The sequence below is a fragment of the Hakea prostrata genome, chromosome 4 (assembly GCF_041222555.1).
Source record: "Hakea prostrata isolate BN-2017 chromosome 4, UWA_Hpros_2, whole genome shotgun sequence".
NCBI lineage: Eukaryota > Viridiplantae > Streptophyta > Magnoliopsida > Proteales > Proteaceae > Hakea > Hakea prostrata.
In genome coordinates, this window is record NC_142603.1 from 46665704 (window position 1) to 46737204 (window position 71501).

The 71501-nt window shown below is 38.6% G+C and overlaps 5 protein-coding genes across 7 annotated transcripts in view; 1 reads left to right on the forward strand and 4 right to left on the reverse strand.

Annotated features, from left to right (window-relative positions):
- The window catches only part of LOC149019168 (uncharacterized), a 5969-nt gene extending 1216 nt beyond the window's left edge, over positions 1–4753 (reverse strand). The window contains exons 1-6 of the mRNA XM_089153224.1: positions 4475–4753; positions 3678–3755; positions 2893–3057; positions 2732–2796; positions 2547–2586; positions 20–778 (exon numbers count right to left, since the gene is read on the reverse strand). Coding sequence (XP_089009350.1) covers positions 20–778; positions 2547–2586; positions 2732–2796; positions 2893–3057; positions 3678–3755; positions 4475–4647 — 1280 coding nt within the window. The 5' untranslated portion in view covers positions 4648–4753. The remainder of the gene's footprint in view (positions 1–19; positions 779–2546; positions 2587–2731; positions 2797–2892; positions 3058–3677; positions 3756–4474) is intronic.
- Positions 4754–8483: 3730 nt separating this feature from the next.
- On the reverse strand, positions 8484–16078 carry LOC149019169 (uncharacterized). Of its 3 annotated transcripts, none has more exons than XM_089153226.1 (7): positions 15617–16078; positions 14829–15047; positions 11768–11854; positions 10355–10450; positions 9803–9829; positions 9045–9140; positions 8484–8923 (listed from the first exon to the last, which is right to left on the reverse strand). In XM_089153226.1, exons 1-7 carry the CDS (start codon positions 15959–15961, stop codon positions 8723–8725), a joined length of 1071 nt encoding a protein of 356 aa, XP_089009352.1. In that variant the 5' UTR covers positions 15962–16078; the 3' UTR covers positions 8484–8722. The 3 variants fall into 3 exon arrangements, with proteins under 3 accessions (XP_089009352.1, XP_089009353.1, XP_089009351.1); XM_089153225.1 differs by having other exon boundaries at positions 8488–8923; positions 10355–10501; XM_089153227.1 differs by lacking the exon at positions 10355–10450 and having other exon boundaries at positions 8485–8923.
- Positions 16079–16166: 88 nt separating this feature from the next.
- Positions 16167–16987, reverse strand: LOC149019170 (histone H2AX-like). The gene is made up of 2 exons (XM_089153228.1): positions 16711–16987; positions 16167–16619 (listed from the first exon to the last, which is right to left on the reverse strand). Exons 1-2 carry the CDS (start codon positions 16906–16908, stop codon positions 16398–16400), a joined length of 420 nt encoding a protein of 139 aa, XP_089009354.1. The 5' UTR covers positions 16909–16987; the 3' UTR covers positions 16167–16397.
- A 15499-nt stretch (positions 16988–32486) lies between these two features.
- On the reverse strand, positions 32487–33782 carry LOC149019171 (histone H2AX). Its single transcript, XM_089154488.1, has 2 exons — positions 33511–33782; positions 32487–33392 (listed from the first exon to the last, which is right to left on the reverse strand). The coding sequence occupies exons 1-2, from the start codon at positions 33706–33708 to the stop codon at positions 33171–33173; spliced, it is 420 nt and encodes a 139-aa protein (XP_089010614.1). The 5' UTR covers positions 33709–33782; the 3' UTR covers positions 32487–33170.
- A 10770-nt stretch (positions 33783–44552) lies between these two features.
- The window catches only part of LOC149019172 (squamosa promoter-binding-like protein 7), a 29704-nt gene continuing 2755 nt past the window's right edge, over positions 44553–71501 (forward strand). Inside the window, exons 1-8 of the mRNA XM_089153229.1 lie at positions 44553–45396; positions 46191–46348; positions 46643–46866; positions 46989–47063; positions 47171–47278; positions 49646–49763; positions 67477–67612; positions 71027–71180. Coding sequence (XP_089009355.1) covers positions 44837–45396; positions 46191–46348; positions 46643–46866; positions 46989–47063; positions 47171–47278; positions 49646–49763; positions 67477–67612; positions 71027–71180 — 1533 coding nt within the window. The 5' untranslated portion in view covers positions 44553–44836. The remainder of the gene's footprint in view (positions 45397–46190; positions 46349–46642; positions 46867–46988; positions 47064–47170; positions 47279–49645; positions 49764–67476; positions 67613–71026; positions 71181–71501) is intronic.

The window sequence follows — 71501 nt, forward strand, 5'->3', positions numbered from 1 at the left end:
ATAAATAATTTGGAGCTACCTGATTGAATGAGATCTTAATGGACTCCGACCATTCCCAATTGGACTTGCTGACCTGTGATCTGATTGATAGGCTCTCTCCTTCTGAGGACCCTGATCACTTTCTTTTGGGATTAGGGATCTTCTATAGTCCTTCCCATTGTGAGGTGAAGGCGACCTGTGCTCTGATTTATAGCTTCTCACCATCGGAGGACCTCGACCATTAGCTTCTGGGGTTGGGGACCTACAGTCTTTCCCATGGGAAGGTGTGGGTGACCTGTGATCTGATTTATAGCCTCTCTCCTTGGGAGGAACCCGACCATACTCTTCTGGGGTTAGGGACCTACAGTCTTTCCCATGGCGAGGTGAGGGTGACCTGTGATCTGATTTATAGCCTCTCTTCTTGGGAGGACCCCGGCCATTCTCTTCTGGGGTTAGGGACCTCTTACAGTCTCTCCCATAGCGAGGTGATGGTGATCTGTGATCTGATTTATAGCCTCTCTCCTTTGGAGGACCCCGACCACTCTCTTCTGGGGTTAGGGACTTCCTACAGTCTCTACCATAGCGAGGAGATGGTGATCTGTGATCTGATTTATGGCCTCTCTCCTTGGGAAGACCACGAACATTCTCTTTTGGGGTTAGGGACCTCCTATAGTCCTTCCCATTGCGAGGTGACGGAGACCTTGATATAGATCTTGATCTCGTTCTGGATCTGGATCTCGACCTTGATCTCAGCCGTGATGGTGAGTAACCATCATCCTTCACATGACGGACCATGCCTCTGTTTTTACCAGTATTAATGAGATTCAGTGCTAAAATTCATGAATATAAAGTAGGAATAATAAATATCAAACACAAATTATTAGTAACTACACTATAAAAGCACAGAAACCTAATCCAAAGCCATTATAAAACAAATTTTAAATCGATATATAAACTACAACTAACTCCATATCCAATATGATAAAAGAGCCCAAATTATGCCAAAACTCAAAAAACAGAATCACAAGGCACTCTTGAATAAGTAAAGCATGTTATTTAAGTTCATTTGCTGCCAATCATGAGAAGGTTTCACTTAACATTTTGGTTCAGAATCCAAGTACTGGAGACATAACCTTTACCTGCATATCATATTTTTCAGATATCTGACAAACAATATGAAACTTTCGAACTGTTTAAGCTCTACCACAAAGTGAGGTGGTTCATCAGCAGCTGATAACTTCCAGCTCTCTTTGCCACATCTCTCTAAACCAAATTATCTTTTTCTTGATGAAAGGAGGGGCACCCCCAACAGAAGATACCTCTATCTCTAGCAGTATGAACTTCCAATGGCTCCCATTCTCTGGAGATCAAGGTCTCTCCTTTTTGCAGTTATAGGCTCTACATTCTTTCTTAACTGGATAGTATAGAAAACCAAGACATCAAATTTTAAAACGTGCATAATGTAAGAAAATAAAAACTTTTTTGTGCTTGTAATCTTTCTCACAAACCATGGCTTTGACAGTTCAGTTTAGTAGGACCAAGCATGCTAGCCAAAATCGAAAATTTTGGAAAGCCAAGCCATTCATCGGTTACAGTTGACAAGATGAGATCAGTAATGAATACTTCTTGAATGACTTTGAAAGATAAGTAAGCAAGTAGCCACTTTATCCCTTTTCTCCTTAGTCTTTTCTAATCGATGAATTCTTTTTGTCTCTCAGTTCACTTTACAATCTGCACGAACAAGACACCAGCAGATGTTATTCTAACCAACAGGAACACATGTTTCATTCACTCCCCACCGAGAGAACAAGCAGCATGCATTAAAGAATAAAAAAGGGATGGCCACCTAGGTGAAATTGTATATTTTGTTAAAAAACTACTAAGTGGGAAAAGAAACCAGGCGGTGACTTCCAGAGAAAGAAAAACTCATCAAAGTTGTCATAATCTAAAACTACCCAAAAAAAAAAACACACAAATAGGAAAACTGCCACTTATTACATACACAAGCAATCCCACTTAATTGTAACTCAATGCATGCATCCTTGCTGTAAGTCTGTAACAAGGCATAAACTCGCCACAGCTCTGTCATCTCAACAGTCTTCCCATTTTTTCAAATTAGTATTTGTACCTAATCAAACACCCTAATAATTTATAAAACTCAACTAAACATCGTCCCAACTAAATGAAATATAGTAATTATTGATATTTTTAATCAATAAGTACCTAAAAGAAAAAATATAAATTATTACAGTTTGACAGCAAAGTTTATACAGCAAATTCACCATATTGAGCCTTTTCAACATAAAAGATAATACCATAGCATTGCTTTCACAAGGACCACAGCTTGAGGTCTCTGGTATATCAAGAACTTTGTCAAGATTAAATATTTCCCTGATGTGCATTCCCATGCACAATTATTCTGAAACCAGCTAGTTTAAGGAGACACTCATATATGATGAGACCTGTTACATGCCAGATGTTCCAATGCCTAAGAGACACTGAAACCCAAACAGGGACTACCCACAAGAATACATAGCAAAAACTGAAGCAAAGAATAGAATGCAGACCTTGAGCCATGGCTGGGTGGTGAAGGTGACCGCGAATAAGCTGTCACACATAAAATATCATAAGTAGTCCACCAAAGACGAGTATCAGTTTTGGACACCATAACTCACACTATCCACAGCTGAGGAGCACAAGTGCAATCTAATAAGTAAGAAATAAAATCCAGTAGTATGTATTTGAAACTGACAATTATATCGTCGTCTTGGGGACCTTCCCGGCGATCGTCTTCTATGGCCACCTCCATATTGATCCCTATGGATGAAATAGCAAATATCATTACCAAAACGTCTCCACATAAAATTTCTACTTCACAGGAAAACTTGAAAGATAAGAATTAAAAAGCTGCACCTTGTGCGCAAAGAAGTACGCATTTCTTGAGGAGTCTTTCTGTTCTCTCCAGCAAACACAATGGTTATCTCACGTCCACCAATAACTTGATGGTTCATTTGCATCTTGGCTTCAGCAGCATCATCAGCATTACGGAACTTAACAAATCCAAAGCCTCGTGGCTCTCTAGAAGGTTTACATCTAGAAGCATCAGATAATGCAAAATCCTAGAAATTATCTATGCTACATTATGCAGCTTTACCTAAATTAAAGCAGCTCCAAGGCCCAAAAAGATGAAAAATGGGCTTCAACAAAACACTAAAAAGTTTTCCTGAACATGTGAGGAAATTTCAACCAATTCTTGCAGTCCCTACCTGAACCACATTTATTCAAACTCAGTCCAAAAACTAAGATACTCAAAGGTTCCTAAGCCACAGTTCTTAAACATGCAATGCTTTCTATATTGGAAGCACAGTGTTGATTTATTATGTTAATGCTTATAACTTTTTCTGGTCAAAAGTGATCTCTGTACAATGTACAACTGCAAGACTAGAGTATGGCTAAAGGTCGAAAGCACAAAGCATGCTAGGCTAAGGACGAGCTTAATCCAGGATCTGGACTATGATAGACTGCAGACTTCGTCAACAGAACCTGATGGATTCTTAATCCATGCAAATTGTGCATGACATAATCACTAATTACATTGACAGAAGCATCAACAACAATGTTCTCACCGATTTCCAGGGACTCTAAAAATCAGCTTTCAAACAGTTGAGGAAAGAACTAATTGCTGACTCAAAACTCACCCTGTATAGTAATTCTTTGGAAGATACACATCCTTCACAGGGCCATAACGTTCAAATGGAATCCTAAGATCTTCAGGTCTGCAGAAGAATCAGATAGAACGATAAGATTTAAGTCTTCCTACTAATAATTGCTGAACCCATTCAATACTGAAAAATAGGATGTACAGTAAACTGCAAGGAAAAATGGTAAGAATTTATAACATTGTAATTAGACCAGGACCAAATACTAAATTAAACTTTTTTCCTGTTCAATTTTTTGGGTGACAAAGTCACAAAGGTAAGGGGCCATCCAATGAATTATGAATATAATAACAAAGAAGGATAGGTAAAGTCATCTACCACATTAACCACTGCCATGAACAATAAGAAAACTATTTCTCCCACCGAATAGAAAAGAAGGATAATCTCTATAATGGAATGAACAAATTTTAAAAAAAGTAAGACACTGTAGAGGCTCTGTACCCGCAGAGGGTAAGCACTAAAGGGTGGAATCTTGATGACATCTACGCAGGACTCAGGTAGGAAGCATGTATTCATGTTTCTGGTACAAACCCAAAACTGCAACCACAAACAAAAGACTGGGGTTCTTGCAAAAAGCGAAGTGGGTAATACCTAAAGATAGCATGAAAAACCAGGGCAGCTGACAGTGCGAAGTGAAAAAGCTTTCAAAACTACTGGATAGCAACGGGGAAAGATAAGGGAAAACAAATACATACAAGGAAAACAAAACCCTAACCTTAGAAATTTTACAGAAGATAGCAGAATGAATGAATGTAAAAGCAGGAAAGTGAAGGTACCTCGCGTCAAGGGCTATATTTCGAACAAGTAATCCAGAGGGAGGAGATCGTCTATCTCGGAATGACCTACCACCGCGAAACCTGTCTCTAGGGTCTTCGTATCGCTTTCGTGGAAGAGGGCTTCTGCTGCGCCGGGGACTGTAGCTCCTGCTACGGCTTCTGTACCTTCCCATTGTCGCAGCTCCCTACTGCTCGTCTCTTCACAACGAAGCTTCAACCTAAATGCCTAAACGCCGTGAATGAGTACAAAGGAGAACCAACGAGATGACAAACAACTCGAAGAGGAAGAGCCGAAGAGGAAATAAGTATACACAGGAAAGACTTATTATGGAACCGAACCGGAGCGGAACCGCGTTGTTGTAATTGAGCGATCCAAAGTTCCAAACCGTGATGGACCATATTGTTTGCAGGAGATTTAATGAATGTATATATGCATGTGAGCCATCTGATGGAATTCGATGAAGATGATTCCATCTGGACGGCTCACATGTATCTAGTTGTGTTCAGCCACCCCCGGTCTTCTTGCAACAGCATCCTTGGAAGTTTTTGATAGTAAATAAGAAGCGTAATATTAAGATAGAACCCTATAGGGGTTACAATTACTGCTCTCCGTGGCAGCCAAAATAGCTAGTTTAGTGAAATGTTCTTGTAGTACAGGGGATTTGAATTTGCAAAAAGATGTTCTGGGGCAGACATCAAAACATTAACAAAAAGTGGCGTTATGTATAGCGGCCAAGCAAAATATGGTGTTGTCAAATGATGTTTCACTTCCTCTTGCCTACACCAAATTTTCTGTAATGTAATTTGATGTCTCACAACATAGTCATGTCCATTATTGATCGCCATAAGAAGTGCTTCTATACCACCATTAGAAATATATCCTATGTCCAAGTAACAAAGACGCCCTTCCCAAATTATCCCCATGCACTACCTTGCAGTCTTTAATAATTCATGATTTACCCATGCACACAACATAGTAGTTAATTGGATTGTTGCATAAATATTAAAGACACCATACCTTTTAGATTTTCTACTTTATATATTTTCATTTGCGGGGTGAGTGTTAATGCCCACTCCCATGTGCACCGTGGGATCCAATTGTGAATTATTGGTGCACTGAGCTATGTTATGCAAAACCCTGTGTGGATTAGGTTGTTCATTTGAAAAGCAGACTTCGTTCTTTTCTATCCATATGAAATAACATGTTATAATGATGTAAGAAAGAGTTCACCGCTTCCTCTGTTTTGGCAATGGCATATTTAAAATAGTATTTCTACGCCAGTCTAGAATTGATTCGCAAGTAATGAGGTCAGTTCGCAATCCGAGCATCCCGATCGCCCATATGTACTTAGTTCAATCACAAGAAAATAACAAATGCTAGATCCTTTCATCTTCCTTTTGGCAGAGTGCACACACCATATCACTATCCACCCACTGTCCCAAGGTTCTTTTGACTAGTAGACCTACATTCACCAAACGCCAAAAGAAGGTTTTAAATCTTGAATGCAAAGGAATCTTCCAAAAAAATTGCCACCACCTCTTCAAGAATCTTCCAAAAAAATTGCCACCACCTCTTCTCTTCAGGATCAGCATTTTGTTGTTAATGATTCCTCACAAATTCTCCTGCTAGCTTGGATGAAAACTCACCATATCTTGCCAGAATCGAAAACCATCTATCTTCTTGATTTGTTAGTGAAAGATGAGACAATTGTGAGATAATTAAATTGGAATTGTTAAGGCCTTCCAGACATTCCCTGTTATGTATGCAATATTGGCCACATCAGCTACCGTGGCTTTTGATAACCAATAATGCATCTCCAGGTTTCTCCACGGGTCAAACCCAGAACTAGGTTTGAAGGCCATTCCCGACTTTCCGATTTATTATCTTTTCTAATATAGGGAACACACTGCACAGGCTTTTCCAAGTCTAAGATCCACCTTTGCGATTGACCTTGGCATCAAAGATAGAAGTGTGGGGAAAATATTTATCTTGTAACACCTTGACCCATAGTACTTCTGGTTCACTGATAAGTCTCCTTCCTTGTCTTAAAAGAAGTGACGTGTAGACGTCTTCCATACGTTAGAACCGAAGGCCACCTTGACTCATTGACCTACAACATATTCTCCAAGGGATTAGGGTTAATTGTTTTGTCTTTTCTGGATGCCCTAGCCAAAACCTTTGACAAAGACAATTCATCCGTTTACAAATTGCTTTAGGAAGGCAGAAGCATTGCATTTTGTATTGCGCAATCAATTGGAGAACCGATTTATTAAGGACTTCCTTTCTGCAAAAAGATAGACTGGCCGCTTTCCAATTTGCAAGGCGAGCTCTAACCTTGTTTAAAAGAGCTTGTAGATTTTTTTGATCGTGCTCTTCCACACAACAGATACATACCAAGATAAGCTGCATCAACCTTCACTTCTTTGATCCCTAAAACTTGTATCGGTTGTGCCCTCTGTTGTTCGTTGACATTTCTATTAAAGAAAGCCCAGTTTTTCTCCAAGTTGATTTCTTTTTCTGTAAAGTCAAAGAAAATTTCCAAAATAGCTTTAATGGAGAGTAAATCTTCTCTAACTGCTGGACAAAAGAGAAACGTGTCGTCAGCAAAGAAAACATGCGACACCTCAGGGGCATTCCGAGAGATTATGATTCCTCTAAAAAGATCCAAAGCCCGATATTCATTGAGCATCCTTGGAAGTTGGAAACTAGAGATTGTGAAGTTTTATTATGACCAAAGTTGCCAAAGGTATGCCACTTTGCATTATCGGGTGATAAAAATAATTGTTTATATCATTTAAGAATGGGAAATTGATTTACAAATGCATACTGAAAATACCCTAATGAGTATTTGATTGAATCTATTTTAAATACACAACATTTTCGTTTAATTCACGATGACCTTAGCACAAATCATAATCAAATTGAAGTTCAAATCCTCTATCTGGAGGGTAGCAGACTATACTTCTCCCACACCCTTCCATCACACGTTTCCAAAAAAGACCCATCTTTGAGCACAATATAGGAAAAGAACTCTTACAAGTGATCCTCCTCCCTGAATACCGTTGGGGGGGGGGGGGGGGATTGATCCTCCTCCTCCCTCTATGCTTCTGTTTGTTGGTATTTAAGCTTTTGAATTCCATTAAAAGTTGTTGAAACAACTCAAAAGGCTGAGGTGTTTCCTAAGAATCACCATTTCATTCTCCCACACGGGCAGATCCATATTCTTGCATCCACCCTGCCCATGCCCTCATCTTTCCCCTCTCACAAAGGCCTAACAAGAGCAACTCCTCTATCAAGACTCGGACGTTATGTGAGGGGAAAAGTAGACAGGTTAGGTAGAGAGGGTCTCACTCCTACCCGGTCTCTCAAGTAACAATGTCTGCTTCGAAATGTAGCTCCTTATCTCTTCCATCAAATAGAAAGCCAAGATGATTAGATTTTCTCATAAAAAATTCATAAGCTAATTACCTCATTATGATTTAAAATTTAAAAAGTCCAAAATAAACTTGTAATTTTTTTTTACCTTTTCAACCTATTATTTTGCATCTATGTACACAACCCTCTGTGTTATGGTTTCCAAGCCATGTTTTGCATGAAATGTTCCACCTACGAAACAATTCTTCTCTTTCTGATTTTCCAAAATCGGAAACCCATTGCTTTACACTTATTTGCTTCATTAATTTATTTTGTATTTATTTTTGGCAGTTAAAAAGAAACATATTAATAAATTCGTTAACTCAGAGCGTAATAGGATTAAGGATGCTAAGATAGATGATGGTTAGTCAAGCAGTTAGAGCCCACCCTCCCACGGGGAAGTCTTGGGTTCACACCCACTCTGCGGCGTATATTAGTAATTTAATTCCCACCCCCATAGTAACAAGCTACCTTTCCAAAAAAAAAAAAAAAACCCCCGTCGGATAAAACCGAAAAACCCCAATCGTCAAAGAATTTGATTTCCATAACAAGATACCATGCGAAACATGTTTGGACTGTAAGGTTTTCCTTGACAGCCACCAAAGATCCTGATAGATGACGAATGGAATTAGGACCCCGCTTATATAAACAATGGATCAAACATCTAATAAAAATTATCACCCAGAAGTGCTGGGATGAAATGTAGTGAACAGAATAATGATTAAATGGACAACATATTCACAGAAAAGTTTGAACCCAATCAAGCACCAGACAAGAACTTCTAGTTCTTCGGCATCCTCAGCAGGAATTGATGAATTGCCATCCTCTAGCCACTAAATTTCTGCAGAGTCTATAGCTTTCTCAATGGCTTGAATACAAGACCCAACTGAACTTCCCCTCGACATGGCCTCAGCTAGCTCTGACCTAGCTTTTTCATGACGGCGCAACATTAGGATGGTATTTAATACAGCCCATCTCACCTGAGAATCAACCTTCTTCTGTGTGAATCCTAAGCTTTTGAGTAACCCATCTAACTGTTCATAAGGAAGAAGTCGGGAATTAGTAACTTGAGGTATGGAATACAACTAAATGTATGCCATTTGCGTGTGTTCGTTGACAAATAGTCTGACTTCCCCTTAACTCAGAATCCCAAACCTGGTAAATATCAGCAAGACCTCCTTCAGCGTATCCAAATAGATTGTACTCTGTTGCCACTCCTGCTAGTGCAATACATGAGAACCTGTTCAACATCTGCAAAGAAAATTAATCCCACTTGTAAAATTTAGTTTGGATAACATAACAAATATAATCAAAAGGAATTTCAAAATGGGATTTAGTTCTCTGTGCAGTCCATGCAAAACATATGCACTATGCGAAAATCGGGTCTTTTATTTCACTCGAAGCCAACAGCTTATGCCCAAGATATCCGCGGTCTTTTGTCATTTGATGGCAATTGGTAGGCAGGACAAAATTTACATCAATTTTCTTCATTCTTGAAACAAAAACCAATCCACATACAGCTTGGACAGTCCTCAAACCTCTCCCATGGTATACAAGATAGAAACATGTGGCAGTTCCAGATTCTAACATGAAGGCAAATTCTCTATCCACAAGAACAATCAAGCTAGGAGGTTGGTCACTTTCAAATGAAAAATCCATACCTACGACATGAAAGAATCTGAGTGTTTAAGCACAAACAGTTTGTTGTAGTAATATGTTAATCAGTGTGGGGCAACTGTAGCATTTGAAGGCATAATCAATATAATTATATCTTTTAGCAGTTTAGCACCCACAAAAGATTGAGATCTGTGGAATTCAATACTCTCTTCTTTTTTTGGTGCATTTAGACCAGCAGGTTTGAGGTACAATGCCACATGATTTCCATGGGAATAACCTAAAGAATGAAATCTCACCTTCGCAGACACTTTCCCTGCATTAATCTGCATGGAATAGGAAAAATCACAAAGCAAACATTAGCTATTGAAAAATTGCAATGATAAAATCAAGGAAAAATCAGTCTTAATCTCTACCATCCATCAATGGGAATATAAGTTATGAAAAGAGATGCTTCATTACTGTGGAACATTCTGAATATTGGGGAAGATATCCATCAAATGGTGAACAAGGAGGCGATCAACCAGCAGATCACTGTTCTCAGGATAGCCAAATTCATAGGATTCGGGTGTAACTATCTGATAAGTCATGGACGCTAGACTGGGGAAATGCACCACAGGAGCTCGTATGTTCTCCTGCCACTGTTATTATTTGTTCATTTTGTTCCAATTTTCCCCCTGGCATTTTTTTTCTTTTTCTTTTTTTTTTCCGGGGGGGGGGGAGGGGGGAATCCAATAACAGCTCTGGGATACACCCATTGCGTAAAATACAAATAGAGATGGGGTATCACACAATGCAAAAGACCCGAGCTGATAAAATAATCATGATAAATCAGCAAGTTATCAGCTTACTTCCTCCAGAAACTCAAAATCCACAAAAGTTGTTCCTGCTTGAACATTGAGGGAGCCTTCTTTCCTCAGAGCTTCTAAACTTGACAGTGAATACCCCTTTGGAAGTACTCCAAGCAAGTAAGCTATCAAGAAGTGACCAGCTTCATGCTTACATAAAAAATTTATGACACAATTACTTCACAAAGAAAGAATACATACAGATGGAAGTATGTCAACAATCAAGCTTTTGCCCATCCTTATAGTATGCAAAATAAACAAATTCAAGACATACATAGAAACAATATAACACCAAAAGAGAAGATAAACCAGTTGATGCAACAAAGGGGTAAACTTTTAGATACACTAGATAAGAACAGGAATTACCAGATACGTAGGTTTCAGATTTGCTTTATATCTGCTACTTTCTAGTGTGAAAAGATTTACTTAAATCACCAAAGTTGGTTAGAACTCATGCTAGAAGCCTAGAAGTCGACTTCCTAAATTGGCCCAAAAATCTATTTTGAACCATGATGGAAAAACAGGAGGAAAGGGTGCATAACTTTCTCTACCTACTTACATTTTTTTTCTCACTCATTTTGAGTTTCATGCTAGAAAAGGGGATACCCTACCACCCAAAGAAACCATATTATATTCAATGAAACAGAAAAATATTGCTCATGGTTCCTAAACTCAGATTCATACTATATTGGCTAGGATAGATACTGGCTGATATCACCCCAACAGTCCTATACAGACAACAATATACCAAAATTACAAAGCAGTGGGAAATTTTGGAAAGTACAAAATCCCTAGGATGGTGGATGAACCATTGTGGAGGGAAACTTCATCCATTATTTTTATTTGTTCTTCTGTATACTTCCCTTCAGACTGATTGTGAGCTTTGTTTTCATATTTTGGAGCGCATAACTGGAGCTTTCCACTCAATTAAGGTGCATTTTTCATCGGATATCATGGTTTTAAAATAGTCAAAATGAGGTTGGCGCACGCTCATCATGCACGGCATTAGTGCTGGCCAGCTTGCCAGCTTTGGGATTAAAAATCTGTCGAAATGGAAAGCAATAGATGCAAAACTTCAAACCCACTTGAAATTTCTATTCTTAGCAATTCAACTCTTAAATTGAAAGGGTTGGGGGGGGGGGGGGGGGATGAGGAACACCGACTGCACAAGGATCCTGCCATGCAGTCTCGGGATGGTCATACCATATGCAGCCTTACCTCTGGCTCTCCTAGAGAGGCTGTTTCCAAACTAATATCGACAACCACTTGGTCAAATTGGAGTAAACTCACCGTTAAATCCACAAAATAAATACAGGATATTCACTTCTTTAAAAAAATCAGATCAAATCTACTAAGTTCAGTAATTATTTCAAAAAGGATATAAGTAAATCAGGAAGAATTTGGCACATATCTTACCTGAACGACCCTATTATGATACTTTGGACTCAGCATGTGACCAATTGTATCAAGAACCAAATTTCCAATTCCTCCATTAAAGGAGATCTACAAAACAAATTGGTAAGCAACAGTAGTTCATGAATTCAACGAAGTTTGAACCACCAACTAGGAATCTCTGAGTTAAACATCAATAATGGAGATTATTATAGAAGTGATCTAGAAATCTTGCAGCATTGCAGAGTCCAGAGTTCAGTAACAGCCTACAAGAGAAGCAAACAACCCCCCCCCCCCCCAACCAAAAAAAAAATGCCATAGAATCCAGAATAACATTAAATGCATGACTTTGCAATAGTTAAGGTATGCACCCTGACCAAACTACAGAGCTACACCTCAGAAAGAAAATTTCCAAAGCAGTATACGGGTTCTTCAATAAATGGATGCCCAAGCAGTTCACATGCATGTCCCTATCAACAGTAAGAAGGGCTTATTTGGAAGTGAGAAGGGTCCACGTATCGCCAGGGGTTTCTTTTAATCATTTCATTGCCCCTTAGTGCAAGCAACGGGTGAGGTGAGCATTTCCTAGAGAAATCATCATAGGCATGTACCTTCAATCTTTCAAGACATGATATGATTTTATTTGTATATACACATCCTAACGTTGATGCCCTCAAGAAGGCTATAAATGTTCATTCATTGATTCCTATAAATAGCATATTTTCTTTCATCAATTATCTTATCAGACATCTCAATTCTATCTTCCCTAGCAACTCAGCTAACCAAAAAGGGTACTACTGCTATCATCTCAAACTCGGCTTGTGTTGGTTATGGATGTGATCTTCTCTGTAAGTCCATCTATTACCCCTCGCTGGCACCTCTTTGAGCGGGTCTAGAAGTTTTGGTGAAGCTTCATTGATTCCTCTCAATACTGTCGATAGTGATAGTAATCCCTTGAATGAGTTCATAATTGAACCACAGGATACTTCAGAAGGGGAATTACAAAGACCACATAACATAATCAACGGCCTTGCAGTTCTATTCTTGAAAACTGAAGGCTGACCCCTACGACCACCACACCCAACGATGTACATCTTTGGCAACAACTCTACCCAACCAAGGCCATCTACCTATGAAGTTTCTACTCCATCTCGTAATGCTCTTCCTTATAATATCAATGATCCTTCTCTTGAGTTACTAATAATTGCAATTTGAAAAGGTGCTAAGAACAAGTACTCTACATCCCATGTCTAATGTTGTTTCACATATCACTCTTTCACCTTCCTATGTGTTTGTATTTGTCTTATTGTTCCTCAGAAGTGGTAGGAGGCACTTGCAGGCCCTATGTGGAAAGAGGCCATGCTTAAGGCATCCGGAAAAATGATGGCTGGAAATAGGTATCTCTACCAAATAAGAGATCTCTGAGTTGCAAGTGGATGTTCACAGCCAAACAAAAGGCAGATTATAGTATGGACAGATGCAAGGTCAGGCTTTTTCCTAGGGAATGTGCCCAAGCCTATAGGGTCAATTTCCGTGAGACATTTGATCCTGCGGCAAAAATTTTGTTCTTTCCTGTACAATCAACCTGGAGTGCGAACAGGTAACCCTGATTTCTCTTGTCAGAGAACTCATGGAAAGATGTGAAAAATGAAGCGAGCTGGTGTGGCAGGTTTCAAAATGATCATGCCAGGGAGTCTATACTAATGACAAATATTGACCACACGTTATTTACCAAACGCTTGGGTGAAAAAGATAATAATTCTTATCAAGATTGTAGTTACTAAAGTGATCCTAATGAAATACCTCTTGAATTTTTACATGGGAAAAAAATTTTAGATTAAAAATATCTGGAAATTACGCTTTTTTGCTTCACATCAAAGTTACAGGCTCCACCAAAAGAATCTCTCCCCCTCAAAGAAATTACATCCTTGATCTCCTACCTGAGGCAGGAATTCTAATTAAGCCAATACTCCTCTTAAAAGCAAATACAATGACCAATTGACAAATGCAGATCTGAGGGGTTTAAAGGGAGGCTGATATCTCTCTCACACACTCAGCTGGCATTTCCAGATCTCAGAGGTTTAAAGGGAGGCTGATATCTCTCTCACACACTCAGCCTGGCATTTCCAGATCTCAGAGGTTTAAAGGGAGGCTGATATCTCTCACACACTCAGCCTGGCATTGCCTATCCCATTAATATACAATGTCAATATGCATAATCCTAATTCATACTCAGTTGGATATTGTCCCCTGAATCATTTATTACTTTAAAGTAAGCTCCAGGGGAAGGTATCTAATTCTCTCATGAACCTCTTCATGTGGAGACCTCCACTGATGCAGTGATCCCAAGTTGGGCAGGTTCTCCTGATGACGAAATTCACTCATTGGTCGGCAGAAACCATGGTACCCGGAGAAACAAGCCGTTGTTTCTTAATTCAGTGCTGAAGCTAAGTTTCAAGCTATAGGCCATGATATTTGTGAATTTCAGTGGCTATAGGATCTCCTGTTGGATCCGAGTGCTGTCAATGATACTCCCTGAAATTATATTATTATTTTATTTCACTATAAATCTTAAGAGAGTTTTTTTCTTTTTAATGAAAAAGCAAACATGTATTACTAACTGCAGCTATAAGAGTGAACACAGTTAGTCCTTGGTATTCCTATTGTTACTAGTAGTTCTACTTGCTAGATAAACAAACGAGTCTTTGAGTGTTATGGTCATAATACAAGCCACAATTCTCCCAGCCTTGCATCAACGAGCATAAAGTAATATCATGAAACATCAGACAAGGCAACTTAATATCTATGCTTTGATCTGCTTCAACAGAGGCCACAACACTCAAAACATTGAGAATGTTCTTTACTGCGAAACTGAAAGACACTCCAATTCCTACTGATGCCGTTACCAGTGGAAGAATAAGGCGTTCAAATTAAACTGAAAATTCTCCACATAGGACCAATATCATGATTTTATCAGCAGCATAGGATCAACATCAATATCTTGAAAAAAAATAAAATAGACAAATACGAACTAGTCTATGAATAGAGGTTGCAAAACTGACTCAAAACTAAAAAAGGAACTTACTGCATCTACTGACCATAGAAACAAAAATCCGAGAGACAAAAATAGAATTTGTTGTTGGGTAAACCCAAAAGCAGCCCATGCAGAAAGCCCTCCTGAAACAGCAGCAAGTTGAAGACCTCTTTCTATTGAACCAAGTGTACCATCCGTGGGTGAAAGAAGAGATCGAGTATCAATTCCATTCAATTTTAGTTCGTCCAAACTATACTGTCTTTGGGGGACCTGCACTACCGAATCAACATGAAGCTATGAATAACATATATTCCTTCATTTTCTAGCCAGAAACAGAAAATCTTTTACTTCCATGCAAACCCAATCAGAACAATTGAGGAACAAATTTAACAAAGAGTCATGGGAATGAAAGTTTAACAATAGTGCAATTCAAGCGACACCTTTTTACAAGAGCTCTATTTACATATAGAGATAACAATCCAGAAAACTGATGCACTGGTGTTCGCAAATTTGTAATTTCCAACTTCAACCAAGTTAGAAGAAAGAAATCCCGTCACTAAAACCATACAAAAAGAAAGTCGAATTATGATAACTTTAGCTATCCAGGAAAAGAAAATATTTTAATTCGGTTCCTGATGAACATTTTGACTGTCTCCAAGAATTTAATTGCAAATTTGAAGATCAAAAAATAAGAAGTTAACATTCCAAACATTCTAATTTCATATGCATGCACATGAACCTAAACTTTTGCCCAAAAGATTTTCATCTAAGGCTCTGCCAGCTAGCCAGTGCTCGAAGACAGTTATTAACAAGAGATGGATGTGGAAAAACCAAATGACCTGCCTTGCTGAACCAAAAGCAATGAGACCACCAGGCTTTCCCTGCAAATCTTGAACGATAGACAGCGCCAGCCTTTCTTCACCCCTTTCAAGAAAATTGTCAACTTGTTCTAAAACTTGCAATCGCGAAACAGATTGCGAAGAACGAACAGTGTTGAGCACCCTAAGTCTTACATAGGAGCAGACTGGCAACCCACCGCACCCAACCCCTAACCCCATTCCCACAGACGAGGCAATCAGGCAGAAGCTCAACCATTTGGAGTTCTTCCCAAATAAGTGAATTCCAAGTTCGGCATCAATCTCCACCACACAAATCAGTAGTGAGTCACAAGTAATCCAAACCATTTTTTCAATTCCCAAACTTTGAACCGACTATATGCCACCCCACTGTGGCCCACAGTTCTATTTTGTCACCAGCGACCTTACAAGTTTTCTTTCACAGGTTAGCACTTGGACCCATCGAACATTTCCAATACCAGAAAGATAAAAATTAGGGTTTCCTTTTAAAGAAAGTTTGAAAAGAAAAAAAAACCAAACTTTGACACAATAGTTGATCGAAATTGATATATTTCCATTCATATAGCAGGTGAAGCCATCATATACAAACAAATAACAGGAGTTTATTGTCTCTTTTTCTTGCAAAAAGTTATAGGTGTTTTCGACGGATGGACAATATTTCAATTTCAACAACAACGCAAAAAGGATCCCCTCCTAACCCTAATAACAGAACAAGACTACACCTAAGAGATGGGGGAAGGAGTGGTGCCAAGCATCTAATGATTTAAAATTCTTGTGATGCAGATCCAGGCTCGCCTTTTCCCTTCCCAACCTTCTTCGGCAATAGAGTTTGGTGAATATTAGGCAAAACACCTCCGTTAGCGATGGTAACGGTGCCGAGAAGCTTGCTCAGCTCCTCATCATTTCTCACCGCAAGTTGTATATGCCTTGGAACAATGCGATTCTTCTTGTTATCCCTGGCTGCGTTTCCAGCGAGTTCGAGAACCTGATCAAATTACAACGAAAAACTCCATTAAAATCCATCGTTGAATCAGAAAATCAAATAAAATAATGAATAAGACCTAATTTCTCCGTACCTCAGCCGCAAGGTATTCAAGAACTGCAGATAGATAGACCGGAGCTCCGGCACCAACTCGCTCGGCATATTTTCCAGCTTTCAGAAATCTGGCGATTCTTCCAACAGGGAATTGGAGACCCGCCTTATGCGATCTTGAGACCGATTTGGTGGATTTGGGCTTCCCTCTTCCACCCTTCGTCGACGCTGCTGAACTCATCTTTTCTGTAATTCGAAATTAATCGCAGAGATTACAATCAGACACAAACTACACAGATTTCTTTCGCGATCGATCACAATTATAGCAGTCGAAGCATAATTTATATAGGTCGCGCATGAGATAGTTATAGAATGATGCTTTAATTCTATTCGTTCGTCAAGCAGCACACGGATCGCCGACGTGGAAAGTATCTTTTTCCCAGTTTGATTTTAAGGAAGAAGTCAATTGGGCTAGGAAAGAACTAGCCCGTGGGTTGAGGCCAGGCCCATATGATCACAACTTGCACGGGCTCAAAGAAGGCGGACTTGTTGAAATTGATGTTTTTTTTTTAGGGTACAAAGATGCTTTTTATACATAGGGAAATTGGGATGGGGTCTTGGGGATATTATATATGTCGCTTCCATTGGCGTTGAAGGTGACTTTCATGTTACCCTTTTTGTATGGGTTTCAATTCGATATAGAATCGGTATTTTGTACGGTATTATAGAGTTTATATCATAAGATTACTGTACGAAATACTAAACAATACAAATATGTCATACCTATGTATTTGGTACAAAACAATTCTATCGGGTGCAGTATTACAATTTGTATCATTTTGTCTATTCCATTGTCGTACTATTTGTTGAACAATACACTCTATGTCATACTAATCCCATGTCATATCTATTCGTTACAATATATTGAGATATAAACTACGCAATTTCCGTTTCAAAAAATGGCATACGATATGAAGTCTTTCTTTTAGGACACAATATGAATTCGTATGCCCATCTTTTAGCATCGGTAGGCTTTTAACCCATCATAGTCAAGAGTTGAATCACTTCCCCATTGTAGTGCTCCCCTAAGGTTTTTCAACATTCATTTTTGTGTGGGGGCCATATAAGATCCATTGAATCCTATCCCTAAACTATTTTTATCAGTTTTATATGTGAATTCCATACATATGTGGTAAAATAAACGTAGTGCTCCCTCGGAGGTGATCCAAACACGATAGTTGAAGAGGGTAACAAGTTTAGGTTGAAATTTTATGAGGTTGTCATAAATGGACCATCTATTTTCTTTTAGATGAAGAACACATATCTATTAGTCACATCCAAAGGTTGATATAAAATTTAAAAAATATAATTTTTTTTATTATAATTTAATTTCAACCAATAGATGTGATTGATGGATTGGTGTCCTTCATCCAGGGGGAAATGAGTGATCAACTTCTTACCTGATAAAATTTCGGTATAGTCCATATTTGGTCAAAGTTGAGTGGGCCACTAAATATAAGAATCTCACTCTTCCCTCCTTGAGTTAAAAGCTTGAAGCCAACATTTCATAAAAAGGGCTTTTTATGGGCTGGGCTGGGTTGGTTTGAGCCCAGGTGCGATGGCTCTCGTATAATGCTTTCTCAACTGTTTAAGGTAAGAAAACCTTAAAGTTCATGAAATATCTACCTTTTTGGTTTCTCAGCTAATATTTGTTTTCTTTTGGTGTTTACACGGTTACACGCCCACCCGCCAACAAAAGAAAATGGTCAAAATTTTCAACTCCTCACCATGTCTGATGTCACCATTTGATCAAATCATTTAACATCTAGTTAACGACACATGCGATGAGTAGGATGGATGGATCACATGACATCTGGTCCACCATGGGATATTTCTTTTAATGGGGCTGAACGCATTAATTTGTTAAGAGTCTAGTCATACGCGACGAATATTGAGAATACTAAATATGTCGTAAATTATTCTTTTTCAGAAAAAAACAATCGAGGTTTCCTATAGAACAGCCATTTGCTTTAAATTTCCATCACTCTATAAGACGAGGGTTCCAACAAGTAGCAAGGAGTTAATGGCATCCCATCGACTTCATCCCCGGATCATCTTCCCGTTGGGGGAGCACAGTGCTCTCCCATGGCTTCCTGACCACAAAAACCAGTGGGTCCCACTGGTTAATTTCTTTTTCTTTTTTTCTTCTAAAAAGTATTTTTCACCGTGGGCCCCATAGGTTTTTGTGGTCAGGAAGCATCGGAGTCGCAAATTCAGACTCCTCAGCTGAAGGTGTCTTGAAACCAACAAGTCTTCTTATGATATCCATCAACTTTGACATTCAACAATTCTCATCGCTTTCTTCAAGCTTTAAATATGTATTATTATTATAATCCTTCAAATCCTTTAACTTGGCTGCATTCCAGCTAGGTTTGATGAAGAACTTTTTTGAAGCATTCTGACACAGCCCAATTTATCATAGGCCCAATGGTATAATATTCATGGGCCACACATGTGCTAGCCCAACTTAGAAATAACACTAATGGGCTACACTTAGCCCACATTCTAGAAGGGAGGGAGATTCTAGAGGAATCTACATCCATAAAGTATCTTGTCTCTAGAAATATCCCTAGAAATATCTAGACCCACTAGAATATTCTTAACCATTAGATTCTAGACACTTGTACAAATCACAACCATTCATTGTATCCTACCTCACCTATAAATAGGGGAGGGATTCATTTGTACAAAGCATCAAGTAAGTGATCAATACAAGTTCTCTCAAGGTTCTCTTGAGCTCTAAGCTTTCTTTTACTCTCTCTACCTAGGTTTTAGGCTGACTTAGTGCAAGTAAGTGCTAAGTGCCGGCACGGTTGGCTTAGTCAATAACTAAGGCCGTGACATTTGTGGTATCAGAGCTTCGGTTGGGTGTGTCAAGCGTGTGGGAAAACACGATGACAAGCGAGTCCGAGACGTTCAATGGTGCACAAGAGGAGCTAAACCGTGGGAGGGAGACCCACACCACCAAGGATAGGCGTAAGGGCAAGGAGAAGTCTGTTGAAGTTAGTGCAACTATGGAGCCACGTCTAACGCGGGTGGAGTTGGCGATGGCCGAGGCAAGGGAACGCCTTGACGTTGGGGAGCAAAGGACCGATGAGCTCGATGGCCGGATGGACGAGCTCAAGGAGTTCCTATTGGGTGCTCTCAACACCATGGAGCACAAACAACAACAACAGTTTGAGGCCCTTCAGACCCAAGTAGTGGAAAGGATCGCCACGGTGGAAGCTCGTGTGCATGAGTTGAGTAGAGAGGTAGCAACGTGCAGGAGAACCACGATTGGAGGGAATGTGTGGCGTGAGGCACCAAGGGTGGAAGTGCCAAAGCCTAAGGCATTCGAGGGAACAAGAGATGCTCGGGAGGTTGACAACTTCCTATGGCACATGGAGCGGTATTTCGAGGCTACGTCGATGGAGGACGAGTCTACCAAGATCAAGACCGTGCAACTCTACCTCACCGAAACCGCAGCTCTATGGTGGAGACGAAGGTACAACGACATGCAAAGAGGTACGTGCACCATAGACACATGGGAAGACTTTAAGAAAGAGCTTAAGAAACAATTTTATCCGGAGAATGCTGCATTCTTGGCCCGAAAGAACATCAAGAGGCTAAAGCACACGGGGTCGATTCGAGACTACGTGAAGGAGTTCTCAACACTCATGTTGGAGGTCCCGAGTATGACCGAAGAGGAACTTCTCTTCGACTTCATGGATGGGCTCCAAAATTGGGCCTCGCAAGAGCTACAACGTCGAGGTGTACAAGATCTTGCTACGGCTATAGCGGCGGCGGAGTCCTTAATAGAGTTTCGAAGGGACGAGTCTAAGGCCAAGAAGAGCAATAATGGCAAAGGTGGGGGAGAGAAGGGGTCGAAGACCGACCACACAAGGGAAGGTACAAACAAGTTCTCTTCGAACAAGGAGGGTGGCAAGCAAGAAAAGAAGAAGAAATTTCAACCCAAAGACAAATGCTTCCTTTGTGATGGACCACATTGGGCTAGGGATTGCCCAAAACGGAAGGCCCTAAGTGCACTCCTCGAAGACACGGATGAAGAGGAGGTGCACATGGGATCATTGCAGCGGCTTGGTGCTATCAAGGCCAAGGAAGACAAAGCCCCTACATCAACAAAGGGGTTGATGTACGTAGAGGTGCGTATCAACGGCAAAATGGCAAGGACCATGGTTGATACGGGGGCAACACACAACTTTGTCTCAACGGAGGAGGCAAAGCGTTTGGGGCTCAAAACGAGCAAGGAAAGAGGGAGCCTTAAAGCAGTCAACTCGAAGGCACGCCCTATCGAGGGAGTTGCCAAGGGAGTCGAGATGACAATTGGGGCTTGGAAAGGCACCGTGGACTTGTCGGTCGTGACAATGGACGACTTCGACTTGGTGCTTGGCATGGAATTCTTGACACGGGTCAAGGTCGTACCCATGCCATTCTTAAACAAGGTGTGCATTATGGAGGAAGGAGCACCTTGTATGGTCCCAACGATACAAGGGACTAAGGAGGGGCCGAAGCTTCTTTCGGCCATGCAATTGAAGAAGGGAGCCAAAGAGGGGCAAGTCACACATTTGGCAGCACTCTTGGAAGACAAGGAGGATGTCCCCAAGGCAGCCAGACCAAAGGAGGTCAAGAGAACTCTAGAGGAGTTCAAGGACGTGATGCCCCCTGAGTTGCCCAAAAGCCTACAACCAAGGCGAAAAAGGTTGGACGTGGCTAAGTCCTACTTAGAAAAAGCCACAAAGAAGATGAAGAAGTGGGCCGACGAAGATAGACGACCTGCAAACTTCGCAATAGGGGACATGGTCATGGTGAAGTTACTACCCCAACAATTCAAGTCCTTGCGAAAGGTGCACAAAGGACTGGTCCGTCGGTATGAAGGCCCGTTCAAAATCGTGAAGAAAGTGGGTAAGGTTTCCTACCAACTAGACCTCCCACCAAAGCTCAAGATCCATCCTGTCTTCCATGCAAGTATGTTGAAGCCTTACCAAGGAGATGCGGAGGATCCTAGTCGTGGGACTTCTACAAGGGCACCTACAAGCATAACAACATCCTATGACAAGGAGGCGGAACATATAATGGCGGATCGAGTAATGCGCAAACGTGGGGTGCCTCCGAGTCGAGAGTATTTGGTGAAGTGGAAGGGATTGCCTGAGAGCGAAGCAAGTTGGGAACCGGAAAACGCATTGTGGCAGTTCCAAGAATATATAAGGAGGTTCCACGATGAAAACACGACGAGGACGTCGACGGAATAGGTGGGGGAGAATGACACAGCCCAATTTATCATAGGCCCAATGGTATAATATTCATGGGCCACACATGTGCTAGCCCAACTTAGAAATAACACTAATGGGCTACACTTAGCCCACATTCTAGAAGGGAGGGAGATTCTAGAGGAATCTACATCCATAAAGTATCTTGTCTCTAGAAATATCCCTAGAAATATCTAGACCCACTAGAATATTCTTAACCATTAGATTCTAGACACTTGTACAAATCACAACCATTCATTGTATCCTACCTCACCTATAAATAGGGGAGGGATTCATTTGTACAAAGCATCAAGTAAGTGATCAATACAAGTTCTCTCAAGGTTCTCTTGAGCTCTAAGCTTTCTTTTACTCTCTCTACCTAGGTTTTAGGCTGACTTAGTGCAAGTAAGTGCTAAGTGCCGGCACGGTTGGCTTAGTCAATAACTAAGGCCCGCCATCCCACATCAACAAAAAAAAAAAATTTTTTTATTTTTTTTTTTCTTCCCCCCCCCCCCCCCATCCTTTTTTTTTTTTAAAAAAACTAACATTTTTTTTTTTTTTTTTTATTAAAAAAATGAATCCCTTGTGAAATTTTTTTTTTTTTTATATATTTTATATGTTCATGTATATATTAGGTAGAAGGATATTACATGTGCCACCAAATATAGTTGAACTCATGATCTCTTCACTAAGAGGTATTAATCATTGTAATTGAGCCAATACTTTGATGATAAAATCCTTTAAAATGAGAGAGATTCGGATTATTCTCTGTGATCGCTCAACGATGTTAGACCATGCATTTTACCTTAATTTAAGCAAGAAGAAGACACGAAAGATTGATTACGGAGTTTGGTTCTTTTGAACCTACGTCTCCGGGACTCTAGATAGAATCCGATCCAATATAATTGTAGAAATTACAGATAACAGGGGGAAAATGAAAGGTACTGAAGTAACCGTATACGGCAACCATTTGAGCTCAAAATACCAATGACTCTCCCTCTTCATGTGATGATCCCTTTTCACGTGATGAACGAAAGCCCTCTAGAATCTCCTCAAAGAATAGATTACAGAAAGAGATTCAATCAACAAGAAATAATTCAGTCTTCACCGAATCACCCTCAAGAAAGCCATCGAGTGTTCCCCTTCATTCGCTGAGCACCTTCTCTTTAGAGTGCCTCAAAAATCATCCAAGAATGAATATCAAAGATGATTAACAAGGAGGAACCATCGCCATAGCCAGAATCGCCAGAGTTTAGAAAACCCCATTGCTTTTTGCATACGAATGAAAATGAACCAGCCCAAAACATATTATACAAACAAGTGAGCCAGCCGGTTAAATAGCAAACCAACTTAACACATGAAATACCCAGATTACCCCTTACACTCTCGACTAACCCAATTTATCTCCTTAGTTTACTATTCTTTTTCTTTTTGGAAAAATACCATTATTATCTCTTTAAATGTACGGAATTGAAGCTTATCAAAGTGGGAAAAAAATACCTAAGTATGTAACAGTTTGAGTTGAATTATAGGATAAAGTTGGGTTAGGCAGTCTAGTCTTCCCCTAAAATTTATGCATGCACGAATTGGACAGAAGCCAAATTTAAGACCTTCAACTAATCTTATAATAGGGGCCATTGAGAGGTTCCTCTAGATAGCTTCCACAAAGAAATATGTTTTGGAGTCTTCCGATATTGATTAATAGGCAGTGAAGAGAGATTTTTCTATTCTTTAAACATAGATGAATAAAAGCTTGGCTCAAAGTTTATGTTCTCTAAGAGCTTAGATACCTTTAGGTTATGTCGTAGCGGATTCTAAAAAGGTTTTGTTTTCAACCCGGTTCAATGACCTACAGGAGTGGGAAACTAATCAAGGAAAACCTAACCATGGCTAACGAAAGGACTCTGATGTTCAAGTTAGAACACCACTCAACCAATAGTCTTCGAGCAAGACAAAGAGTCAAGCAAATACTTAAGTGAAAAACAAGGAAGAACAAGATCCTATTACAAGAGGTAAAATTCGGTTGTTAAGGGTCAGGAATAAATCATACTCTTGTTGCCCTAATACCAAAGGTGGAGGGTGCTGCTAATGTGTCTCGATTTCAACCTAGCCTATGTACTACTAGCTATAAAATAGTTGCAAAATTAATGGCCAATCAGCTCAAGCCTTTTCTTGATAAGTTAGATTCCCTTTTTAATAAGCCTTTGTTTTCTAAAGGCAGATTTATGATAACATTGTCATTGCTTATGAGATTTTTTATTTTTTAAAAGCTAAAAAATCATGTAAGTCAGAGTTTGTAGCTATTAAACTATATTCTTTTTTTTGGTAAATAAATTATATCTTTCAAAGGCTTATGATCGTGTTGAATGGAATCTTTTGTTATTTGTGCTTAAATTTTTTGGTTTTCATTCCGATTGGGTTAATCTGATGGCTGATTTGATAACATCTTGTACATTTTCTGTAAAACTCCAATGATATCTCTTCGATTATTTCAATTCTTCAAGGGGGCTTCAGCAAGGGTCCCCCCTTAGCCCTTACTTATTTCTTTATGTAATGGAGGTCCTATCTCAAATACGAATGGCAAATAGAGAATTAGGTTCGTTTAGAAGTATTAAAATTGGGAGGTACCCCATGAGATCACTCATCTCTTCTTTGTTGATGATGCTTTTATTTGTAGGTGCTAACTCTGAAGATTTTAACTCTATTAAAGTAGCTTTAGATTTATTTTCTGACACTTCTGGTCAAAGCATTAATTATGAGAAGAGTGGTTGCTTTTTAGTTCTAATGTTTCACCTCAGGATCGAAGATTTTTGTCTCAGATTTCAGGTATTCCAGAGATGCCCATAGCAAGCAAATACTTGGAAACTTACTTGTTTCCTTCGCGCTCTCGAGTCAAGGACTTTAGTTTCCTTCTTGATAAGGTGGCCTCCCGTCTATCGACTTGGAAATCCAACTCTCTCTCTTACGCAGGTAGGCAAGTCATGGTAAAAGTTGTTCGCTTTGCGATCCCCTCCTTCTTATTGGAGTGCTTCAATATTCCTAACACCATTTGCAATAAGCTTGATTCTTTAACTTTTTTATTTTGGCTAGGATCCTCAAAAGGTAATGCCAAGGGAGCCATAATTAGAAAAGCTATTGCCTTTAGTCTTGTTGGATTGGGATTAGGTTTTCAACAAAGCTGTGTGCATAATCAGGGCCTTACTTCTTAAACAATCCTGGAGATTGATTAATGAGCCCAATTCTCTTTGGGCCAAAGTTATTTGAGGGAAGTATTTCCCTTCAACCTCCCCTTTTGACCCAAAACTGTGGGAGAAGAAAGGCTCTCGGGCTTGGAATAGCAATGCTTCGACGCTTCCCACTTTGAAAAGCCTGGTTATGCGTAGGATTGGGAATGGATCTTCCACTTATTTTTTGTTGGATCCCTAGATTCCCTCTTTGCCTACCCGTTCAATTCCACCAAATATTAAACCTTCGCTTAGCATAACTAAGGTTAATCTAGCTATTCAAAATGGGAATTGGAATATCGATCTCTTATTTGCTCTATTTCCTATTCATTTTGTGTCTGAGATTCTTGAAACCAAGATTTCTACTGAAAAAGACCATTGGCAGTGTATTTTATCCGAGAACGGCAAGTTCACTACTAGGATGGCTGCATTACATCTTTCTCCTAATCTTAATTTGGATGGAGTTAAGTACATCAAATGGTTGAATTTCTTTCTTAAATTACCTTTACACCCTTGATATAAGACCTTCTTTTGGAAATTACTTCATAATGGACTTGCAGTAAAAGGAAGGATTTTTAAGTGGGAAAAACTAATGGATCCATATTGGCCCTTCTGTTCTCAATCAATTGAGACTGCTTGGAATTTATTCTTGAGTTGTCAAGTTGCTAAACGCATCCATTTTGCAAGACCATTGGGCTTAAGGATATAATTCTGTAAAGCTGGTTCTTTATTTGAACTATGTTGTCACTGGTGCTCTGAACTAAGGTGGCATAAATCCTTACTCAGATGCTTTATTTATGTCTTTGCTGTCTCTTGCTATTACATTTGGAAAGCTAGATATTGGTTGGTGAAAAATGGTAAGTTAGTAAAACCAGGTAATGTTCTAGAGATGATCTTTTACTGGCTAAAAGAGCTTAATGTAAAACCACCCGATGATATCACATATTTTCAAAGTTTCTCTCAACCATACATCCCCTCATCTACATCATGTTTTAATAGTTGGATTAATATAATACTAAAGATACTTTGGTGGTTGCAAGTGTCTGGAACATTCCTCTGAAGCTTTGGAGATGAGGATACTTTTTGGTGAGTAAGGGTCGTTGTGTACATACTCAAGTGGGTAAGGATGCTTTTGAAACTCTTCTGGAAGTTGTGTTAGATGGAGGGTTGTAAGGCGTATCAAAGGCGTCACTTCAACTTTCAATTCAGCAAGTTTGGTCTAACAACCCTACCTTATCTTCCCTTTTGCCCAAACCGAATGAAATGTGTTGGCCTCAAGGTGCGATATTCTGGCAAGATTCGCCGATTCGCCCTTTAGTGAAACTAGGCAAACCAACGAATTTGTTGATTGTTCGCCGACATTTTTAGGAGGTGCAGACACAGTTTCAGGTGAAGTTCGACATTTTCAAAGGTGCAAACACAATTTCAAGTGGGGTTTGACATTTTTCAGAGGTGCAGTGCAAGGTGCAATCTCAGGGAAAGGGTTTGTGGGCTTTGGGGAGAGGTTTGGAAGAACTCGAGCAAGAAGAAGAGGATGAGGCATCACTACAACAACAGCCTACATTCTAGCAATCTTTGTGAAGAATCAGAGATTTTCGCCTGTATTTCGTCAGTTCGCGAAAAATCACTGATTTTTTAGCAATATGTGGAATAAATCGATTCCGCCCCCATTTTTGTTTCATTCCTCACTGAATTGGCTGAAATTCAGCAATTTCGCCAATATGTTTTCCTTTGGTTAGCCTTATCCTATAGCACTAGTTTTGTAGAACTTATCCATCAAGCTTGGTCAGGCTCATTTTGATATTATTCTTTGGCCTACTTTGATGTTTTCACTTCAGTCTTGTGTTCTCTAGGAAATTCAATGGGATTCCTTAGAACCCTGTTGTACTCCAGGAGTAGTTGTAAATACTCTTATGTAATGTTTTATGTTCTATAATATCAAGTTTGCTTTTCCCATTAAAAAAAAACTACCAAGCTCTTCTAAGTGATATGATACTTGGTTTTGGAAGCCCTATTGGTGATGAGGACTCAAAAATCGAGAATGATTTGGGATCAACTTTCTCACCCTCCAAGAAATGCTGTCACCTAAGACAAAGTAAATCCTCATGGTACGGAAGATCCTACAATTTTTACTCTCAGTCCTCTCAGTCGGATGTTTCCTTGTCCAAGTCATTAATATGTCAAGTTACTAAACAAATATTATTTGGATATGCTTTAGGCACGTGGTATTCTTTCAAGCATAAAGTCAAAAACTTGACTCTCATTGTTACTTAATATTCAAACAAGGGGCATGAATGCTAAATCAATGCAACGAAGAGACAAATCAAAGAATTGTTGCCATAATCTTACTTCCTTTTACGACTAATACGATTTGGATTTAAAGTTCCTTCCTTTTAGAGTTAATGTTATTTACATTTATTAAGAGAAAAATGTCATATTTATATTTATATTTATATTTTCTTTTCTTTCAAAAAATTGATTCTTTAAAATTAAAAGGTATAATTTCTTTGTGCTATTAATGAGGCACAAAAGTAACATCTTAATAGTATAAAAACTCAAAAAGTGGCACTAATACTTTTCCTTGATATTATTATGAAGACATTAAAAATGTGTTTGCTTGCAAGTCAAAAGGGAAAGAGAAATGAAGGCCGGGAAAGGAAAGTGAAGGAAAATAGAGTGAAACGAGTGGAATTATTTTTCTCTCTTACATCTTTTTTGGGTAAATTTTTTTTCCTTTTATGTAGTTTAATTGCAAATGGAGTAAAATGAATTTACCAAATTGCTTGGTTGGCCCTAGAATTGATGTAAAGTTAATATAAAAACTTTATAAATCAACCAATTTTATTTCGAGAGCCATAATTATGGTATTCTTTTTTTCTTCTTCTTCTTCTTCTTCTTCTTCTTCTTCTTCTTTTTTTTTTTTTTTTTTTTTTTTTTTTTGGTCTTTTTTCAATATAAGCATGATTATGTATTCCATGATTTCCATCCCACAAAACTCTTAAAGTAAGATATTTCATTGAAACATGAAATTCTTTATCAACAAACCCACACTCCATGGGCCTCCAGTCACTATTGATTGATTGACAATGGCCAAAAACACCACACAAGCCACACTTCATGTAAATCCAATGCACATGAGCCTCCCTGATGAAAAGGTGATCCAAAACTCTCCTAACACATCTACCAAAAAAAACTCTCCTGACATTGTTGCATTACAAATTTAAGTGGAGCCCACATGAGGTCCATCATGATGCCAATTCTACATTTTCTTATCATTATCCACATGTAGGCCCCTCACATTTGTGGCGGAGAAGCATCATAGAAAAGTATTCTGCCAATTCTACATTTTCTTATCCACAGCTTATACACACCAAAGTCTCCATGAAGCAGTCTCATCAAAGCTTCTTTGCATCTTTTATTTATGGAGATAACACCTCTGAGAATCGTGAAGCATTATGGTCATCCCTGCGTCAAGTCAATCCTGTCACCGAACCATGGGTTGCTCTTGGCGATTATAATGCATATATGCATGTTGGGGACAAGCGGGGCGGTCTTACCCTTTCTTTCCAGGAGACAGCGCCTTTGGCAATGCATGTTTGATTGTGACCTTCAGGATCTTAGGTGGATAGGGTACTCAAAGACTTGGAGTAATAAGCATCAAGGGCAACAACGAATTAATTCCAAATTAGACCGTGTGGTAACAAACCCGCTTGGCAAGATATTTTCCCCTACTCTTCGGTTAGATTCTCTAACACCGGTGTCTCCGACCACTCATCTATGGTTCTTGACACTGGGGATTCTCGCCTAACCCACATGGAAAGCCCTTCTCCTTTTACAACCATTGGGCTTCCCATCCTGATTTCCTCCCATTGGTTGCCGAAGCTTGGAGCCGTGACCAGCCTGGCTCTCTAATATGTGCTTTTCTTCTAAGGTGCAAGGAGGTTAAGAAGTGTCTTAAATCTTGGAGCAAACGAACATTTTCAAACTTAGATCGATAAATTATTGAGAGACAAGAGGAAGTAAAGAAAATTCAGAATCACATTGCTTTTAATCGGTTACTTACATCAACATTCGGAAGGAGAAAGTTGAGACCGAAGCTCTCAAATCCCTATACTTTGCTAGGGAGTCGAGTACCGCCAAAGATGCTAGAGTTCGATGGCTGACTGAAGGAGACGATAATACAAGGTTCTTTCATAGAGCAATACAGATCGGCGGCGACGCAATGCGATCTCTTCCATCTCGGACTCGCATGGTAATATTCTAACCGATCCTAACCTCATTCATATTGAAGTCGGAAAGTATTTTGAGTCCTTTTACTCGGCACTCCCCCCATAATTTGTGAAAATCTTAATATATCTATCGATCGGTCACTCCCACTGGATAAAGCAGCCTTGTTAATTGAGCATGTCACTGATTCAGAAATCAAGTCTGTAATTTTTGGCATGGATGACAACAGTGCCCAAGGTCCTGATGGATTCGGCACAGGTTTTTATAAAAGCAGTTGGGACATTATTGGCAAGGATCTCTGTTGTGTGATTAGGGAATTTTCAAAGACCTTGGCTGCCTGACCAAGTAAAGCTCTCTCGCCTCAGTCTAGTTCCCAAGGGTAGCGTACATAACTCATTTGCAGAATATAGACCTATTACAGTCTCCCCTCTTCTTTACCGGTTTATTGCAAAAATCATAGCTAACAGACTAAAGAAGGTGGTCACTAAACTTGTGGGCGTTAGTCAAAACGCATTTATTGAAGGAAGATAGATCTCTGATAATATTCTTCTAGTTCAAGAACTTCTCTATGGATATCAGAATAATATGGGTACACCCAGATTCGCGGCAAAACTCGATATCAGAAAGGCTTATGATTTGGTCCAGTGGGATTTCCTCCTCAAGTTGCTTGGTAAGCTTAATTTCCCACCTCTTTTTATAAATTGGGTATATCAGTGCAACATTAACCCAGGGTATGTGGCCTTTGTAAATGGTGCCTATTCACCAAAATTCACGGCAAATAGAGGTCTTCGTCAAGGGTGTCACATGTCACCACTACTTTTCAATATAATTCTGCAGGTGTTCACTGATGATATCACTTATGCTACTACCATGGGTAACTTTGATTATCACCCTCACTGCAAAGCCCCTCAAATCACGACAGTAGCTTTTGCGGATGATCTTTTTGTATTAGGTGCTGCCACTTGCAAAAATGCAGCTTACCTCTGTAATGCCCTCCAAGGTCTTGCTCTTCAGACTGGTCTCTACATTAACCATGAGAAGTCATCTATTCTCTATGGAAATTGCTCTCTCACCACTATGGAGACCTTTGAAAATACCTTGCATATTCCAACTGGTACCTTCCCGTTCAAGTATCTAGGCGTGTCAATTACATTAACAAAGCCCAACAATATGAATTATGATCTGCTCATTCAAAAGGTGAACAATCGCATCAATTCTTGGAGAAATCGTGTACTATCATATGCGGGCAAATTGGCACTGATACGGTCTGTCTTAATGGGGATCTTTTTTTTCTCCCCGGGCTAGTGCTTTTTACATTCCAATTAGCATAATCCGAAACTAGACAAAGATCCTAGCTAAATTTTTGTGGAAAGGTGCCTTTGAATCGGCAACTATAAAGTTGCTTGGGAGATGGTGTGTAGACCAAAAAAGGAGGGGAGCCTTGGTCTAAAAAATTTGCGTGAATGGAACCATGCGTTTCTTATGAAGCTTTTTTGGAGTTTAGCAACTAATCGTACCCGATGTTGGACCTCTTATATTCATCATAGATGGCTGGCAAATCAATCGATTTGGGGCCTACAACAACCAAATCAATGCTCATACACTTTGCGATGCATTATTAAAGCTCGAAAAGAGGTATTCTCCAACTCTAAAATTTTGTTGAAAGATGGGACCTCCACATTTTTGTGGGATGATCCTTGGATACAGGATAGCCCTATTCGTCGGAATGACAAGCTCATTGTAGAAACACTCGGTCAAAACCTTGCGGAAAAGGTGGCATCATTATGTTCAAGCCCTGGGATTTGGAGAGAAAACATCACTGACACTGCTATTTTTAACTATTGGAATCAAATCTCATCTATTCGGTTTCATCCTCGTCTTGCAGTAGAAAAGGTCATCTGGACCCCTGTGGCGAATGGGGAATTTACTATTAAGTCCGCCTGGAATGCCTTTCGTCGTTGCAATGATGAAGTCTCATGGTCAAAGCTAGTTTGGAATCATGGTACTCACCCCCGTTATGCCTTCATCTCTTGGCTTGCATACCATAAACGCCTAACCACTAAAGACATCATGCTATCATGAGGAATCCAAGTTGATCCAACATGTGTTTTCTGTCATCAAGCAGCTGAATCCATGGACCATTTGTACTTCAATTGTTCATTTACCAAGTTTATTTGGCAAGGGGTGCTTGCACTCTGTGGATACCATCGTTCTCCATTGAACACATGGACTGATGAATTAAATTGGATCTCCTCTCACTGGCCAAGTGCCAATCTCAAAAGCAAGGTGAAATGCTTTGCATGTACAGCAACTATTTATCGCATTTGGTATGCTAGAAATAATCGCATCCACAAGGGAGATAACTCTACGACAGTGGTTGTTCTTGCGCATATCATTATCATTGCCGATACTCGTAACGATTCACTAATTCTCAAGAATTTATCGAAGACAACTATAATAACCTGAGTTTCTTTGAAAAATGGAGAATCAGAGTGAAGATGAAACACAAACAAAGCACTCTATATCATTGGGTAAAACCTCCTAATGACTGGATAGCAGTAAATTGTGATGGCTCTGTAAGGGGTAATCGAGGTGGGTATGGACCAATTGGAAGAAACTCAACCGACTGTAATATTTGGCTGCTGCAGCAGGTCGAGGAAGCTAATGTTCTAAAGATGGAATTAAAAGCAATTATGTGTGGCTTTACTCAAGCCGATCGTCATGGTGTGTCGAAACTACAAATTCGATCGAACTCCCAAATAGCCATTCAGATTGTTACAGAATCACTAAACACTCCTTGGGTGGTGCAGGATATTTTTGATGATATTCAGAAGATCAAACAGAGATTTCACAGAGTTGTATTCGTCCATGAATCTAACATTTGTGTTGATTTTCTTGCTAGCTTTGCTAAGACTTTTTCAGAAACCGTCTTGAACCCTTATAACCTTCCATGTGGCTTGTCCAAAAAAAAAGAAAGCATCATAGAAAAGTAACCCAAATCTCAGTTCATACATTTGCTCATCCCACGGACGCACATGTAAGTATGTAACGCACAAAGAAACCCGTATAAAAATTTCATTTTTCAAAAACGAATATGGGAGGCGGAATCAGATGGTCACTTTAAACAAAACAAAGAATCGGACGGTCTCAACAAAGGCACCAATGAGAAACCCATTTGAAGATTGGGACATGCGTCACAATTCCAATTTAAAATCGGTCAAGTCGGCAAGAAATTTCAAATTCTTAAAACCCGAAAACTACGAACCGGTTCTTCTTTCAAATTGGCGCCATCATTCTGTAGGATAAAATATTCGAATTCCCATATTGACAGCGATTCACATTCACAACAACCTCCGCAAATCGAGTTTCAAGGTTTTACATTTTGATATCGAAAGAGAAGATTTTGATATTCAATGGACGAAATGATAACAGTCGATCCCATTGCCAAAGAATCGTTTAATTACCCATAAAACCCTAAAGAAGTTGAAGTCGGTTTAAATTTCATAATCGATTAGGGTTCCGATCAATGAGTGAAAATTAGGGTTTTAGATGCACGATGAAAACAATTGGATTCACGGCAATAACCACTATTTCATTTCCGAAAATTGCTCAACCATTATATTTTCTGCTATAGAAGAAGAGTATTTCTGTCAGGGAAGGATGACTGAAGAAAAAAAAGGGGAAGAACACATTGAATAATGGAGTACTTATTTTACACATCTGATCTAACAGTTCGCAAAACCCCTTCAGAACTCCTGAGAAGCAGATCCAATCTCACCCTTTCCTTTCCCAACCTTCTTAGGCAAAAGGTTCTGGTGAATGTTCGGCAAAACGCCTCCATTAGCAATGGTAACAGTTCCCAGAAGCTTACTCAATTCCTCATCGTTTCTCACCGCAAGTTGAATGTGTCTCGGAACAATTCGATTCTTTTTGTTGTCTCGAGCAGCATTTCCAGCCAATTCCAAAACCTACACAAAGGAATTTAAAATAAATAAAAAAACCCCATCATTACAGGTTTCCAGTTTTAAAGTAGCGATCAAAGGCAAAACCAAGAAGAAAAATCAAAATCGAAGACTACAATCTAACCTCGGCTGCAAGATACTCAAGAACAGCGGAAAGATACACTGGAGCACCAGCACCAACTCGCTCAGCATATTTACCAGCCTTGAGAAACCTAGCAATCCTTCCAACGGGGAATTGCAGGCCTGCTTTGTGCGACCTTGACACCGATTTGGACGCTTTGGCCTTCCCTCTCCCTCCCTTGGTTGTTCCCGCTGAACTCATTTTCTCTTCTTCGATCTATCAAAATTTCAGAAACCCTAACCCTAAACTGTACACTCGCGAGAAGAGACACTGCGTTGAAGATGGAACTAAGCGTGAAGTGAAATAGCGGAGGGTTTAAGTAGGGGTCGAGTCGGTGACTGATTCCTAGGATTCTATACGCTTATTGGTTAGCTTGAGTTGGTGCGGATCGCCAACGTGGCAATTCTCGCGGGGTAAGAAGGGGGCCCCCCAAAATATTCGATTTTCAGAAACGCCCTTTTTCGCGGTTGTTTTTGGATTCTAAAACAACTGATGTATCAGACGGTTCTTAACTCTACCCAAAAAAGAAAAAAGAAAATCAGACGGCTACTAAACTCTCACACGGATAGGCACTTAATTTTTTTTATTTTTGGTAAATGTAAAGTATTTAGCGGGAATTTATGAGTCCGGATCACCTTTCCATCACGTTTATGTCACCCCAAGATCAAGTAGAGCTAAATTCATGAGTCCGGATCACCTTTTCATCACGTTTCTTTCACCGCAAGATTTGATGAAGCTAAATTTATGAGTTCGGATCACCTTTTCATCACGTTTCTTTCACCATAAGGTTGGATGAAGCTAAATTTATGAGTCTGAATCACCTTTTCATCACGTTTCTTTCACCAAACTCATATACAATGAGAATTACTATTAAACCCTATATGATTATTGAGTGTAACATTTATTCATGTTGAAATTGTGTCGCTTAAACCATAGTACATTGTATCAAATATTTTAATATAGTAGTAGTATGATATATTTGTATTATTTGATTTATAGTATAGACCATATAGACAAAATTGATACAAATAAAGTATGTTGTGCAAAATATTAGTATTATTTCATGCCAACAAATATGGTAATGGCATGGCATACATGTATCACTTGTTACTACGTACAGTATGAAATGAATAAAATGTATTGCTACCATATTGATATGCTATAAAATATAGAACACTAATACTGTACGAAATTGACACCTTTGATAATTCTGTTTTTGTTGTACTAAAGAAAGCTATTATACATGCAAGATGACTAGTATTTGAGCACAACTGTTAGGGATTCAGTTGATCAATAACTTTGGAATATTGATTTGGAATTGCATTCTTGGATCAAGCAAAAATTCTAGACCCTGCCATATGGGTGAATTTGTTCTTCCGTCTCAATCTCCTTTTGTTCATATGGATGAACTATACATATGGCATTTTTCAAGAGGAATCAAAGTCACCAAAACAAGTTATCAAACATGCTACACAATTTACATACGAATACAACACAAATGATATCGCAGCTAGTGGTAGAAGGATAAAATGGAAATGCATAGAAGAATGTTGGATAAAAGTTAATGTAGATGGATCAAGTCAAGCAAATGGGAAAAAAGCATGGTACAAAGTTGTTGGAAGAAACCATGATGGAAGGGTGGTGTTTTGATTGCCTATGGTTGTGGTGCTCAAGAAGCCTTGTAGTAGAAGCATTAGCAATCAAATCGGCCATGAGCTTTTGGTACACCAGTCAAGTACATAGCATTTGGTATCGAGCTACCACCATATCAATTACCTAACATTTGGTATTAGAGTTAACACCACCTCAAGGATTTGAATCTCAGTAAGTTGAATGCTAGTAAGATTGCACAACATAAATCATGTATTCAATACGAAAAGCAGCAAGAGTAGCTGTTAAAGTTTAATGCGTTAGTTGAGGAGAGAAAGGAAAAGAGAAAATATTTGATGATTTAGTGGACGATAATACTTTAGACATGAAGAGTTTTAACGAGTCCTTGCACAACTATGACGACAACTAGAAGTCCCAAGGAAAAAGATGGAGCAATTGGTCATCAAGAAGATTGAGACAGGGTAGAAGAAGATTAAAATATTTGAGTGGCTTCAACAAATACATTATTATGTGCGTAATGACGCCCAACTTGTACAGGAGAAGATTGGGAAAGCCTAGTATGAAATAGGTTAAGGTTGTGTTTGGTTTCGCAATTATGTGGAGTCAACATCAGAATCGTGTTTATAAAGAATCACAATTCAGTGGAATTAAGTTCTGTAGGATCATATTCGTAAAATAAACTGTTTGGTTCTCCTCATTCTAAAAAATGAACTTGTCTGAAAAACCATTTGGCTACCCTAATTCTGCAAGTGAATCTATCTGAAAAACTGTTTGGTTACCCTAATTCTGTGAATGGATTTAATTTGAATAACTTGAAAAACCATTTGATTATCCAGATTGATAAATGACCAACACTTAATCTCAAATCTCTTTTTAGATTTTGAATTTTATTTTTGTTTTTCTTGGTTAATTGTCCTCAATTTTGTCTCTGGTTTTGTTACAGATAACATGTTTTTATCTGTGCAAAATGCCAAAAAAACTTTAAGATGTCTACTTATTGTACAAATTTGTGAGTTACATTCATTCAAGACAAATGATAAGTTTCCCATTATGTCCACAATGCAGATAGAAAAGGCTGATCAAAATAGTGCAAATCTAAATCCACAGGGACAAGTTTCTAAGATAATAGCTCAACAAGTAGCAAGCTACAATAGACTTCTCCATTGGTAATCTAATCCGCACCATCTTTCACAAGTCCAGATATAGTAACATGAACTTGACTAGTAGCAAGCTATGAAATTCGTCTACATTGAGAACTTTGACGACCACCTTTCAAAATATAAAGATGGCTCACACATCTTGGAAATAGTAGGACATATTTTTCTGTGTTTAATGCTATGGGTATTTCCTCTTTGTCTGGTCATTCACCCTTTAGAGTTTGTGTGTTAAATGCAAGTAAACAAATATAACATAAAGCTAGTGCAAAAACTTTTGTAATCAGTTATGGGTTGATTGGGTAATAAACCCCCAACAAAATTCCAAAATTGTTCATCAATACATTATGAACTCCATAACCAAATCCTTTGTCTTTAAAATGAAAAATAAAGTTTACACTTAAAATATATTTTTCAATTATGGTTAAAAAATGTTAAATAATCATCAAGATTACAGAAAATTCAAAGTGCATAAACTCAAAGAAACAACTCGTTACAAAATAATATGAAAAGACAATCTCAAAAAAGTCATACATTCAAAAGCGCAAAATTCAAAATAACCAAGCCACCAGTGAAACCATAGTTGCAACAGTGGTTGGTGCTGACAAAGCACTCCAACACTTTCGATGGCTGGTGATGGTGCAATCCCTTCAAAATCTTCTACTGCGGTTGTGGCTCCAAGAAGACCCATCAAAACCAAAATATAGATGGTGAAGACAATGGTCAACTTGAAGTTCCAAAACTTGGACTTCTTAAAAGGGAAGAAAGACTCCCAAAACAAGTGCTATATACAAGAGTGTTTTGATTATATAAAGAGAAATGGGGAGCTTCTAAGCTTTTAAAACTGAGTTCCTGGAGAAAATAGGAATCTGTCAGTTCTTTGAAGGTGGCTTAAAAACAAAAACAATCATTCAAGAAGTAAAATCCCATTTTCTCATTCTACTCTTCCCTGCTAATGCATGGACCTAGGTGGAGAGGGTGAAGCACCAACCTTTTTAGAACTGAAAAAAATCCAGCCAGAAACTTGATGGTTTGGGTAAGTGGATATCCAATTCAAGAAAGACAAAGTTGGGAGATGCCAATGAATAAAGTAAGAGCCTTTTAAATGATGCTTAGGCTTGTACCAATGTTTGGGACCAACTGAGAGAGCAAAGCACCAAAGTATTGAAAAGTACTTGGGGGCAGTTGCGGGAAGTGGTTGATTGGCCATGCAATTGCCCCCTAGCGGTTGATTGGGCCGTATAGGTAGAATTGGGATTGCTGAAAGGTTAGAGAGTACGTGTTGGAGAGGAGAAGACCCATTCTTGCAGAACTTCAATGACTTCCGAATCTTAGAAGTAAGCTAACTACTCACTCATTCCTTTATTTTTCTTCTTTTTTGAGGGTGATTTTCTTACAAAAACCTCTGCTGGAAGAGGACTTGATTGGAAAATTTATTATTTATCAATGATCCCGTTCAAATCATGCTAGGATAATAGATCTTATATATATTCATGGCAGATGCTTTCAGAAGGAGTTATTAAGTTATGGATCCAAGTTTTGTTTAGTTTGTGGCATTTTTTAAGTTTGGAGTATTATTTTTGGGATTCAAGAACATAATCTAAGCCTAAGATCATCCCAAAATTTATTTAAAATGGGAGATCATGAGTTATATTTGTTGACTTGTTTGTGCAATCAAAGTGTTGCTATAGGAGGTCGCTTCAGCGATCGCTTAAAACAATTGATCCTATTCCGGTTCTGCTTCGATGTTTGTTTTGCTTCCTAAGCTTGATCATAACGCTTGAACATGATCATAGGACTTACTTGGATCTCGCTAGAGCAATTGGTTGTGAGGAATTGCGTTGTTTATTAGATTTTATCCATTAAGACAGGTAAGGAAACAAGTACATATTATGCTAAATTATTTGATGTGTTGACTTCTTTAATGTTATAAGCATGTCTATAATACATTGGTATGTTGCATTTACTGTTTATGCATAATCATTTACTTTATGTGAATCATAAATAATAGTCATTGTGCTTCACTTTAATATATGATGTGATATAAATGTTGTGTAGTTTTGACTTGGGGAATGCCTACATTGGTATCCCTAGCTTTGAATATCAGGGAATATGGTCTAGACCATTGTCTTTGGTACTTCTTACATATTCCTTAGTTGTTATCCTACATGTTTAGGAAGTCTAAATGCATAGTTAGGTTACTCATTACATGCTACTACCCTTTCAGCAATGGAATTGAAGCCAGATGATACATGATAGCAGTGGCTAGATCATGTAGGTGTCCAAAAAAGGTAATCAGTTCATGAGGAGACACAAACCCACTGTTATCATGTAATGGTAGTGTTACATATTTTGACGGTTAGGCTCATGGGCGTCCAAAAGAATGCTTGGGTGTCGTGAGGAGAAATAATAAGCATCCGCCCTAGCAAATGTGGATGACCATATGGTTTCGGAATGCCATTCTAACAGAGGTAGCCAGTCCATGAGGATTGACATTCCTAGGTGGAGAATGATACTGGACTAAAATGGGCACTAGGCCTGAAGAAGGGTATCTGTACCACATTTAGTGTGTTATGATATGACTTTGCATTGGGTTTAGAATGTTTGACATGTATTAGTACTCATACCAATGGTTGTGATGAGAGTGTGGATCTATAACCCCAAAATGGTGATGTGTACTATACCCCCTTACTCGGGATCCCAATAGAGGTAGCTCATCAGTGAATAATCAGAGTTACGAGACCTTCCTATAGGAGGGGTGGTATTCATCTTAATGAATGCCTGCTTAGGTAGAGACTAACATGGTTAGTTCATTAGCTACATGCTTAGCATGTCATTGCATTCTTTACATTATTGTATTTATGTGGTATATATGTGAATTGTTACCTTATTAAGTTTAAGTTTTGTAGAACTCATTCATTGTGAATTTTATTATTTTATTCAAATTACTTTGCAAATCATGAGGGAACTTTCTCTATGAGAGTTTGAGCCGACAGAATCAAGCTATAAACCCTCAAAAGAATACTCGAAGGCCCACGGAGAATTGTATGGACTATTCCTACAAAGTCCAGCCCTTTTGAGACTCATGATATTACTTATGAGGGCAGAGTGGCATTGGTTGCAATTATGTATACCTTTGTTTGCCAAGTTAAGTGAGTTGCTAGACTTTTCGAATGGTTTGGGATAAAAGAATTGTAAACCATAATTAAACTATTTTCTTTGCTTCTGCTCAAATACTCTTTTCAGATACTACTTAGTATTCATTTTAGAACTTTAAACATTATTATTATCAATTGATGAACTGATTGTTTCTTGCTCTTAATTGTGGAATTTTGTGCTTTATTTATTATTGATAGTGTAATCTGATATTGTGGCTACAGATCACATCCAAGGGTTGTCGCGGCAGATCTGATACTATCGGGTGAGGTATGACACTATAAATTTAGGGGAAGATTAACATGCCAAGCAAAGAGGGGTTGGAGAACCATTCATTTTAAATAAAGCTTGACCTGTTGGAGGAGCATCATAGGCAGCTTTCCATAAAAATGACCTAATTTTTTGAAAGGTATTGATTATCATTGTTGTCGACATAAAGTATGGTTTAATTACAACGATCCATTAATACATAAATTCTGCTTGAGTTTTTGTATTGGGATGAAGGCAATATAGGCTAATGACATTGGTGAGCAAATGAAAAGTCAACTTGATGGGGGAGTACTAAGTCATATAGTTTATGTTATTCGAATTACAACTATGCAATTACCTTGAGGACTGAAAGAACCTAGACAAAGGTCAGGGCAAAGTATGGAGATGGGGGGGGGGGGGGGGGGCATAGGAAATTTTGTGGCTATTACACTCATAATATGAATGTCCCCACCACCTAATTGGAAGCCAATGAAGCATAGCATTTCATAAATCTTCTAATGGTTTGATCTTTATGATGTAGAAAAATTACAGTTTTTTTTTTTGGGCATTGATAACTTTATATTGTGAGGGAAGAGACTATTATATATATCACAGGAAAAATCGAACCATGCCCTAATTACTAAGAGGTGCTAGTCATTACCGACTAAACAACCTTCAATAGTAAAAGTACAAATTCTTTACCTACTGATGAGAAGAAGGATAATTCTACACCACATATGAAGTCACAGTGAGGATTTGACCTTTAAGACGACGGACCCTGAACATTTTGTGTTGTGAAGTCCTGCATCTTCAATATATAGGTCTCGATCAAGATAAACATTTCATATACAAACTTTATTTAAAGAAATGTTGGGAATTAAAACTACAACATGAGGTCACATTAATTAATTTAAAAAAAAAAAAAAACCCCATTACATGAGGGGTCTATGTTAGTTGGTTAGCATACTTCTACAACAAGCATTAATCCTTCTAAGAAAAACAATACGAGATTCAGTTAGTCAGCATGGAATGATCAATTGTTCTTCAACAACAACTGTTCAACATGAATGGTGGAATAAAATACTTGAATGAGTAATCAAAATATGCTTCCCTACTCATTAGTCATTCATGTTTGAGATGTTTTTGTATTCTTAACTTTAAAGCCTAACAATCATATTACTTGCCCTTACTTTAGAACGTTAACTGATGCTAAATGATGTGTTCTTAACTATTAGTAAGATTTTCATACCATTTTATTAGATGCGTAATTATTTTTTTTTTTGGTTAGATTTATTTGTATTTGTTACCTTCGTTCTTATGAACACATTATGATAACACTATGAGAAGTTGGTTCAACTTTTATCACTATAATAATTAGCTGTCTTATTTTGTCACATTGTTACATGAGCACATTGTGACAACATCGAGAAGTCAATAGCTGATCAGCTCATTGTAGTGGGGTCCATTAGGCTAAAATTTGGTGGATTGCAATCTTTATCAGAGACACCTACTTCCATCTCATCCAATAGTTTTTTGTTCAATGCTTTTTGATAGCTACTCTAACCAACAAAACAAAACCCAAAAAAAGAAAAAGAAAATGAAATTGCTATAAATGACAGGACTGGACACTTGATATTGGAAAAGCGTAAAATTTTGAAGGTTTTTTATACTAGCTCCCCCTTCATTAGTTTACTGATTGAATGAAGAAACAAGGTAAGCTAGTAAGAAATGGACAATTCATTTATATCTGAATGAATGACATATGTCTATAAATCACATTCAAATGTTCAAATTAAAGTAAAATAAAAATTTTATATTTTCTGAATTTTACGTCAACTTATGGATGTGATTGATGGACGTTGTATCATTCATTTAGAGATAAATGAATGGTTGATTTCTAACCCCTAAAAAAAAAAAGAACACATACAAAAAAAAAAAATTGGTAAATGCGTCTAAGATAGTCAAGATGATTAGTACCTAATCCAATATTGAGCATTAAGACCACGAAACTCATTGGAGTAACCATATTTTGTAGAGTAAAATTTTGTTTTGAAAATTTGGGATCCATTTAATAAGCTACCACAGTATTTATGCTTTGAAAAACACTATAGACAATTTTGGCTATTTCTAAAAGCATAACACTTTGATGGGAATCTGTTGTAACTTACATTCAAAACCAAAAACAATACCGATAGGGTTTTAGAGGAGTTCTTATGTTTATGATGCAAATTCCATTAATATTTATTATCTCACAACTAATTAACTTAAATCTAGTCTAGACTCAACTTTTGCTTCGATAAAAAAATGCAATAACAAATGGTTATTATGTTAAAATTGTTTATTGAAACAGTATTTTTTTTTCATAAATTTTAATTTGTGTTTAACAGAATACTAGAAACAAAATAGTTTATCAAAAAGTTTTTCCTAATTTTTTCGTTTATTGAAGCAGGAGACATAGAAGTTGTTTTTCAATTGATTGTCAAATGGACTATTAATGAGAAAAAAAACTAGTAAAAAATTTCAAGAGTATATTTATGCCATTAATGTATTAGCCAAAAATATATATATATATATATATATATATATATATATATATATATATATATATATATAGTAAACTCATCGCTGGCTAAATAATGTCATAAATTATTTATTTTTTTGTTTTTTCCTTCCTGTTATCGTCTTCTCGTACGAGTCAAAAACTATTGTCTTAAGTGTGTAGGTCTTATATTTCTGTTTGAGATTGATTTCAATAACAAATGAATTATTATAGAATTTTACTGCTTTATCCCTATATGGATCAAGAATTTTTAAACCCGGTTGAAATTTCATAATCAACCCAGTGATTCGATCCCCATTCCCTGGGCCCTAAATCGGTCTCCAGACCAGATCGAATTTTCCAACTTCTAAGTTTTTAATCTGTCCCTCAATTTTGTGCCCTAAATTGTACGGGTTATTTATATGCACTCATGGGCATGAATTGAACCGGTTATTTGAAGCTTGTGCTACGTTGGATAACTAAGTGTATCGGTTAAGTACAACTGATTTAATAATTGAGCACTATCAGTTACACTTGACAGCCATGGTCACTTCATTAATTAACACTATGAATCTATGGACCACCAACTAGTATTTGGTTCTTTTTTGTTCGAGATTCATTTGAACTACCTTACACACACATTGATTACATTCTCAAAGTAATTTTTTATAATATAATTTGTATATACAGTGGAATTTTATTTATTTACCGAAAGAGATTCAGACCCTTGACCTTATAAGACATTTTTAAAACTTGAATGAATCATTGAATCCCGTCAACTCAATTATATCCCATTTAATCTAACATTAATAGAATTACCTATATTGAGTTGTATATAATAGAAATGCCTTGCTATTTGGTTTATGGTATGCCAACCCATATTTGAGACTTCTGAACCCATGCAAACTGTATTGACTAGAGTCAACTGGATTTGGCTTAATCGCCCACCAGATCCTAGTACTTCTCGGAATATGGTATCTGGAATTAGTCACTTGGCAACAATCACATTCCGGGGCTTACCACGACACTTCTCTAGGCTTGGTATTCTGAATTATGCATTGGGCGAGCAGTCACATTCCAAGCTTACCACAGTCACTTATTGGAAGCAAGTTTCCAGACTAGCGACTTGACCATTGACACTTTCCAGACATGCCACTTGACAGACTTCTCAGCTATCAATTGTCGGCAAGATCTTTAGTATATACGAAGAACTCCCTTTTACAATTGTACTTGTACTGTAACATTAAAGGCACTGTACCTACACATTGGCACTTATCAGAAGATAAGATAAGGTAGCCTGCCAAAATCTTGATGGGTATTGCTTTCAGTAGGCTTGTTGGGAGTTCATGATAAGATATTTAGATCGATCTTATAAAGCATGCCAACAAGTTGCCTTCGCCTTGGTCCTTTTGATGAGATTTGTTAGGAATTGAATATGGCCATCCTACGGCTATCATTCATTATCTCCAACTACAAAATGGATCACTTAAAGACCCTTGTTTGGTAAGCAAGGCTAAGCCAAGCCAAGTCAAGCCGAGCTAAGCAAAGTTAAAATATAATTAGCTCCTGTGCCTATCAAAGAGAACTTCATTTATTCAGGCATTTATTCCTCTTTGGGAGCAACTGTATTATTCAAAGTAAGACTTTACTATTGGAGTTGACTTCCTCTCTACAAAGGTGCCTACTCTTGTATGTTTGCTTATATGTTTGCAGATTTCTAGTTCAACACGCTTCTTGACCGACTCGGAGTAGTCAAATTTTGTAACAAACAGTTCCAATAACTCTTTTCCCTACATCATCCATTAATTAAAATTGACCTAAACCAATATTCATTCAATCTGTAGATTAATAACGATAAGATGGACTTTAGTACACATGGATGGTGGACAAATAAATAAGATTATCTACTAATAGCCTGCATTTATTTTTTAATCTGAAAAAAAAATGGTGTTAATCATTACCCGTTGGATAGGGACATTTTTTTTCTCCAAAAGCGAAAATTATTTTCATCATAAACTAGTGTAGTTTCTACTTTCTACCCCCAAAAGTAAAAAATTACCCTCCAAAAGGAAAAAGAAAGTTATAGTATCCACCATAGTTGACTTTGAATTCGATTATAAATAAATTATTCTGCCCATTTAAAAGGCACAAACTTTTGTGGTCTACCCTCCACTGACGATGCATCACTCGGTTGAATTTTGAGAACCAGCTCATCCGATCGGGTCAACCAGGAGTTTTACATTTAAGGGTAATTTTGTAATTCCGAAAAATATGGGTCATGATTTTCTTTACCAAAAAGAAAAGTGTCCATGATTGTAAACTCAGTTTATGAAAAAAGAAAAAAGAAAAAGAAGAAGAAAGTGTTCATGATTGAAGAGAAGAACCCTGTTAATCACACATCCAGATTCTCGGAAGATGTCATTTTCAGACTAATCTGGCTTCTGTTCTTATTAGTCGTCTTCTTCAAGGTTTGGGTTCACCGGCCACTACCTAACTCTCTTTCTTCCTCCTCCACCATATCTCTTTTCCACCCACCAGCTGTTGTGAACCGTCGAAGGAGCTGTCGATCTCTTCAACCACTCCTTCCGCCTTTTTAGGTTAGAGGTTTTGGTTGTTCATAATGGAAATTCCACATTCGTCCAAGCCACCGCAACCACCGTTACAGGCGGCGATGGCAGAACATCAACCACCACTTTCGTTTCCCATGGAGATCCCTCATGTAACCGACGAAGTCACTGCTGCTTGGGAATGGGGCAGCCTTCTGGATTTCACTGTCGATGATCAACTTCTCGTCTCTTGGGATTCAGAGACGCACCAGATCGCTCCATCTCTGGAATCTGTCCCTGAGCCTCCGTCAAATAGTGAATCGGATCGTTCTGATGATCGAATTCGTAAGAGGGATCCTCGTTTGACCTGTTCGAATTTTTTGGCTGGTCGAATTCCATGCTCGTGTCCTGAGGAAGATGAGAAGGATGAGGATGAAGAAGCTTCTATGGGGAATAATAAGCGTGCGAGAACTTACTCGGCGGGGAATGCCCGATGTCAGGTTCCTGGCTGCGAAGCAGATATTAGTGAACTCAAGGGTTATCATCGTCGTCATCGTGTTTGTCTTCGCTGCGCCAATGCCACTTCTGTTGTTCTTGATGGCCTGTCAAAGCGGTACTGTCAGCAGTGTGGCAAGTACGTCCAGTTTCTCTTTGTTTTTTGTTAATTATTCGTTTGCGATCATGTGATGTGTTTTAAGAACCCAAAGAATGTTTGGAGGCATTTAGTGAATCATTGAACTGACAGAAAGCCAACAGTCGTGTTGATAATGTCATCTAGTTCATAATTTAAACGAAATGGGATTCCTTCTAGTTAAATTTTAGCCTACTGAACTGCTGGTCGATGTTACTGATAATTTCTCTGTAATTTCAAACCACTGTGCCACAAGATATTATACATGTAGGACAGTATATTCATGATTCGTTCAGGGTTGGAAATGCTTTTTCCTTCATGGTTTCCACAGTAAAAGCTTGACTTTTGCAATTGTGAAAAGGTCAGAATAGAAAAGACTAGCTATCTTAGCTGAATTGTGTGTTGGTGCTCTGAAATTAGGAGCTGGTACCCTGGCTTTACTTTTCCAGTCATTGGTGCTATGTCCCTTGCTTATCTGATAACTTGTCTTGGTTGGTCGAGAGTTCTTCATTGAAGGCCACACCGCTGAACAGATTGGTGTGTGATTTTGGCGATCCTACTCTATATCTATCTCGTCCTTTGGTTTATTCAGAGTGACATTACTCAAATTTTTATCGAGGAAGAGGAAGTGGGTATCTCTAGGTTGAAATATTCAATTCATTTTTTTTTAATATATTTACTAGAGATTTTGAGCATTAAGATGGCATAATGACTTTTGGTTTGCTTGTTTCATTGTGAGAGATGGAGGAAATGTGCTTCCTATTTAAATTTTACTGATGTTGGTCCCTGGGTGCCAGGTTTCATGTATTGTCAGACTTTGATGAAGGTAAACGCAGTTGTAGGAGAAAACTAGAGCGCCATAACAAGAGGCGGCGCAGAAAAGGTGCAGTCGAAAAGGAACCTCAAGAGGACCTGCCTGCTGAAGATGTTAGTGCTGATGGAGAAGGAGATAAAGGTATATCAGCTCAAACAGATTCCAACACATTTGATCATCTCACTCTAAGGAGCAAATAATGGTTGGGCTGCATTAATTTAATTAAAAAAATTTCTCTGATAAACTTGTGATACATTTCTCTCGAGTGATATTCAGTTTGAGTTGCTGTATAGATTGGGCATTTGAGAAACTTTTGTCTTGGGATGTATCTACGCTGCTTATGCTTCTTGGGGTGTGGTTAGCATTTTTCAAGACATGTTGAGTGGGTGAGCATTTTGTTTCATAACACTGGTTTTGGTTATGTTCTCGACACAGATAGTTTATGCTTGAGCAACCAGCTGGGCAGCAAGGTATCCTTGGATGCTGGAGATGGACACGTTTCTCCACCTAGCTCAGCTCCTGGTTCGCAAAATATCCAGAGTGATAGCGGTGTCTCAAATGTGGTTTCTGGTGAAATGCATATGGATGGAGGGAAAGACAGTTCCAAATGTGCTATTTCTTCACCTATTTGTGACATCAAGAGCTCTTATTCATCTATGGTAGGTATTAAACTACTAGTTGTTTCCATCCTTAGGCTTGGTATGTTAGACTTGAATAATTCTATGCCATTTCTTGTATTGCTTTGTTAACTATGAGATAATGATTCATTATGTGGTTGTAGTGTCCAACAGGTCGAATATCTTTCAAGCTTTATGATTGGAATCCTGCAGAATTCCCAAGACGACTTCGGCACCAAGTATTTCTAATGGATTATAATTGCAGTTTAGTATTTACAGGAGAATGCACTTTTTTCATTTTGAGATTAAGAAAATGGTTAACACATGATACTGTCACTATTTGCAGATATTCCAGTGGTTGGCCAGCATGCCAGTAGAATTGGAGGGGTATATCCGTCCAGGATGCACCATCTTAACCACCTTCATTTCTATGCCACAATTTATGTGGGAGAAGGTGATGATTTAAATTCTGGGTTGTCTTGTGTCATTTATAAATCTTTTAATGGATAATTGGAGCCTAAACATTGGTTACTGCACCTTTCTACCTATGTTGGGTTTTTATAGATCACTGATATTTTTACCTATAGATTGCCTATGGGTGCATGGCAGCACTTCGACCAACATTAATTTCTGCCGAGCTGACTTCACTGATTCCAGCTGGTTGACTTATGGTTTCTCCTAACATCCTATAAAGTAGTAAAAACTTCTTGTTGTGATTCAATGGAAGTTAAGTCTTTGACTTACTTTTCTTCTTTTTTCTGCTTGCCTCCTATCCTTCTCGATCATTTTGGTTGCTTCTCTCCTCTTATATGAGTCTCTCTCTCTCTCTCTCTCTCTCTCTGTTTCTCAAGTTAATCAAGCTTGAAATTTGTTCAGTCCCTTGTAGGTGACTGAAACTGGTGATACCAGCTCCATTCTGCTATGCTCTCGTGTATGCATGCTTGACTCTCCATTAGGTCTAACGTTCTAGAATGTTGTGGCTTCAGTGGTCAATTGATTAATTTGCAGGTTTGATGGGTTTCAGGTGTATTTTTTGGTATTCCAACTGTTATATGAGGTGTCCTCTTGTTTCATCTGAGGACGATGAGGTGATCTAACTTCTTTTTATATTCAGATGAATCCTTCTAGAAGGTATCTCATTTCTAGGTCTAATTTATTTCATGGATGAAGTGATGAACCCTTTTCTAGATTGTCCTATTCATTCTTCAAAATCACCTCATGAGGCACATTCTGGCCGGAATTGTTTGAATCAGTCACATGTTGGCAACTCTGATGATTTATGCCTTTCTTAATAATGGCAGGGTTGAAGTTGAAAACTATTTGAACTCGGTTAGAATACTCATTTTTTTTGGTTCCAGCTTTTGTTTCCGCCTTTCTGATTCTTCTAGCCTTTTCTTTAGCCCTTTCAGTGCTTATCTTGGGATTTTAAAGATCCACTTTTGCTGCTTTGAGTTGCTCTGAGCTGAAATTGGGGAGTTCCGTCTGGAAAACCCTAAAGCTCAGTTCTCTCCTACAAAAATACTTATGAGGGATTCCCTTTCTTTACCTCTATTTCCTCCCACTTTGAAGCTTCGGATGGAGGTTAATTTAGGGGATTTCGTACAGTATGAAAGGTTTTTTTTAGTAGTTTCTGGTTTTTATTCTTTAGGGGGATGTTCATGTAAGATGATATCACATTGTTGGTATCATATGAGCTTCTGAACTTCATTTATATGGTTTTCAGTTCAGGGTTATGAATGCAATTGCATGTAAAATTATTCCTCATTTCAAATCAGATTTTTTTATAATAATAATAATAATAATTTAAAAAAATTTTCAAGATGTTTTAGGGAATAGTTACAGGATTCAAATCCCGACTCTGTTAAACAACACCTCATGGGATTCTTCAAGTCGACTTTGCTGTTGACAATCATGGCTAAGCTGAGTTTGTCATTTATACTTGGATATCCTCCTATTTTCTTGCCTCTTTAAAGGAATGGCATAAAAAGCATTAACATAAAATATGTAAACTGTTATGGTGGGTCAGGCAGAGCAACTTATCTAAGTTGGTTTTGCTGTTTTGCTTAGTGTTGTCGATCCCTTTTTATTAGGTCACGGACGCATTCTCCTACCCCTACCGGAGAATGAAATGCATGGGGGCAGGGGTTGGTCCCATGTAGACAACTGCGTCTTATCCTTAGTATTAATCCTTTGTGTGTGTGGGGGGGGGGGGGGGGGGGAGGGGTTTGGGTTGCTTATATGCTGGTTAAGTGCATCTTATCATTAATCCGTGGGGAAAAGAGCATGGCCTCCATGCTATTGCAGTGGCTATATAGCTGGGCAGTGATCAGCCTTAATCATTGGACATTATCACACCTTTAGTTGGCAAGGCGTTACTTAGGTGGCACCTTGGTCTCTAGGCACTTTGGTCAACCTGGGTAGCTTGGTTGCCTAGGTGGGCACCTTGTACAGGTTGCTTGCTTAATTGGGTTTCCCTATGTATTGACTCTCCAAAGGCTTGGTTCACCTAGGTGCCCTGGCTACTATGATCACACCCTCTCGCTTTCCTTCTTTTTTTTTTTTTGGGGGGGGGGGGTTTACAACACCTCTCAGTTTTTAACATATGGTATTTTTTTAATCTTTATTTATGATGCTCGAAATACCACTGGAAGTTTGTTAAAAATCATCATCATCTCATAGCCTTTTTGCTTCCTTATTCAGTTTTAGAAGGATAATGTAAATGCTATTTTATTCTTGCTTTACATCCAATGCTCATATAGTCATATTGTCCATTCATCTTAATTAGCTTTAGCTTACAAATATATTCTGTTGCATTGAGCAGTTATCAGAAGATGCTGCTTCTTACGTGTGTAATCTTTTTAGTGCACGTGAAAGTTTGTTATCAGGAAGAGGCACAGTTCTTCTTCATCTAAACAACATGGTTTTTGAGGTTCTAAAAGGTTTGTTGAAATTCTTTATGTTTTGAGTTTTTTTTTTTGTTGGATTAAGAGCTTCTTATATACTGGGATGGGAATGAGAATATTAATGCCACCGAATGGGTGTGAACCCAAGACCTCCCCATGAGAGGTTGGGCCTTTAACCGCTTTATTTATGTTTTGAGTTGATATGAGGGTGAAATTGATGTGATGCTTTTTCGTGTTACTTTTATTATTATTCATTACATATTACATAGCTTTTCCAAAGATGATTTTACACAGAGGATATGTGATGGAGAAACATGGCCTTTGGCCAACCCAAACCCAACTGGGTTTCCGAACCAAGATGTTGAGTTTTAGGGAATATATATTATATATTATCTGGGGAAATAATGTCTTTCTTTAGTTTATTCCATCTGCTTTAGCAGTTAGATTCCTGGGATATTTGGATTCCTAGTTTGAGTTAGTGTCCTAGTCAAAGATTTAAGTCTTAGTTTAGGAGTCTGAATTTTCTATATATATGATATGATGTAATTCCCAACAGTTAGACAGATTGAATAGAATGAATTGGGTTTGTGAGAGCCTGTCTGGCTAGTGTATGCATGTGAGGACTCTTTTCCCGTCGCCCCTTTCTATTATGAGATTCCCTTCCTAATTCTTATAATTTCCCTCTTGTGAAAGCCCACCACTATAGCAGGCAATTCTCAGGTCTCATTATTTGGTATCACAGCAAAAATCCCCACCTCTATACTTTCTTCCTTCTCTATTCCCTCCCCACTAATTGTGCTCTGCTATACAGCAATCCCCCCCCCCCCCCAACCAACCAAAAAAATAAAAATAAAAAGAAAATAAAAGAAAAATCCAGAGCCTCACCTGCTCCTGTGATTTGACAGAACCAAAAAGAATAAAGAGCAAGAGATCAAGGAACAAACAAAAAGAAAAAGAGAGAGGGAAGAAGACATAGTGAGAGACATACAGCCCCAAAAAATGAAAAAGAAAGAAGAGATCATGGGAAATAGCCGAAGCAGAAAATTTAAAGAGCAAAGAAAGAGAAAAAAAAAATGAAAGAAACAGCAGAAGAAGAGAAGATCAATAGGCACAATCCCAGAAAAAAAAAAGGCAGAAGAGATAGAAGAAGAAAAGCATAGCGGAGATAATACCTGGTCAGAAAAACCCATGGATTGCTGATTTGTTTCTCCATCACAAGCAGCCATTGTTTGCTGGTTTGAGTAAGAGAAACAAAACCAAAGAAAAAAAAGGAAGAAAGAAAAAGAATCCCAAGCCCCAATGGTAACCTCACCCATCCACGACTCCTAGTCTTTCCTTTCCTTCTCTATTCTAGTTATTTCAATCCCACGATTCCTTTTTAAATTTCAGAATTAATGTTTCCTTTAATTCTTGATCTATTTTAGTTCTCTTTTTTTCCAAGTTTAACCCTGTTTTAGGTTACATTCTTCCTTGTGTTTTTTTACATTTTGCCATTTACTTATAGATTTTCATTTAATCACGATGTTGCCACCCCTTCAAAGCATTCATTTTGATTACTATTATGCCAGTGTTATCATAACCTACCACATGGGGATAGAGGATTTATTCCTTTCGGTTCTGGATAGGTTCAATAAAATGCAAGTAGAGCTTTTTAACTTGACAATGGGTTAGGGAGCTTGCCAATATTCACAACAATTTTGATGATGCGTTGTTAAGCGTGCTAAAATCATTAGAAGATGAATGACATATTGAAGCTGATGGAAATGATCAATGATTTACATGGTGCATTCAACATTGAGATTGAAGAACTAATCAATGGTTTGAAATCGGTTGTGAAGCCCCATCAATAAATTTCCTTTGAAGAGATGTCATTTGCTAACGATCTTAAGCCAATTGACGCTGAGATGTGTTCGATCATCACCTCATCAAAGTTAGTATTTGTGGATGCGAATCATATGGTATGGAGTTTCTCATTATATAGAACCCATGGACTATTTTGGTTGACTAAGTTGTTTAATAAGATTATGAGCACAGGGTAAATGCCAGATGAATGGAGAAGTGTTGTGGTTCCAATTTACAAAAATAAAGGAAATATTCAAAGCTGTAATAACTATAGGGGCATTAAATTGATGATCCATACTATGAAATTATGGGAGAAAATACTTGAAATCCGTTTGAGACACTTAATTACAATTACGGAGAACCAATTTGAATTTATGCCGGGAAGATCTACAACGGAGGTTATTTATCTAATTAGGAGACTTATTGAAAGGTATAGAGAGGAAAGACCTTCATATGGTATTTATTGACCTAGAAAAAGCTTATGATGGAGTCTCTAGAGCGTTAATTTGGCAAGTACTAGAGAAAAGAAGTGTTGCAAGTAAATATGTAGATAGAGTTAAGGATATGTATGATGGTTTGGTGACTAGTGTAACAACAGTGGGGGAACAAAGTAATGAATTTCCAATTACAATTGGGCTCCATCAAGGATCAATTTTAAGCTCATATCTATTTGCACTTGTCATGGATGAATTGACCAAAGACATTCAAGATGAGGCCTCCTGGTGTATGCTTTTTGTTGATGATATTGTGTTGATTGATGAGACTCAAGTATGGATTAATACCAAATTAGAATCATGGTGAGTCGCTTTGGAATCAAAAGGCTTTAAACTAAGTAGAACGAAGACAGAATATCTAGTTTGTAACTTTAGTTATGATTGGGCAGACGATGAGGTGGTGATACTTGACGATAATGAGATTTCTCAGAGTGATTGGTTTAGGTACCTAGGTTCAATCATAAGTAAAAGAGGTGATTTAGAGGATGATGTTTCCCAAAGAATTAAAAAATGGTGGATGAAGTGGAGAGGTGCGTCCGGGGTCTTGTGTGATCGGCATATTCCATTAAAGTTTAAAGGAAAATTTTATAGGACCGTTGTTCGACCAGCTATGATGTATGGTGTAGAGTGTTGGGCTGTTAAAAAGAATTATATAAGATAAACTCAGTGTAACAGAAATGAAGATGCTAAGATGGATGAGTGGCAAAACTAGGATGGATAAGATAATGAATGATCATATTAGAGTTGGTTTGGGAGTTGCTCCCATAAGTAATAAGCTTTGAGAAAGCCGTTTGAGGTGGCACGACCACGTTCAACGGAGACCTATAAATGCCCTTGTATGGAAAAGTGATATAATCTAGATTGAAGGAACTAGAAGAGCTAGGGGTAGACCTAAGATAACCTTAAGAGAAGTGGTGAGAAAGGATATGCATAGCTTAGGCCTTGTATCTAGCTTGGCCTTGAACAGAATTGATTGGAAGGCAAGAATCCATGTAGCTGACCCCATTTAGTTGTGACAAGGCTTATTATTGTTATTGTTGTATAGGACTTGTGGTGAGTTTTTCAAACACCAGGAGAGTTGATGTAGAAATACATTCTTGAACCAACCCAGACCCATCTGCTTATGCTGGACATCCATGTGGGAAATATTATTTGGGTAAATAATGATGATCTTCATTTGTTCTGTTTATTTTAGCAGTTAGCTCCCTAGGATATTTGGTTTCTAATTAATTTTAGTTTCGTAGTTTGAGTTAGTGTCCTACTCCAAGAGTTAGTATTTGTTTAGGAGTCTAATTTTTTATATATTTGACGTAACCCCATCATTAGACAGATTGAATAGATTGAGTTGAGTTGTGTTTGTGAGTGACTGTCACTAGTGTGTTTGTGTGAGCACTCCTTTCTATCATGCAATTTCCTTCCCCATTCTTCTTTCTATTCTTCTAATTCCTCTTATGTGAAAGACCACTATAGCAGGCCATTCCCTGGTCTGCATTTAGATGTGATGAAAATCGGCTGTCTAATTCCAACCATATGTTGGGATTCTTCCGTACATCCCTACACCAGCACTAGTGTAGGCATATGCTAGTTGATGTAAATTGACAGTCTAATTTCAGCCACCAGAAACCTAACCCTAAATTGCTGCAATTTCCAGCACACTTTCCGCCATAAAGTTTTTTAATTAACCTTTAGTCATAGAGCTCCTTAGCTCAACATAACCTCACTTTATGTCCCTACCATCATACTGTATGTCCTACCAACCCTACCCTAAGTTGACCTAAACACCAATTCTTGAGCTAGCCAAACAAACTAATTCGTAGATTTTCTTTTGGGTAAGTTACTAGTTCATATGAGACCCTACTTATTGGCTTGTAGTTGGACCCTTCCCACCTAAAGCCATATTACAGCTAAACTCTAGCAGTTACTGTTTACTAATCATGATAGGTCACATCTCCAACATTTTGTTGTACAACTTATATTAGGAAATGGTTAGGAATCAATGAAAGAGCGAGACTAAACTTTAGGTACGACTTGATATCTTAAATATCCAGGTGTTGCTAGGTATCCAAGCATATTTCTAGGGTCCTAGACGACAGCAGCCTTTGTGGTATTGTCAAATTCCAAAGGATTAGAAGTCAATTGGATTCTATCCCTATCAGTCAAAAATTTTGACTTTCTACTGTTGGAGAGTTGTTCTCAAATCTAAATATCCTATAAATCTAAATATTAATAAACATTTCAAAAGCAGAACTGTTGTAAAATAGTCATATGTTTAAATATCTGTATTCTCATCCAAGTTTACTATGATGCTGTCCGCATGTGTCAAATAAGGTTTGACCGGAAGGTAGATCCTTCTATATAAATCAACTATAAGCAATTCTGGATTTGTTGGAAAGCTGTTTATTGTGATCTACCCAATACAATATTACAAGGTCTCATGTAAGAGTAGAATCATTTGATCAGTCAAACCTCTCAGATTGGTGGCGACGTTCTCCTTGATTTGGGGTGTCACTTTCTCTACTGTTCTGTTTATTGTGATCTGCCCAATACAATATTACAAGGTCTCATGTAAAAGTAAAATCATTTGATCAGTCAAACCTCTCAGATTGGTGGCGATGTTCTCCTTGATTTGGGGTGTTACTTTCTCTACTGTTCTGTCCATTCTTATTCGTTTTCTTTCTCGTAGTCCTGATTACATGATTTTGGTTTCTAGGAAACAACATAAACCAAATGTGGGACTAGTATGCCAAGACAATGACCAATACCAAGAACAACATAAACCAAATGTATTTTTTTGTCCATTTAAAACTTCAGGCTTGCTTGTTCATTTCTGCTATGTAGTAGTCCTATGCTGATTTTTGATGACTTGATATGGCTTAATATTGATGATATCAGGTATATATTGTAGCTTACTAAATAATGTTAGGAAAGAGGGGGAATAAAAAATACACTGGGGTGCCTTGATTGCCTAGACAATGCTGAGGGACACCTTATTGCCTAAGCCTTTAGTCACCTCCATTGCTTTGGATGCCTTGGTGCCTTGACAATCCATGTTGACAATGGAGCTATATTTATTGTTCCACCAAGGCCCACCCTCAATATATGGATTTTAAAAATGAAATTTAGTTTGTTTCAACAAAAAGTGAAGTTGTTGCCTGTCTTTATTCCCTCTCCTTCCTCTCTTCCCCTCAACTTCTCCCTGGACCTCATTGCAATTGCCGTTCTTCCCTTTCCGTGTTTCTCCAGACTCCAATGCTAGCAACCCATGCCAACAGCTTAATCAACCTGCAAAACTGTTCATTTTAACTCGTTCTCTTCTCCAACTTACCTCCTTAATTTTCCTTTCTTTTGGGGTTTAGAGGTGGGGTGGGAGAGGGCTCAAGTTGTAGAAGAATGTAAAAGTATCATAGCTTATTCCTCTTGTTCCTAGTTGTTTAGTTATCTGAAAAATGGGATTTCTGGTTTATATGCCTTGAAAGAGAGGGTTGACAAGTTAATATCTTGATACAAAATAAATATATTCACAATGGTCTGGTGACTAGCATTAGATATGTGGGAGACTGAGGCCTTGTCTTTGCACTAATTATGGATGACCTAACCAAAAAGTCCAAGACAAAAGCCCCGTGGTTTATGCTTTTTGGGGATAATGTTGTTTTGTTGGATGAGGTAATAGCAGGGATTAATCTTAAATTAGAGCTATGAAGATCAACCTTAATAGCAAGAGGTTGTAAGGTTAGCAGGCCAAAGACAGAGTATATGACATGTTCTTTTAGTTATGCTATGATGAATGTTAACATTCTGCAATTTGGGGTTTAAGAGATGTAGGGTAATGATTGTTTCAGGTATTTGGGGTCAATCATAAATAAGGAAGGTGACATAGAGGATGATATTTCACATAGAATTGAAGTGAGCTCGATGAAGTAGTGAGGTGCTTCCGGAGTGTCGTTTGGTCGAAGTTCTAAAGGGCTGCTGTCCCCAGCATATGGGGCAGAGTGTTGAGCGGTTAAGAGGTGCCGTTTTTGAGAAGCTTTGTGTTGCAAAAGTGAGGATATGGGGAAGTTGAATGTGCAGAAAAACTAGGAAGGATGAAGTAAAGAATAAGCTTTTAGAGTAGACTTTGGAGTTTCCTTGATAAATGATGAATTAGTTGGCTGGGATGAAATGGCCATATTCAATGGAGGTCCATAGAGGACCCAATAAAGAGAAGTGGTATGATCAAATTGAAGAGAAAAGGTAGAAGAGGTAAAGATATGGGTGAGTTGTTAGGTGTTTTGGCCGTCTCCGTGGGTGGTTTTCTTTCACTCGTTTGTTGTTGCGTTTTTCCAAGAGTGTCCTGTTGTAACCAGTTTTGAAAAAGAAAGAAAGAGAGACAAGTGTTCTGTTGAGGAGACCCTGTTTCCCTCCAGTTTTGAGTGTCTTTTCGCCATCTGGCTTCGTTTCGTTGTCGTCTTCTTCAGGTTTGGGTTCACCGGCCCTACCTACTCTCTTCTTCCTCCTCCCCTTCTCTTTTCCGTGTTGTGCGTGGGGTGTCGTCTCTTCCCCTCCTTCCGTTTGTTGGGTTTTGTGTTCTTGGTTCCACTTCGTCCGCTGCCCCCGTTGGAAGGGTTGCGCTCCCCCCTTTCTGGTCCCCGGGGTCCCTCTGGCCGCGGCCCTGCTGTTGGGTGGGGCGCCTCTTGGCCGCCCTGTCGTGTCCTTCTCGTCTCTCTTGGGTTCGGCGCCCGTCGCTCCTCTCCTGGTTCGTCCCTGGGCTTCCGTCCGTGTCGGCTGTTCTGTGTCGTTCGCGGGGTCCTCGTTTGCCTGTTCACTTTTTGGCTGGTCGTTCCAGCGCCTCTGGTCCCGGGGTGGGCGTGGGTGAGTGCCTGGCGTGGAATAGCTGAGCGTGCGGACTTACTCGCGGACGTGTTTGTTCCCTTCGGCGTATTGTGCTCGGGTTATCTCGTCGTCTCGTGGTCGGTCTCTCGCTGCGCCTGCCCTTGGTTGTTCCCATGGCTTCCGCCGGTCTGTCGCGGTAGGGTGTGTCCGTTTTCCTTGTTTTTGTCATTATTCGTTTGCGTCTGTGTGTTTGACCCAGTGTTTGGGCTTTGTGTCTTTGCTGCGGCCTTGGTCAAAAGGTTGTATGTCATCTATAGTTCATATTTAAAACGATGATTCCTTCTGTTAATTTTGCCTACTGTTGCTATGGTCGTGTTACTGTATTTCTCTGTATTTCCCTCGCCGCTTTCGACGTTTTCAGGTTTGTTCGGGTTGGATGCTTTTTCCTTCTGTTTCTTTGTGCTTGCTTTTGCTTGTAGGTCGCGAGCTGCTTCTTGCTTCTGTTGCCTGTTGGGCTGGTCCTGTTTTCTTTTCCGTCGTTATGTGTGTCCCTTGCTTATCTGTAACTTGTCTTGGCTGGTCGAGGTTCTCTACTGAAGGCCACACCGCTGAACAGTTGGTGTGTTCTGGCGTCCTACTCTATATCTATCTCTGGCCTTGGTTTATTCAGGTGACATTACTCAAATTTTTATCGGGAGGGAGTGGGTATTCTGGTGCTGAAATATTCAATTCATTTTTTTTAATATATTTACTAGAGATTTGAGCATTAAGTGGCATAATGACTTTTGGTTTGCTTGTTCTTCTATTGTGAGAGTGGAGAAAATGTGCTCTCTATTTAAATTTTACTGTGCTATCCTGGGTGCCAGGTTTCATGTATTAAGCCAGATCTCTATGAGTAAACGTAGTTGTAGGAGAAAACTAGGCGCCTAACAAGGGTTGCAGTGGTGCGTTTAAAGGACCTCAAGGGACCTGTCGGTGTTAGTGCTGTGGAGAAGGAGATAAGTGCATATCGGCTCTAATCCACCACTTGTCTCTCCCTAGGGCAATATGGTTGGACTAATAATTTTTATGAATTTAAAAATTTTCTGTAACCCAGATACTTTCCTCTCTAGTGTATTCGTTTGGTTGGCTGTTGTTGGGCTTTGGCTTTTGTCTGGTGTTCTCGCTCGTTTTGCTCTTGGGGTGTGGCTTTTTCGCTGTTGGTGTGGCTTTTGTTTCTCCTGGTTTTGGTTTGTTCTCGCCGGTTTTGCTTGGCCCGCTGGCGCGGTTCCTTGGGTTGGAGGCCGTTTCCCTGCTCGCTCCTGGTTCTGCTTCCGGTGTTGTGTTCTCTGTGGTTTCTGGTAAATGCTAAGGGTGGGGGGCGTTCCTGTGGTTTTTCTTCCCTTTTGTGCTCCTCTTTTCTCTTGGTGGTTTGCTGGTGTTCTCCTTGGCTTGGTTGTTGCTTGTTTCTTGCTTTTTGTTTGTTTTGTTCTTGTGGTTGTTCTTTGTGGTTGTGTGTCCCGTCGTTCTTTCCTTTTGTTGGTCCTGCTCTCCCCTCTTTAAACTGTTTTTTTGGTTTTTGCTTTGTTTTCCTTTTTTTTCTTTTGGTTTGTTGTGGCATTCCCTTTGCGTTTCCCTGCCCTCCTGTTGGTTCCTCGTCCCTTCCCCTTCTTTCCTGCCCCTGCCTGGGGAAGGTGTGTTTTTTGGTTGTTTGTTTTTTCTTTTTTTTGGGCCTCTTGTTCTCCCTTTCACCTTTTGGTTTTTTTCCTGTTTTTTCCTTGTTGCTCTGGTGCTTGGCCCTTCCCCTTTTTCTCTTTTCTTTCCCTGTTGCTTTGTTTCTCCTCTCCTTGTGTTCTCTGTTGTTTTCTGTTTTTCGTTGTTTTTTTTTTTCCTCCTTCCTTCTCTCTTTTGGTTTTTTCCTCTTTTTTTCTCTCTCTCTCTCTCTGTTTTGTTTTTTCGTTTTTCCCTTTGTGGTTCCTGTTCCCTCCTTCTTGCTTCTCTCCGGCTTTCTTTCTCCTTGTCTTCTCTGTGTTTGCCTCCGTCTTGTTTTTGCGTTTGTGGGCCTGGTTTTTTTGTTTCCCTGTTTTGGGTGTCCTGTTTCTTGGGCCTCGTTCTCTTTTTTTTCTTCCTTCGGGTTCTCTTTCTGGTCTTTTTTTCTGGTGGTGGGTGCCCTTTTCCTGTTGTCCTTCTTTTCTCCTCTGCCTCTGCCTTTCCTTCTCCTGTTGCTTTCTTTTGCCTTTTGGCGGGGTTGGTTGGCTTTTGCTCGAGCTGTCCCTTTTTTTTCTTCTTTTTTTCCCTTTTTCCTCCTTGTTTTCTCTCCCTTCTCTTTCTTGGTTTTCCCTTTTGCGCTTGTTCTTTTTGGGTTCCTTCTCCCTCTTCTCTCTCCCTGATTCCTCTTTCCCTCTCATTTCCTCCCACTTTAAGCTTGATGGAGGTCCATCTTAGGGATTTCGTAACAATGAAAGGTTTTTTTAGTAGCTTCGTTTTATTCTTTAGGGGGATGTTCATGTAAGATGATACTCCCACACTTATCACATGAGCTTCTGAACTTCATTTATATGGTTTTCAGTTCAGGTTATGGGAATGCAATTGCATGTAAAATTATTCCTCATTTCCAAATCAGATTTTTTGGTTAAAATAATAATAATAATTAAAATTCAAGATGTTTTAGGGAATAGTTACAGATTCAAACCCGACTTCTGTTAAACAACACCTCATGGGATTCTTCAAGTCGACTTTTGCTGCTGACAATCACCCAAGCTGAGTTTGTCATTTATACTTGATATCCTCCTATTTTCTTGCCTCTTAAAGGAATGGCATAAAAGCATTAACATAAAATATAAACTGTTACGTGGTCTGTGGCAGAGCAACTTATCTAAGTTGGTTTTGCTGTTTTTGCTTTTGAAGGTTGTCGATCCCTTCTAGTCACGGACGCACTCTCCACCCCTACCGGAGAATGAAATGCATGGGGGCGGGTTGGTCCCATGTAGACAACTCCGTCTTATCCTTAGTATTAATCCTCGTGTGTGTGGGGGGGAGGGGTTTGGGTTGGCTTATATGCTGGTTAAGTGCATCTTACCATTAACCGTGGAGAGCATGGCCTCCATGCTATTGCAGATGGCATAGCTGGGCAGTATCAGCCTTAATCATTGACATACACACCTTTAGTTGGCAAGGCGTTACTTAGGTGGCACCTTGGTCTCTAGGCACTTTGGTCAACCTGGGTAGCTTGGTTGCTCAGGTGGGCACCTTGTACAGGTGTTGCTTAATTGGGTTTCCCTATGTATTGACTCTCCAAAGGCTTGGTTCACCTAGGTGCCCTGGCTACTATGATCACACCCCGCTTTCCTCTTTTTTTTTTTTGGGGGGGGGGGGGTTACAACACCTCTCAGTTTTTAACATATGGTATTTTTTTAATCTTTATTTATGATGCTCGAAATACCACTGGAAGTTTGTTAAAAATCATCATCATCTCATAGCCTTTTTGCTTCCTTATTCAGTTTTAGAAGGATAATGTAAATGCTATTTTATTCTTGCTTTACATCCAATGCTCATATAGTCATATTGTCCATTCATCTTAATTAGCTTTAGCTTACAAATATATTCTGTTGCATTGAGCAGTTATCAGAAGATGCTGCTTCTTACGTGTTAATCTTTTTAGTGCACGTAAAGTTTGTTATCAGGAAGAGGCACAGTTCTTCTTCATCTAAACAACATGGTTTTTGAGGTTCTAAAAGGTTTGTTGAAATTCTTTATGTTTTGAGTTTTTTTTTTTGTTGGATTAAGAGCTTCTTATATACTGGGATGGGAATGAGAATATTAATGCCACCGAATGGGTGTGAACCCAAGACCTCCCCATGAGAGGTTGGGCCTTTAACCGCTTTATTTATGTTTTGAGTTGATATGAGGGTGAAATTGATGTGATGCTTTTTCGTGTTACTTTTATTATTATTCATTACATATTACATAGCTTTTCCAAAGATGATTTTACACAGAGGATATGTGATGGAGAAACATGGCTTTTGGCCAACCCAAACCCAACTGGGTTTCCGAACCAAGATGTTGAGTTTTAGGGAATATATATTATATATTATCTGGGGAAATAATGTCTTTCTTTAGTTTATTCCATCTGCTTTAGCAGTTAGATTCCTGGGATATTTGGATTCCTAGTTTGAGTTAGTGTCCTAGTCAAAGATTTAAGTCTTAGTTTAGGAGTCTGAATTTTCTATATATATGATATGATGTAATTCCCAACAGTTAGACAGATTGAATAGAATGAATTGGGTTTGTGAGAGCCTGTCTGGCTAGTGTATGCATGTGAGGACTCTTTTCCGTCGCCCCTTTCTATTATGAGATTCCTTCCTAATTCTTATAATTTCCCTCTTGTGAAAGCCCACCACTATAGCAGGCAATTCTCAGGTCTCATTATTTGGTATCACAGCAAAATCCCCACCTCTATACTTTCTTCCTTCTATTCCCTCCCCACTAATTGTGCTCTGCTATACAGCAATCCCCCCCCCCCCCAACCAACCAAAAAATAAAAATAAAGAAAATAAAAGAAAATCCAGAGCCTCACCTGCTCCTGTGATTTGACAGAACCAAAAAGAATAAAGAGCAAGAGATCAAGGAACAAACAAAAAGAAAAGAGAGAGGGAAGAAGACATAGTGAGAGACATACAGCCCCAAAAATGAAAAAGAAAGAAGAGATCATGGGAAATAGTCAAGCAGAAAATTTAAAGAGCAAAGAAAGAGAAAAAAAAATGAAAGAAACAGCAGAAGAAGAGAAGATCAATAGGCACAATCCCAGAAAAAAAAAAGGCAGAAGAGATAGAAGAAGAAAAGCATAGCGGAGATAATACCTGGTCAGAAAAACCCATGGATTGCTGATTTGTTTCTCCATCACAAGCAGCCATTGTTTGCTGGTTTGAGTAAGAGAAACAAACCAAAGAAAAAAAGGAAGAAAGAAAAGAATCCCAAGCCCCAATGGTAACCTCACCCATCCACGACTCCTAGTCTTTCCTTTCCTTCTCTATTCTAGTTATTTCAATCCCACGATTCCTTTTTAAATTTCAGAATTAATGTTTCCTTTAATTCTTGATCTATTTTAGTTCTCTTTTTTCCAAGTTTAACCCTGTTTTAGGTTACATTCTTCCTTGTGTTTTTTTACATTTTGCCATTTACTTATAGATTTTCATTTAATCACGATGTTGCCACCCCTTCAAAGCATTCATTTTGATTACTATTATGCCAAAGGTTATCATAACCTACCACATGGGGATAGAGGATTTATTCCTTTTGCCCGGATAGGTTCAATAAAATGCAAGTAGAGCTTTTTAACTTGACAATGGGTTAGGGAGCTTGCCAATATTCACAACAATTTTGATGATGCTTGTTAAGCGTAGTAAAATCATTAGAAGATGAATGACATATTGAAGCTGATGGAAATGATCAATGATTTACATGGTGCATTCAACATTGAGATTGAAGAACTAATCAATGGTTTGAAATCGGTTGTGAAGCCCCATCAATAAATTTCCTTTGAAGAGATGTCATTTGCTAACGATCTTAAGCCAATTGATCGCTGAGATGTGTTCGATCATCACCTCATCAAAAGTTAGTATTTGTGGATGCTAATCATATGGTATGGAGTTTCTCATTATATAGAACCCATGGACTATTTTGGTTGACTAAGTTGTTTAATAAGATTATGAGCACAGGTAAATGCCGATGAATGGAGAAGTGTTGTGGTTCCAATTTACAAAAAATAAAGGAAATATTCAAAGCTGTAATAACTATAGGGGCATTAAATTGATGATCCATACTATGAAATTATGGGAGAAAATACTTGAAATCCTGCTTGAGACACTTAATTACAATTACGGAGAACCAATTTGAATTTATGCCGGAAGATCTACAACGGAGGTTATTTATCTAATTAGAGACTTATTGAAAGGTATAGAGAGGAAAGACCTTCATATGGTATTTATTGACCTAGAAAAAGCTTATGATGGAGTCTCTAGAGCGTTAATTTGGCAAGTACTAGAGAAAAGAAGTGTTGCAAGTAAATATGTAGATAGAGTTAAGGATATGTATGATGGTTTGGTGACTAGTGTAACAACAAGTGGGGGAACAAAGTAATGAATTTCCAATTACAATTGGGCTCCATCAAGGATCAATTTTAAGCTCATATCTATTTGCACTTGTCATGGATGAATTGACCAAAGACATTCAAGATGAGGCCTCCGGTGTATGCTTTTTGTTGATGATATTGTGTTGATTGATGAGACTCAAGTGTGGATTAATACCAAATTAGAATCATGGTGAGTCGCTTGGAATCAAAAGGCTTTAAACTAAGTAGAACGAAGATGAATATCTAGTTTGTAACTTTAGTTATGATTGGGCATGACGATGAGGTGGTGATACTTGACGATAATGAGATTTCTCAGAGTGATTGGTTTAGGTACCTAGGTTCAATCATAAGTAAAAGAGGTGATTTAGAGGATGATGTTTCCCAAAGAATTAAAAAATGGTGGATGAAGTGGAGAGGTGCGTCCGGGTCTTGTGTGATCGGCATATTCCATTAAAGTTTAAAGGAAAATTTTATAGGACCGTTGTTCGACCAGCTATGATGTATGGTGTAGAGGTTGGGCTGTTAAAAAGAATTATATAAGATAAACTCAAGGTAACAAAATGAAGATGCTAAGATGGATGAGTGGCAAAACTAGGATGGATAAGATAATGAATGATCATATTAGAGTTGGTTTGGGGAGTTGCTCCCATAAGTAATAAGCTTTGAGAAAGCCGCTTGAGGTGGCACGACCACTGCTCAACGGAGACCTATAAATGCCCTTGTATGGAAAAGTGATATAATCTAGATTGGAAGGAACTAGAAGAGCTAGGGGTAGACCTAAGATAACCTTAAGAGAAGTGGTGAGAAAGGATATGCATAGCTTAGGCCTTGTATCTAGCTTGGCCTTGAACAGAATTGATTGGAAGGCAAGAATCCATGTAGCTGACCCCATTTAGTTGTGACAAGGCTTATTATTGTTATTGTTGTATAGGACTTGTGGTGAGTTTTTCAAACACCAGGAGAGTTGATGTAGAAATACATTCTTGAACCAACCTGCACCCATCCCGCTTATGCTGGACATCCATGTGGGAAATATTATTTGGGTAAATAATGATGATCTTCATTTGTTCTGTTTATTTTAGCAGTTAGCTCCCTAGGATATTTGGTTTCTAATTAATTTTAGTTTCGTAGTTTGAGTTAGTGTCCTACTCCAAGAGTTAGTATTTGTTTAGGAGTCTAATTTTTTATATATTTGACGTAACCCCATCATTAGACAGATTGAATAGATTGAGTTGAGTTGTGTTTGTGAGTGACTGTCACTAGTGTGTTTGTGTGAGCACTCCTTTCTATCATGCAATTTCCTTCCCATTCTTCTTTCTATTCTTCTAATTCCTCTTATGTGAAAGACCACCATAGCAGGCCATTCCCTGGTCTGCATTTAGATGTGATGAAAATCGGCTGTCTAATTCCAACCATATGTTGGGATTCTTCCGTACATCCCTACACCAGCACTAGTGTAGGCATATGCTAGTTGATGTAAATTGACAGTCTAATTTCAGCCACCAGAAACCTAACCCTAAATTGCTGCAATTTCCAGCACACTTTCCACCATAAAGTTTTTTAATTAACCTTTAGTCATAGAGCTCCTTAGCTCAACATAACCTCACTTTATGTCCCTACCATCATACTGTATGTCCTACCAACCCTACCCTAAGTTGACCTAAACACCAATTCTTGAGCTAGCCAAACAAACTAATTCGTAGATTTTCTTTTGGGTAAGTTACTAGTTCATATGAGACCCTACTTATTGGCTTGTAGTTGGACCCTTCCCACCTAAAGCCATATTACAGCTAAACTCTAGCAGTTACTGTTTACTAATCATGATAGGTCACATCTCCAACATTTTGTTGTACAACTTATATTAGGAAATGGTTAGGAATCAATGAAAGAGCGAGACTAAACTTTAGGTACGACTTGATATCTTAAATATCCAGGTGTTGCTAGGTATCCAAGCATATTTCTAGGGTCCTAGACGACAGCAGCCTTTGTGGTATTGTCAAATTCCAAAGGATTAGAAGTCAATTGGATTCTATCCCTATCAGTCAAAAATTTTGACTTTCTACTGTTGGAGAGTTGTTCTCAAATCTAAATATCCTATAAATCTAAATATTAATAAACATTTCAAAAGCAGAACTGTTGTAAAATAGTCATATGTTTAAATATCTGTATTCTCATCCAAGTTTACTATGATGCTGTCCGCATGTGTCAAATAAGGTTTGACCGGAAGGTAGATCCTTCTATATAAATCAACTATAAGCAATTCTGGATTTGTTGGAAAGCTGTTTATTGTGATCTACCCAATACAATATTACAAGGTCTCATGTAAGAGTAGAATCATTTGATCAGTCAAACCTCTCAGATTGGTGGCGACGTTTCTCCTTGATTTGGGGGTGTCACTTTCTCTACTGTTCTGTTTATTGTGATCTGCCCAATACAATATTACAAGGTCTCATGTAAAAGTAAAATCATTTGATCAGTCAAACCTCTCAGATTGGTGGCGATGTTCTCCTTGATTTGGGGTGTTACTTTCTCTACTGTTCTGTCCATTCTTATTCGTTTTCTTTCTCGTAGTCCTGATTACATGATTTTGGTTTCTAGGAAACAACATAAACCAAATGTGGGACTAGTATGCCAAGACAATGACCAATACCAAGAACAACATAAACCAAATGTATTTTTTTGTCCATTTAAAACTTCAGGCTTGCTTGTTCATTTCTGCTATGTAGTAGTCCTATGCTGATTTTTGATGACTTGATATGGCTTAATATTGATGATATCAGGTATATATTGTAGCTTACTAAATAATGTTAGGAAAGAGGGGGAATAAAAAATACACTGGGGTGCCTTGATTGCCTAGACAATGCTGAGGGACACCTTATTGCCTAAGCCTTTAGTCACCTCCATTGCTTTGGATGCCTTGGTGCCTTGACAATCCATGTTGACAATGGAGCTATATTTATTGTTCCACCAAGGCCCACCCTCAATATATGGATTTTAAAAATGAAATTTAGTTTGTTTCAACAAAAAGTGAAGTTGTTGCCTGTCTTTATTCCCCTCTCCTTCCTCTCTTCCCCTCAACTTCTCCCTGGACCTCATTGCAATTGCCGTTCTTCCCTTTCCGTGTTTCTCCAGACTCCAATGCTAGCAACCCATGCCAACAGCTTTAATCAACCTGCAAAACTGTTCATTTTAACTCGTTCTCTTCTCCAACTTACCCTCCTTAATTTTCCTTTCTTTTGGGGGTTTAGAGGTGGGGTGGGAGAGGGGCTCAAGTTGTAGAAGAATGTAAAAGTATCATAGCTTATTCCTCTTGTTCCTAGTTGTTTAGTTATCTGAAAAATGGGATTTCTGGTTTATATGCCTTGAAAGAGAGGTTGACAAGTTAATATCTTGATACAAAATAAATATATTCACAATGGTCTGGTGACTAGCATTAGATATGTGGGAGACTGAGGCCTTGTCTTTTTGCACTAATTATGGATGACCTAACCAAAAAGTCCAAGACAAAAGCCCCCGTGGTTTATGCTTTTGGGGATAATGTTGTTTTGTTGGATGAGGTAATAGCAGGGATTAATCTTAAATTAGAGCTATGAAGATCAACCTTAATAGCAAGAGGTTGTAAGGTTAGCAGGCCAAAGACAGAGTATATGACATGTTCTTTTAGTTATGCTATGATGAATGTTAACATTCTGCAATTTGGGGTTTAAGAGATATAGGGTAATGATTGTTTCAGGTATTTGGGGTCAATCATAAATAAGGAAGGTGACATAGAGGATGATATTTCACATAGAATTGAAGTGAGCTCGATGAAGTAGTGAGGTGCTTCCGGAGTGTTGTTTGGTCGAAGTTCTAAAGGGATGCTGTCCCCCAGCATATGGGGCAGAGTGTTGGGCGGTTAAGAGGTGCCGTTTTGAGAAGCTTTGTGTTGCAAAGGTGAGGATATGAAGTTGAATGTGCAGAAAAACTAGGAAGGATGAAGTAAAGAATAAGCTTTAGAGTAGACTTTGGAGTTTCCTTGATAAATGATGAATTAGTTGGCTGGGATGAAATGGCCATGTTCAATGGAGGTCCATAGAGGACCCAATAAAGAGAAGTGGTATGATCCAAATTGAAGGAGTTAAAACAGGTAGAAGCAGGCCTAAAAGACTATGGGTGAAGTTGTTAGGAAGGACTTAGTTAGTCTAGGTCTTATTTCAAGCTCCTTGGATTGAGCCTTTTGGAGGGCAAGGATCCATGTAATAGACACGATGTTGCTGAGATTTTTCTATTTTGTTGGGCTGTGTGTTGCTCCTCTTATTCTTACCATTTTCTTCTCCCCATCTCTCATTTGTCTTTTTGTATATATTTTTATTTCACTATGCTTTCTGTTTTTTGTTTGGAAACATGTGGCAAACCCCATGAAGTTGTGAAGAGGCTGATTTCTTCTTGTTTTTGTGTGCCTTAATTTAAAATAATCTACTTTTTCATTGCTGATGGATTGATTTACTGAGTGCAGATGGAACGTCATTGATGAATGTCAAAGTGGAGGTGCAGGCCCCAAAACTTCACCATGTTAATCCTATCTGTTTGGAAACTGGCAAGCCTATGGAGTTTGTTGTGTGTGGTAGTAATTTAAACCAGCCTAAATTTCGGTATGTTCCTGTCTCTTTGTTGTTGATGCATTAAATTCATTTGGTGAATTTATTGCAATTGATGCTGTCACACCCTACTTGACGGTAATGGACTAACCCAACTGCTTGCGGGTGTGATCCATAGTCACAAGATCAACTGTCATGATGCTACAATCGAAACAATCAATATAATATAATAATCATGAGCAAAAAGGAACAAATGTCATGTATAATAAATAAAGAATGGGAACCATCACAAGAACGGGATGGAAATGCTTGTTAATATTTAATTACATCCTTTGTTTCAAAATTTAATAATTAAACTGTCACAAAATGTTATCTCAAACCCCAACAAAGAAAGGAAATCCTAGGCAAGCTACGCTCTATATGAGCACTCGATGCAAGCACACAATCCGTTATGTGGTTCATATGCCTCCATAGGAGGCACCTCATAAGTCTCCATAAGAGTAGGGATCTCTTGCTTAGCGTATCCATCATAACCTGCATACATGTCTAAAAATAAACGCCCCAAAAGTGGGTGAGTTCTAAAGAACTTGCGAGGTAACAATCCACATATATGAAATGAAGAATGCACATGAGATGATGACCTAAGATGTTGTCTACTATGCTAACCATGTTGGTTTCTATCTAGGTGAACACGCATCGAGATCATCACCAATCTCCTCCTGGGTAGGTTCACACTCACACTGGCCCCTCATGTCTTCAAATTGTCTTTTGGGCGCCCATGATTGTGGGGGTCTAAGGGTAAGTCACCACTTTTTTTTTTTTTTATCACAACTAGGGTATGAGTAGTAGGTCCATCATGATCACATGAGGACCATTGGTTTGAGATTGGCACGTGTTAATGGAAATACCTAGCAATGCAAAGGTTTATCTACGTGTCATGCCACTTATGGTCAAGATACCTTTCCTCAAGCCACATTGCTCTTGTTGGTTCGGTATCCCTCCCAATCTAGGGATGTCGATCCTCACGACTCCTATCCGTCTTTTGGATGAACAACCCATACCCTTATGGTCATCCACATATAATACATTAGTAGCACTTTATGTCCCCTCATTGCTCTCAATCATCTTTTAGGCACCCCACGGGCTCAACCCATACCATTTGCAACTCTACTATGAATGATACACTAGTAGTACCATGTCTTCTTACAGCTCTCAATTGTCTTTTGGACACCTACCAGTCACCTACCGCTATCATGGGTCATTATGCTCAATGTCTTCGCTGAAAGGGTAGCAACATGTGAAAAGGTCCCTAAGCATGCATCTAAATAGTCATATATATGCACACACACATCTATTGTATGCAAGAAGTACCAAGGGCGACGGTCTAAACCACAACCCTTGATATATTTATAAATATGGATGCAATATGTCAACTCCTAGCTCGACATGCCTTTTGTCATATAATAAAGAAGGAATTAAATAAACATGTTAATCATATTCCTATGATGCACCTAATGCATGCATATCCTAAACAACATATACAAGCTTCGTAGTACATCATAGACACAAATAGAAACCATATGTAAGGGATGAGTAGTAGACCTATTTGCATATTGTTCCCTCACCTGAATGATCGTCCAAAACCCTTGAAATTTATCCAAACTTCACAATCAATTGCTCTAACAACTCATTGGAATTCCTAGAATCATGTTGGTATGGTTAGAATTAGGTTTAGGTTTCATTCTGGCTAAATCAAACACAAGACCACCAGACAACAAAGCAGGTGCTCGGTCAGGGCTGTTTGGCTCAATCGACCTTGACCGCTTAGGGTCGCGAACAGAAGCCTAGATCCGAAATTCACACTTTGATCAAACCTCAGGGGGTTCTAGGCTAATCTTAGGCATGTATTTTGGCTTTGATGCACGTCCAAACACTCACAAACAACAACAATAAAAAGGACAATCTAGATCTAAAGATCTAATCAATCTAGAAGAAGATGATCCTATTTTGGAATGTTTTGCAGTTGGGAAAGATGTGGATCTCATCTCTCATGCTAGATTTGATTAGAGTTGATGGAAAACAAAGGTTCTCCAATCAAGTATAACTTTCCACCATAAATTTATCACATCAATCTCCTCAAAATTAAGGAAGAACAGAAGAGAATTGAAGAGATTGATATTTTTACCATCAAAATTGAAGATTTTGTGAAGGTCCAAGCTTTCTGCCTCAAACACCGATGTTTTTCTCTTTGAAAAGCTCCCTTTGACTCACTCTATAACCCTTGGGCGTCTAACAATAAAATGATCCCGAAATCTGGGTTTAAAGCTATTAAATAGCGGTTTAAGCTCATAAAAACCTTGGATTTCCCATACTGTGCTGACCAACCAAGTACCTATGGCGGCAGGATGGTGGCCAACAGCCCCTGTCATTGTCTTGCTAGAGACATGAGTACAAGCTATGGGGGAGGCCTAAGGCTCATACCTGGACTTGGGTATATCACCCAACTTCCACTCCTGGAAGCTGGTAATCCGCCTTCCACTCCTGGAAGCTGGTAATCCACCTTCCAATCTGTTCGGGTTTGAGTCCAATCTTCTTCCGAATTCGAACATGGCGGTAGAACCTTAATCTCCACCATCCAAATCCATGGATTCATATGCTAATCTAGTGGTCTCTAATTGGATGCCCCACAAGTTCCTTTTGTTGGATCCACGGGTCCTCAGGCTTGCAAGTAGGGTTTCAGGTTAGAATCCTTGAGGATATCATGGATGCTCTCTTACAAATCCATTCCCAGTAACCCTGTTTATACAACTTTTTTGTAAAGTTTATTGTTGATTGATGTCTAATTTTTATTTTTTAGGCAGACTTTTTCTTCTTTTTCTTGAGATTACTTGGTGCAAGGAACCTTAAGTTCTTAGCAAATAATGTTATCTTACATTATTCAGTTATATTTTAAGTGGGGGTCTGTGACATAGAATCAGTACTTTGTTCATCCTATTTTGGCAGGCCTTGTACTAAATAGTCATCGCTGGGGTGCAAAAAGCTTGTTCCAGAGTATTCTCTAAGTGGTGTTATATTTTCTTTTAGTTTAGGACAATGGGGTAGGCTCTGAGTTGAAAAATATTTTCAAGTAGCTGAAACCAGTTGCTGGGGAATGCTTACAAATTGTTTTAGTAGCATTATTGAAGAGCCTTTGGTTTCTCGATGAGCTAACGTCAGTAGTGCTTGCTTGTCTGGAGGCTACTTGTTCCTTCACTTGAGGCCCTTGGATTGGTGCTTATCCATCCTGTAATGCTAATTGAATTTAATTTTATTTCAATTTGACAAAAATATTCATAATTGTGAAGGCTACTGTACCAAACATTTTTTAGGAACGCAGTACTCAAAAATCATTGTTTTTTTTATGGAGATACCGTGTCTTCTTTTGGGATATCTTCTCTTCACCAAAGCTATATTTGGTTGCTCTTGCAGTCTTTTGGTGTCTTTTGCTGGCAACTACCTTGAACATGATTGCTGCGTTGCAATTCCAGATGGGAAGAGCGAAGCTTACAGTTGTGACCATCAAATGTTCAAGATATATATCCCTCACACAGAGCCAGCTCAATTTGGCCCTGCATTTATTGAGGTGTGTTCTCTTGGAACATTTTAGCCGACCCCATTTAGTTGGGACAAGGCTTATTGTTGTTGTTGTTCTCTTGGAACATTTTTTTGCTAAGTATTGAGTTCTGTATGATTCAACTCTTTTGTTCTTAAATTATGGGTTATCACAAAATAGTACTCGAAATTTCTGTTTGGATGCAACTCTTATCTGTTCTTTGTCACCCCTTCACAATTTGGACATTATCAACCATAACTATGTTCTTTGGCTGGTCACCGGTGTATGTTCATTATTGGAAATGGATCCTACGTTCTGGGATTCTTCTTTGTTGATATTTTTTCTAATGTA

Bases quoted from the DNA above. Each gene is read 5' to 3' on its own strand.
- LOC149019169 (XM_089153225.1), bottom strand. From the start codon at position 15,961: ATGGTTTGGATTACTTGTGACTCACTACTGATTTGTGTGGTGGAGATT. The intron at 15,048-15,616 runs GTCATTTGGTTT...TCGGTAGTGCAG, and splicing joins CTTTTGGTTCAGCAAGGCAG to GTCCCCCAAAGACAGTATAG. The intron at 9,141-9,802 runs GTGAGATTTCAT...TTTTCTTTGCAG, and splicing joins CAGGGAAAGTGTCTGCGAAG to ATGTTGAACAGGTTCTCATG.
- LOC149019170 (XM_089153228.1), bottom strand. From the start codon at position 16,908: ATGAGTTCAGCAGCGTCGACGAAGGGTGGAAGAGGGAAGCCCAAATCC. The intron at 16,620-16,710 runs GTACGGAGAAAT...TAATTTGATCAG, and splicing joins TTGAATACCTTGCGGCTGAG to GTTCTCGAACTCGCTGGAAA.
- LOC149019171 (XM_089154488.1), bottom strand. From the start codon at position 33,708: ATGAGTTCAGCGGGAACAACCAAGGGAGGGAGAGGGAAGGCCAAAGCG. The intron at 33,393-33,510 runs GTTAGATTGTAG...TCCTTTGTGTAG, and splicing joins TTGAGTATCTTGCAGCCGAG to GTTTTGGAATTGGCTGGAAA.